The following is a 72,089-nucleotide window of genomic DNA, read 5'->3' as shown; positions in this document are numbered from 1 at the left end:
CTTGGTCATTAATAATCCATCCATTTCAAAATATTTGATATCAAATATTCTCACAAATTCAAATATTTTTATTCACACACGATAAAAGTGTTATAGTAAGTGCCCAACAAGGCAACTTGTGACTTGAACTTTATTGAGACTTATACAAAAACAATATTAATTTTAATAATATTTTATGGTTTTATCCAATTATGACATTTACTTTATCTGTATACACATGCAAGCTGCATAGATAAAGTATTTGAATATATAATGAGTACCATGAAGTATGTCTATCAACGTAAGATCATGAAACTCATTAGGAAGCGTACTGTATATTTTAAATTGGTTCATAAGTCGATACATCCGCCTAAAATAAGGATAAAGGTCGCTTGAACTTGAAACTAGCATATATGATATAAACGTCATGTTTCATCGGCAAGGACATAAAGATGTCTATTCATACATATGGATGGTCATTTGACGATACACTGAACAATTCTTCATCGGACTTTTCAAGTGTTTACGATTTATCGAGTGAAATAGTCTGTGATTATAGTTGTACACCATTAGTACTTTGATCCGGGAAAACGTGGAAGCTCTACATACTAGCATGAGCTTTGATCCTTTTACCAACTCAATTGAGGGTCATCAGGTGGCTATGTTGAGTAAAGTTTAGAAATACGTAGGAGAATGCCTTGTAGTCGGGGATTCACCGCTCACCTATTGGTGAAGATATTATATGTGATCTGATGAGTTATTAGTGTCAGGAATATCTGGTCAGAGTAAGACATGACCATTTTGGAAATACGTTTCCTTAGTTTCACATATCATGTCACTATTATTACTCAAAGATACATCATATCGTTATCGAATTCATTTGCAACTCTCAATATACCAATGGTTGTAGATTCGATCGAGATATATTAGTTGAAGGGATCGTGCTGTACGCTAACCATAACTTAAGGTTATTCCAAGCATTATCAGTAATACATAGGGATAATGGGGCTATCCAACGCCTTTATCATGATCCGATGGATGCAATCAGACTTCAATTCTGACGTCATTGATCAAATATTTGATGAAAAGAATATGGCTAATTAGAGTAAGTCCGAATATGAACAAATATTGTTCTGCATCACATGAAGTTGTGAACCTACAACTAGCTCTATTCATGAACTATAATGGTCACATAGTGTTGGATTCTATGTTCTCATTGAGATAGTCAAATTCAAGTAGTTGAATTTGGTGACCGTAGTTGATGGACATCAAATAGATTGTTTATAAAAGATTTTATAAGTTGATTCCATGTAATGAAAGTTGTGGAATTTAGTTTAACTGTTAATTAAGTGAGTAAAGGGAAATTGCATGTTTTACTGAAAGGAGTTTACAACACTGGCAGCTGCAAAAAATGGATTAGTGGAAAATTTTTGTCTTTTGAAATTTTCATTTTTCTTTATATGAAATTTGTACCCTCGATATATCGACGTTGTCTTATTATCAATCGGGGTTATAATGAGTCAAAAATTATTTATTTAATAATTTAAAATATACTAATTAGATAACAAATTAGTGGTCGTGACTATTAAGCGCAAAACAATACCATGATAAAAGAAAGTCCTGATGAAACGTCCACTACTAATTTTTTTTTTAAATCATAAACTCGAAATTACTAATTAAAATAACTTAACATTTCCATAAATCAAAATAATTTAACAATTTAAATCTCGAGTGCATAAATCCCTAAAATCGTTAATTACCAAAATTCACTTCTATCTTTAACATGATCAAAATTGACTTCAAAATAAAGCATAAAATTTCTAATAAACTTCTTAACAAAAATCTTTAAATCTTTTAACTATCAAGCTAATACGGAAATAATGCTCCTCGAGAGTGTACTGTCGCACCCGATCCACTCAAGCATCAGTGCCTCCCTCATATCATCAAACCCTGCAACATTCAAATATAGTGAGTCTAATGACTCAGCACGTTCTAAACATGAGTAGCAAATAATACATATACAATCACATGCATTAAAAATAATACTTTTATTTAAAATAACTTTTTAGAATAAATATCGTAAAATCATATAATCGTAAAGCTTTCAATCCTTTATCATTTTAGGTGTAGTTTGATCCTCGAAAATGACTAGCATTTTATCCTCTGGTCGACTGATCAGTCTTCAGCTCCACATGGCCCATGGGGACGGGATTCCCGTAAACGGGTTCCCTCTAGGGCTTTCTCTCTCACGACATTCCCATAAAATTGTAAGTTCACCGTTCCTTCTTAAAACGGATCCCCCACATATCATCTATCCTTTGTAACAGTCAATTCACATTTCTCAAAATATTTTTTTTTCTTTTTAAATCATAAAATATCATGACTTTCAAAAATAGCATTTTAACAGTAAAAATTGCACAGCTTTACCATAAATCATAAAATATAATATTTTCATCAAAATCATCATAAAAAATCATTTAACATGTGTTATGACCCTTCGGGACGCTGCCAACCTTTTACGTATTACCCATGTGTAAAATGACTGTTTTGTCCCTAGACATAATATTTCTCGGTTTTTATTTTTTCTTACTTTTATTTACATGGATTTATCCCAAAAAATTAATTAAGCTTAAATATAATTTTAGATATTTTTATTTAGCTTAAATTCAAGGCTTTCGATTTAATTTTCTATTTACTAATTTGTTATGCGTTTAATTATCGAATTAATTCAAACTTTAATATTTTCTTTCCAAATTTTAAACATAAACTTTTATTACTTAAACTACCCTTGTGAACCATGAATCGACCCCCGTGGACTATGGCTCAATCCCTTTTCCTTTTTCTTTTCCTAGCCAATTCAAACCAAGCAACACTTGTACAGAGCCAACTCTCATTTTTCTTGGACCATGGTGACCAGACCTCCTAGGGACCCAACAAACCTGCCCTAACCCCTTGAACTAGCCCTTAATCCAAGCTAGAGCCCCTGCGCAAACCATGAACAGAACCGTGACTATCCTTTACGCCTAGGAATCCTAATCGGTTTAGGACTCATGTAATTAATTACTTAACCCTCGACTCCACGACCCCATGACCTTCCCTGGACCACGCTCAGACCCAACCGGCCCAAGCCCCTGAACCAACGCAGAAGCCGCGCGAACCAACCCCCACGCACATGTGCATGCGCAACAGGCTGCAGGGTTCGCGGCCCCTCTTCCTTCGAGCCAACCTGCCCCTAACCTTCTTAGGACTCACCTAGGAATCTACTGGACCAACTTGGCCAGCCTCAACCCAGCTGCGAGCCGCCCTAGCCACAGCCCTCCATCTGCGTGCTTGGGGAAGAGTCCTACCCCTTGTGGACTCATCTCCAGCTACTATCCACGAGTCCTAGCCTTGTTAGGTCTCTTCCTAACCCTGACCCATGTCCAGCACAGGCCCCTACCCAAGCCTTGGCGGAGCTGTGAGCCACCATGCACAAGCCGAACCCTTACAAGCCACAAATCCATGAACACCCTAGTGTCCCCTCCTCGCCATGCAAGGCCCCTCCCCCTTTTTTTGTCTTGCCTTTGATCTCACCTTAAATCACCCATGTTCTTCTTATTAAACATCCTTCATTGTCAGCCAATCCCTTGGGAATCATAACGTTTATCAAACATGCGTAAAAGCATCATATATTTGAAAATAATTGTTCTATCGTAAAAATAATCGAATACAATTATTTTTCATGCATAAACAATTAAAACAAGTATATTTTTTATTTGAATGATGTGTCAAAGGGTTTAAAAACGTGCCTTTGAGTTTTAACACGCTCGAATACGTGATCATCGGCGAGGGGCGCGAGGAAGGACGAACGGGCGACGAAGACTCCTTGTTTCTTCTTCTCCTTAATTTTCGAAAATTGGTGTGTGTGGTGTGTGTAAAAATCGGCTGATGTGTGTGTTCCAAAGCCTATATATCTTATTTATAGATTTTAATTTGCATGATAATTGACTTAGGTTTTGGGTTTCTTAGCATAGGGGCAATTGGGCCTACTCAATTTAGTTAAATTGAGCCCAATAACTCTTATTTAATTGAAACATAAAAGATTATAAAAATTAATTTTCAAAAATAATATTTTTGAACTTTTAAAAACTCTTTGTTTGCCCAAAACCTGCTTCTCGGGTAACATTGAGCTCGTCTCGTAAAATAATTTGAACTGTACCATTTTTAGAAAAATTTAATCATTTTTAATTATATTAAGAAGCTTTGAAAATATTTTGTGAAAAATAATTATTCTTGTCTTGGTCGTCCCCGGTCTCCTTTCCCCTGCCTATTATCGAATATTTTTAAAAAAATAATAATTTTGATCTTTTAAAAACTCCTCGTTTGCCCAAAACCGGCTTCTCGGGTAAAATCGAGCTTGTCTCGTAAAATAATTCGAACTCTACCATTTTTAGAAAAATTTAATCATTTTTAATCATATTAAGAAGCTTTGAAAATATTTTGTGAAAGATAATTATTCTTGTTTTGGTCGTCTCCGGTCTCCTTTCTCCTACCTATTATTTATATTTAGATAAAATCCTTCAATTTCTTGAAATCATGTCATATAATCATTTAATCGTGCAATCATACCTTTAATAATTTAATATGTATCATGCAAGCATTTAAAATCAATAAAATAAAAAAAAAGTAAGCAATTCAAATAATTTGCATGTATATGGTTTACGTAGGTTGGTTTTTCGGACGTTATTCCTGATTAGAGCAGGAAGAGACTTTTAGTATATGTGTAATCAATAAACACACATAGCTTTTACAAACAAGTTTTTCTCCACCAAAATTTTTTGTCTCTCTCGCACGTAAGAAAATCGGCCACCTCTCTCTTGGAAGCTCATGACCGCTCCTCCACTGCACCGCGTCCAAATTTTTGAAATTCCGATGAACAACTTTCGGCGAAAATTTCATTTAGATCTTCAGTGCTATCTATAAGAGTAATTCAGTTTCTGATCGTTGACCCGATTAGACGATTGAAGGAGGAAGAAAATCCGTTCGTAGAGATTTACAAAAAAAGCTATATCAGTTAAAAATCTAAAATAGTTAGAACCAGCATTATATATGCAAAGGTAAACTATTTTAAAATAACTTATGAATGATTTAAATCATTCGACGCTCAAAGAACGTTTTAAATATCAAAACAAAAATTTTAAACTTCCGCTGCTACTCAGTTGCAAGAAAAGCGTGAACCAACAAAAAAAAATCGAGAAATATTTACTAGGGAAAAAGGGATCGTGATTTAATAAAGAATAAATATCGTACAAATGGCATGCTGAATGAATTTTTCTAACTTGATAACAAATGAAAGCTCACTCTATAAAAACAACAAACGTAAGCTCATATATTCCTCAGTGCGGCAATCAAGTCTTTTTTCAGAGCAATTCGTACCTGATTATTGTTTTTATATTGGCTAAATCTAATTTTAATTATCATTATTATACATGAAAAATTGTGATTCAAGAAAAATCAATAATCGAGTTGGGTTTATAATAAGATTGAAAATATTTGTAGTTTAAATTATGATCACAGTTAAAGAATCGAATTTTTTCCCCATTTGGGAAACAGAAAAAAACAGCTGATAAAATCGTAAACAACCAACGTCCGAAGCATCATCTTCTTCATCAAAAGCGATAAGCTCGCTGAGAAAAGAAAGATAAGGATTCTGAATCTTTTCTTTTTAGATGGAAATGGTGGGTCTTTCTTAACTTTCTTGATCTCACTTTTACACAAAATCAAATCCAGCAATTGGAAAATCATAATCAAAGACTCGATGAATCTACGAATGCTTGTTATATATGTAAACGGTTGTCAGTAAGCACGGTTGATGGAGGATTTTCTTGACCTTGCAAGTGAAAACATCAGCAAGAATCTTGAAACATGTGGAGTTCTTGGCGCCTATAACAACTGCTATGGTCGATTCAGGAATCCGGAACTTTTTATGTAACAAATCTAATAATTTCGAAACAAGAGTCTTCCTCCAATTCTGTAAGAATTCGATAATTTTTATGGGTTCCGCATTTATTTTCCAAGTGGTTCCTATTCAAGAGTGAAACTATTTCTTGGTTGCTTTGTTAAACACAGCGTGTTGCCTTCTCAAATTTTTACGACTGTAAACGAGGTGGAGATTTATTCTATACAAAATGAAGAGTCTCTTCTCCCTATCAATGTAAGTTTTTTGCTACTTCTCTTTCTTGAACTTGCCATCGTTTGTCGGAAAAGGTTCTGGTGATACCCATGTAAAGACCTGGGTCATCATTGACCCGAGATATTAATTGGAAAGCCCAGATCAGAAGTCAGCTTCCCGGACACTTCACTTCTTCCCGGACAGTTATCATATCCCGGGCTCTCATACAAGCTCCCGGGTAACCGACTACCCGGGCCACCTCGAGAATTGAACCACACTCGAGTATGATTGGTATAGGTAGTCTAATCTGTCAGAGTAACTTGTATTTGGAGTGTCCTATAAGTCATCAGAAAATAGAGTATGGGCAGTCGACTTGCCATACTTAGTAGGTGGCGCTGGAATCGAGGTAACTACCCATTTTCTACTATAAATAACAGGTATACTTCTCATTTAAAGATTCTAAAACCTTTGAATACTCAAGCACTTACATATTGATTGTGTTCATCTAAAAGCCTGCTGACTTAAACATCGGAGTGGCAACACCGGACACCCCTCCGACGCCCATTTACGAGGTCATTTCCTTGTTTGCAAGTGCTATTGAAGCCATTATCTTCACTCAAATTCCCAAACATTATAAATTACTGATTTGACCCGTTGGAGTTCCCTACCCGGCTCATCCATTTCAGCGAGTTCACATCATTGGCGCCGTCTGTGGGAAACTTGAGTTCATGACGTTGATATGGCCCATACACGAAGAACTAACCAAGACACTTCTCGGGCTCATGGGGATAATGCTCGTACTTCAGGTCAAGGTGGTGATGTTCCTCCCGGAGGAGCCAATCATATTACCATAACCCCGGAGGATCTGGCTAGAATGATCTTCGAAGCAGTAGAGAAGGCTATGGCCAGGAGGGAAACTACTCATCAAGTTACACCACCCGGAGGGGGGCAGGAGCAAGAGCAAGAGCAAGAATTGAGGGATGAGGGAGTGAGAGGAGAGGATGAGGAGTCTAGTGCTGGATCCAAATCACCTACCGTGGCTGAGGAGTTGTTGGAACTAAGGCAGAAAATGAAGGTTCTAGAAGAGCAGTTGGAGAGTCGTAGTATTTCTCGGGCGATTGCTAAGGGATGCCCATTTGCTGATATCATTGTCCGGGAACCTCTTTCTGCGAACTTCAAATCCGCTAAAGTAAAAGATTACGATGGCAATGCGGATCCTGAGGAGCACCTAGCCAGGTTTAAAAACATGATCATGTTACACTGCTATACAGATCGAATCAAGTGTAAGGTGTTCCTCACCACTTTGGTGGACTTAGCTCAAAGGTGGTTTGAGGGACTTGCCCCTCAGAGTATTAATTCATTTAAAGACTTTCAGAAGGTGTTCTTACACCATTTCAATAGCAGCAAGAAGTATAAAAAAACTGCTTTTAGTCTTTTCGAAGTCAAGTAGAGCCCGGATGAAAGTTTGAGGGCTTATATTAGAAGATTCAATAGAGTGGCTTTGGATGTCCCCACCTGCGCCACCGAAACAAAAACTAATGCATTCACTCAGGGTTTGAGGGAGGATGAATTTTTCAAGTCCTTGACCAAGAAGGTGCCCGAGGACTTCGAAGATTTATTATCCCGGGCAGAAAAGTACATCAATATGGAGGAAGCCCAGAAGCAGAAGAGGGAAGCCGTGCGGAAGGAGAGAGGAGATCGGGTGTCTAAGCCCGAGGAAAAAGGACAGAGAAGGGGTAATTCCAGGCACTTTTCTCACCATGTTTCTCTAAAAATTGCCCGAGACAGAGAAGTCCAAGAGTGCAGTAGGGAACTTGCTCCGGATCATCAATTACCTCGGCCCGAGAAGAGAGGGTTTTGCACTCTCCACAAAGTGTGTTATCACAACACCGAGGATTGCAAAACGTTAAAAAGAAACTATGCCTTACCCGCTGCCCCAGAATCAAGTCAAGCCAATAAGAGCCCAAGATTGCCATGGACATCTCAACAGCCAGGGTCCAGTGCTCGGGGAGGAAATGTGAGGAGTAATTCAAGAAGTGATCTGGGTAGGAAAAGGGAACAGGAGCCCGAGAGAAAGAAGACTTCACCCCTGCCATGGGATTGATCAAGATGATATCAGGAAGCTCCACTGATGGGGACTCCAATAGGGCTCGGAAATTGAGAAGTAGGAGGGAATGTATGGAAGTAGAGGGGACCAGGAGGAGCGAGGCAGTCATTAGTTTTGGCCCGGAGGATCTAAAGAGGGTGAATCTACCCCACAATGATGCCTTGGTTATCCAAGCCCGGGTGAGACAAATTATGACATTCTTAGAGTCTTTGTTGACTCGGACAGCTCTGTAAATGTAATTTTTAAAGATGCCTTTGTGCAGATGGATTTGCAGGGCTATCACTTGGAAGCTGTAAAAACTGCTCTCTTTGGCTTTGCAGGCCATGTGGTCTACCCGGAAGGGGAGATTATCTTACCACTTACCTTGGGCTCCCAGGATTGCAAGAAGACGGTGATGACCTCTTTCACGGTGGTAGATTCCCCATCATCGTATAATATCATTCTGGGGAGACCGGATTTGAATGAACTGAAGGCTGTGGCGTCTACCTACCACCAAAAGATAAAGTTTCCTATGGGAGCCCGGGTAGGAGAGGTCAGGAGAGATCAGCCATCTTCTCGGAAATGCTATGTGGAGGCAGTCCGGGCTGATCAGAGCAAATCCAAGAGGGAAGGGAAGAAATCCAGAGTGGATGAAGTAGGAGGAAGAATGGGGGAGAAAGGAGAAGTGCATTTTGTAGCAGAAGAGGAGCAAGAGATGGTAGAAGTCGGACCAGGCCAGCAAATCCGGGTGGCTCGGGACCTCAGCGTATCCACCCGGGTTAGTTTAATTAACTGTTTGAAATCTAATATTCATGTGTTAGCCTGGTCTCAACAAGAGTTGACAGGAATTTCTCCCATGGTATCGGAACACCAACTGAATATTCTCCCGGGATCTCACCCAGTGAAGCAAAAGAAGAGACACTTTGGCCCTGAAAAGGACAAAGTTATTGATGAGCAAGTGAAAGAACTTCTGAGGGCCGGCCACATTCGAGAAATTCAATTCCCTACATGGCTCTCGAATGTTGTACTGGTGCCCAAATCTACCGAGAAGTGGCGCATGTGTGTGGACTTCCGCGATCTTAACAAAGCTTGTCCCAATGATCATTATCATCTCCCCTGAATTGATCAATTGGTGGATTCCACCTCGAGCTACGAATTGCTGAGTTTCATGGACGCTTACCAGGGGTATCATCAAATCCCCCTGGCCAAGAGTGATCAAGATAAAGCCAGCTTCATCACCTTGGGAGGTACATTTTGTTACATTGTAATGCCTTTCGGGTTGAAGAATGCAGGGACTACCTACCAGCGTCTGATGAACAAAGTTTTTGAGAAGCAGTTGAGACGAAATGAGGAAGTCTATGTGGACGATATTCTGGGTAAATCCCGGGAGGTTGCAAGCTGTATTATTGATCTAGAAGAAACTTTTGCCACTCTCATGCATTACGGAATCAAGCTTAACCCGGCCAAGTGTATTTTTGGCGTAAAGAGTGGCAAATTCTTGGGATTCATAGTGACAGATCGGGGGATCGAGGTAAATCATGAGAAAGTCAAGTCTGTGCTGTGCATGCCATCCGCCCGATCTGTCAAAGAAGTACAGAAGCTGACTGGGAGAATCGCTTCTCTTTCTCGATTTATATCCCGGTCAGCACACCGGAGTTATCCTTTCTTTTAGGTCCTGAGGAAGGCCCAACAATTTGGGTGGGATGAAAAATGTGAGCAGGCCTTCCAGGATTTGAAGATTCATCTTGCTGAACTCCCGGTGTTGGTAAAGCCTGAGCCCGGGGAAAAATTGTTTGTTTATCTCTGTACTACAGAGTATGCTGTCAGTTCAGTATTGATAAAAGAAGAAGGCTCTGACCAAAAGCCTGTGTATTATGTCAGTCAAGCTCTGAGAGGTCCCGAGCTCCGGTACAGAGAAGTAGAAAAGATTGTCCTGGCCTTGGTTGTGACCGCCAGGAAGCTGCGGCCATTCTTCTTGTCTCATAAAATCATAGTACTCAATAATAGCCCTTTGGGGAGAATTATGACTCACTCAGAGGTAGCCGGACGGATGATTAAGTGGGCGGTGGAGTTAAGGGAGTATGATATTGAGTACAAACCCCGGGTGGCCATCAAAGCAAAAGCTTTGTCAGATTTTTTATCCGAGATTGCCCAGCCCGATGAAGAAGAAGTATGGAGAGTGTTCGTGGATAGGGCATCTAGCCTTGCGGGGTGTGGAGTAGGGGTTGTGATAGTATTCCCCACAGGAGAGAGGATTAAATTAGCAGTAAGGATTGATTCCCGGGTAACTAATAACGAGGCCGAGTATGAAGCTGTCATCGCCGGTATCCGAGCAGCACAGGAGATCGGAGTTTCCCGGGTTATTCTCTATTCCGATTCGCAACTAATCACTCAACAGATAAAGGGTGTTTATGAGGCCAAGAATGACAGGATGCTAAAATACTTACAGCTCATAAATATCCAGGCAAAGACCTTTGTGGATTGGGGTATTGAACAAATACCCCGGGAGGAGAATGGAGAGGCGGATGCTCTAACAAAAATGATTGCTTCTTTATCAGAGGTCAGCACCCGGGAAGTGTTACATGTTTCTCGTTTAATTCTCTCTACAGATGAAGAAGCATTACCAGCACCGGAGGACTCTTGGATGACGTCCTTGATCAAATTCATTGCAGCAGGTGAACTACCTGAAGACAAAATCCAGGCTCAGAAAATCAAGAGACAAGCTCCCAGATTTGTTCTCTTGAATAATGTCTTGTACAGGAGATCATTCCAGGGGCCTTTATTAAAATGCTTGTCTGAGGGAGAAGTGGATTATGTCCTCCGGGAGATTCATGAAGGGTGTTGTGCTGAACATCTCGGAGGAACAGCTTTGACCCGGAAAACGATGCTCGCCGGGTTCTGGTGGCCAGCTCTTAGCCAAGATTATACTCGAATAGTCCGGGCTTGTGAAAACTGTCAATATCACTCAAACTTTCAACACAGCCCGGCAACTCCTATGAAGCCTTTTCGGGCATCTTGCCCATTTGATCAATGGGGTATGGACATTGTGGGTCCTTTTCCAATTACCCGGGCACAGAAGAAGTTCTTATTGGTGGCTGTAAATTATTTTTCTAAATGAGTAGAAGCTGAGCCAGTGGCCAAAATCACTGAACAAGAGGTTTTAAAGTTTTTATGGAGAAACATAGTATGCCGGTTCGGAGTGCCCAGAAGACTAACTCAGATAATGGAAGACAAATCCAGGGAAGGGAGATTACATCTTGGTGCCAGGAAATGAAAATCATTCAGTCTTTCACTTCCGTTGCCTACCCTCAAGCTAATGGTCAAACAGAAGTTGTCAATAGAATTATTGTACAAGCATTAAAAATAAGGTTACAAGGCAAAAGAAAGGACTGGGTGGAAGAACTACCCAGTGTTCTCTGGGCATATAGAACCACTCCCCGGGCCCCTACTCAAGAAACTCCTTTCAACTTGGTATATGGTGCCAAAGCAATGTTACCAGTTGAGATCGGACAAACTTCTTCCCGGGTAGAATCTTACCCTGATAATAATGATCAAAGCCGGGCCATAGAGTTGGATTTGGTTGAAGAAAAAAGAGATCGGGCATCTATTCGGATGGAAGCATATTGGGGCAGGATTGTGAAATCATATAATAAGAAGGTCCGAATCAGGAACTTCCAAATAGGGGATCTGGTCATGAAAAAAGTCAATCCTGCCGGGGATGTTGGGAAACTAGAAGCTCGGTGGGATGGACCTTATAAAATAACCCGGAAGGTCAGCTCAGGATCTTTTTATCTAGAAGATGCCCAAGAACACTCTCTCAAAAGGCCTTGGAATATTTTTCATTTAAAGAAGTATTATACTTAACAAATGTAACTCTTTATTGGAAGATATAATGAAAGATCTATTTTCCCAGAGAAATATTGTGCATCTAGTTATTATATATCGGGGAGCCATCCCTCGACCAATAAAAAGCCCAGGGCATTATATCCTAGCTCGGGAAACCACATCTCGACCATTCCCAAGTCTCGGGACATGATCCCCGGCCCAAGGCTCCGTTCCCCGGGTCTTAAAAAGCCCAGGGCGCTACACCCTGGCTCGGAGAACCACATCTCGACCATTTCCAAGTCCCGGGACATGATCCCCGGCCCAAGGCGCCGTACCTTGGTTCTTAAAAAGCCCAGGGCACTACACCCTGGCTCGGGGAACCACACCTCGACCATTCCCAAGTCCTGAGACATGATCCCCGGCCCAAGGCTCCGTACCTTGGTTCTTAAAAAGCCCAGGGCACTACACCCTGGCTCGGAGAACCACACCTCAACCATTCCCAAGTCCCGGGACATGATCCCCGGCCCAAGGCTCCGTACCTTGGTTCTTAAAAAGCCCAGGGCACTACACCCTGGCTCGGAGAACCACATCTCGACCATTTCCAAGTCCCGGGACACGTTCCCTGGCCCAAGGTTCATATTTCCTTGTTATTCAAAGCCTGTGTCTTAACTTAAAAAGATCTATGATTCTTGCATATATTAAGAGCACATGGATTGTTGCCCGGGTAAATGGTTTCTTATCCGGGTTACTTATTAAAATGCCTGGTTAGTTTTCAACACTTAGAAATTTTTGTGGCCCATTAAGTCAGAAATATCTCGGTTATGTTAGAGAACGGGTGTTAAATATTTGTCAAGATATTATTGATGAAACAATTGATAAAGAAAATTTCATTAATAAAAGCCCGGAGGCTAAAAATTACAAAGAAGAAAAAAAAAATACAACCCTAGTCCATATCAATATGATCGGACCCCGGCTGGTCCCCTTGGTTTTCCTCATTCTCCTCCTCACCATCCTTGGGAAGGGATGCAATAGTCAGGCCAAAATCAAGAAAATTTTCCTTATCCTGGGGTAAGAGTCCAGCTCCCTCAAATTGTTCCCGCACTTGTCGAAACCGGTCTTGAAAAGAGGGTAGGCCTTATCTACCACGGCCTTCTTGAACTCAGGAGATTGAAGGAGGGAAGCTTGCCATTTATTCTTATTATACTCTGCCAGGGACAAAGCACTCTTGGCCTTCTCTGCTCGGGACTGCTGCTCTTCTATCTGCTTGGATAGAAAATGGTTTCTAGATTCCGAGACAGACAAGGCACCTCGCAGATTCTCCTCCCGAATAGCAGCTTCGTTGAGGTCTTCCCGAAATTTGTCCAGTGCCGTGTGCGCCGACTCTAAGGAAGCTTTTAGTACGGCGACTTCCTCTTCATGAAGGCTTTTAGCCTGGGCAAGCTCTCCGTGCAATTGATCTTGGATCTCTTGGGCAGCCCGGGCTTGTTGGCCTTTCTTGGTAGCCACCGACGCCACTTCCTCGAAGGCCGAGATCATCATTTGGGCAGCCTGTACAAAACAAGTTAATAAAAAAAAGAGGGAAAAATAAAGGATAAAAGAAGACAAGACATACAGATAAGAATCGGTTGGATCCCTCGAGAAACCGGGCGCCAGGCCCCAGATTCTTCAGAAAGGCCTCCTCTTCAGGAGTAAGCATATGCTTTAAGCGTCGGATGCCTGTTGAAGTGGCCCCCTCGAGGAAAATGTTGGTCCAGGTGGGTTGATCGGTCAGAGGAGGCTCTTGGAGAGGCTCCTCTGTCGATTGTCGCCGGGGAGGGGTGGTTGACCGAGTCGCTTGGGACGAACTCTGGCCCCCTTCTTGGTTAAATTCACCCAAATTTCGCTCCGGGCTTGTGACAGCCTTTCGCTTCCTCTGGATGAGGGGAATGTGGTCTTCAGGGTCTTCCTGGGATAAATCCCAGGTCACCTCTTCTTGCTGGGCCTCCACCGGACCCAGCTCAGCTTGCCTGGCTGCTTTCTCCTCAGCCTGTTTCTTCTCAAGGGCAGCTTTCCGGGCTACCAACTTTTTCTCTTTTGCTGCCTTGTCGGCCTCCCACTTCTTGAGAAAAGCCTCTTGCATCTTGGAGTTATCAGCATAATAAGAAAAATAAAGGATTAGTAGAGATTACAAAGCACAAGTAAAGGATAAAGACTGAAGAAATGAATAAATAAAGTTACCGGGTTGAGAGTCCGAGCCAGCAACCTCATCAATCACCCGGTCTATTGGGTCTTCAGCCCGGACGCTCAACCCATATGCAACCAAGTTCTTCTGGGAAATAAGGGAGAATGAAGAGTATTTCTGACCCTCCACCAAGTCTTGGCTTCGGGTGTAGAATTCCTCGAATTTATAAGCTCGGGGAAGGGCAGGTTGAGAAGGAAGAAAAGGGAGAAACCTGTTAGATAGGCGAGAGGGGCCGGGAGTTGGATAAAGAAGTATCTTCCTTTCCATTCCTTTTGAGAAGAGGGGATATCATCAAGGAACCGGGCTTTAAGCCTGGCAGAAAGAGAAAAGGCATTGTCACCTAACCTACAAACAAAGTAATATTGAATATTAAGGGGGTTGATGACAAGGTTATGCATGCGGAAGAGGACATAGGCCGAGGTCATGATCCAGAAAGAATTGGGGTGAAATTGATTAATAGGTACACCAAATAATTTGGCAACCTTGATGTAGAAAGAGAGAATGGGAAAACAGAGACCATTTTTGACTTGGTCTCGGAAGAAAGTAGTATACCCGGTAGGAAGGCTGTCTGCCCGATCAGAGGGGCCGGGTATATTAATAGAATATGAAGAAAGAATAGCTCCCAGAGTTCGGAGTTCCTCATCCGCCCCCGAGCGCAGAGTGCTGCTCATTGAGGAGAACCAAGGAACTCACGGGGCCTCAAAAGAAGGGCGGTCAGAAGCCCGAGCTTTTCCCTTACCCTTGTCCTTTCCAGGAGCTCGAGAAGTGCCCGAGGAGGAGGGTTTTGGAGAGGAAGGTTTGGTTGGAAGGGTTTTTGTTTTTTAGAAGGTTGGGTAATAGAACGGCGAGGGGGAGATGGAGGGGAGTCAGAGTGTAATGCGGTGGACTCATCGCTAGAAGAGCCCCGCGCATTAGCTCCAGAGGTAGAAGAAGTAGAATTAGACATAGTTGGAAGAGAGAACTTACGATAAAGGAAAAGTTGGTGATTGCAACGGCCGAGGATCATCGGCGGTGGAGAAGCTTGCGCGGAGGAGCTTCGAGAGAGAAATTTGCAAGGGCTTCGCCGAGTTTTTAATTTTGCAAGTGTTTTCTCAAAAACAGGAGGCCTAATATATATAAACGGTGGGAATAGATCTCAGGCGTTGATTTAAACACACGTGGACGATCAAGATGCGCTTCGGAAATTGTAACGGGTATGTGAAGGGACGTGTACTCATATCGATGTGTCAGACTTATCTGATTCTCGGAATACGAAACGATTTTTTTGGCAGGAAGTTAATGCTAAACGCATGCGTCATAAATGATACCCTATGGACTTCTCGAGAATACTAAGCGACACAGTACCTAAAGCCCGGGATATGTGAGGCCCCGGCATCTCATCCTTAAACTCGGGTTGAATCAGGCCCTGGTATCCCATTTCATCTGTGGGATATTTGAAGCCCCCGATCCTTTTACACTCAAAATTATGTCCCAACAAAAGTACAGATATGACTGATCGGGATAGCGAGTCAAGCTCTAGCCCGACTATTTTAGGGATGGGTGGTGATACCCATGTAAAGGCCTGGGTCATCATTGACCCGAGATATTAATTGGAAAGCCCAGATCAGAAGCCAGCTTCCCGGGCACTTCACTTCTTCCCAGGCAGTTATCATATCTCGGGCTCTCATACAAGCACCCGGGTAACCGACTACCCGGGCCACCTCGAGAATTGAACCACACTCGAGTATGATTGGTACATGCAGTCTAATCTGTCAGAGAAACTTGTATTTGAAGTGTCCTATAAGTCACCAGAAGCTAGAGTATGGGCAGTCGACTTGCCATACTTAGTAGGTGACGCTGGAATCGAGGTAACTATCCATTTTCTACTATAAATAGCAGGTATACTTCTCATTTAAAGATTCTGAAACCTTTGAATACTCAAACACTTACATATTGATTGTGTTCATCTAAAAGCCTGCTGACTTAAGCATCGGAGTGGCCACGCCGGACACCCCTCCGGAGCCCATTTACGAGTTCATTTTCTTGTTTGTAGGTGCTATTAAAGCCATTATCTTAATTCAAATTCCAAACATTATAAATTACTGATTTGACCCGTTGGAGTTCCCTACCCGGCTCATCCATTTCAGCGAGTTCACATCAGGTTCAATTCAAAGTTGAATTGCTACTAGAGAGGGCAAAAAATTGATGCACATATGACAATTTACATTTCTTCAGATAGACTTTGTAGACGTATCCTTCCCAGAGCTGCTTCATGTCTTTAGTTGATCTGCACACCCAATCACCTACCAGGTGATCACTCTCGTCTCCGTTTCTCGGAATCTTTGACCAACATTATTACACATTGCATCTAGTTTTATTATGTTATCATTTCATAGTATTAGTAACTTACTGATCAATATTATGATCAACACGAAGTAACTTGATCACTACAGCTACCTGTAAGTTTGACTATTTGCATGAGAAATATTAAGAAATATTAACATTTTCTGATCTTCATTCAATTTCCTGACCAGCAAGTTATTCAATCTCTCAATATATCTTGGCTTCAAAGGATGGTACTAAAAGCTGTAGGCATTGTCATGGCTCTAACTGAGACATCAAGGTCTCCAAATATGGCTTATCTTACATTTTACTGCTATTTCTATTACCACTGTCTCCCGGTGACGAGTTTTTCTCCCAGATTGTTTCAAAATCATTGAAATATTTTTCGAATATCTTTTTTAATCCAAATCTGAGGTTGGAAAATGTGACTTGAGATGACATTAAACTTGTCAGTTTTTTGTAAGCATGCTCGTGTTTTTAACTATACACTATTGATGCGGCCCAGGTAAATGGAGAGAGCTGGTGGGAAATTTACCGGGCTAGGTTGTTGGCACCGTATATGGAAAAGAAGATCTATAGACGTAGATATGGTTTCCACTCGAAAATCAACTCTGAGGGAAAATTCCAGAAGGAAGACCACAGATTCATAGGTTCCCCAAGGAGATCTACCCCCATAGCAAACTTTTACTATCTCTCCATAACATCCGATCCAGTGATCAATAGCAGTGGCTGTGCAAAATGCCACAACGGAGAAATTACCTTCTAGTAATAGTCATGTGCACCGAGAAGAAGAGTTCGAGGATGAATCTCATCCTCGAGACAAGACTAAGAAGTGAGAGAGTTCCCAAGAGGATTCTAAAGATCATGTTGTGGCCGAGGAGTTGGAGGACCTGAAGAGGAAGGTAAAGAGACTGGAAGGACAAACCAGGTCATCCCGAGCTCCCTAGGCTGAGCCGAGTGGATGTCCTTTATCCATCCAAATAGAAAATGAGCCATTACCTGGTCATTACAAGTCGTCCAAAATCAGAGAATATGATGGAAACACTGATCCAAAGGAACATCTGACCCGTTTCAAGAACATGGCCATGTTGCATTGTTACGAGGACATAATCAAGTGTAAATCTTTCCTGACCACTCTATGGACTCAGCCCAGCGTTGGTTCAAGAAGCTTGAGCCTTAGAGTATCCATTCTTTCAAAGATTTCAAGAGCGGTTTTTTAAATCATTTCAGTAGCAGCAAGAGATATAAGAAGACTGATTTTAGCATGTTCCACGTATAGAAAAGTGGGGATGAATCATTGCGGGCGTATATCCGCAAGTTCAACAAAGCAGTCCTGGAGGTGCAATCTTGTGCCCCCGAAACCAAAAACCACAACTTTCACTCAGGGGCTTCGTGAAGGAGATTTCTTCCGGTCCCTGGTAAAAAAGTTGCCCCAAGATTTTGAAGATCTACTATCCCGTGCAGAAAAGTACATAATATTCTGCTGCTCTTGGACTCGGAAAATTGAGATCGAGTCTCCCTTATGTGGGCTTAGCTCGGATTTCTTAACAAAGTGCTGGACATTAAAAATTTAAATGTTTTCTAAGGTTGCGTTTGAATTGAAAGAATTGAGTTCTTACATCCATTGTATCTTTTTTATTCAAAATTAGAATGAAAAAATTGAAATATCTTATGTTAGCTAGGTATATATTTTTTTTTTTTCAATTTTAAATTCACTCTTCAACATAGTCATTTCAATTCCATTTATTTTAAAATGCCCTCACAAATTCAAATCTATCAATCCAAAAGCAACCTGATGTATTTTTTGATTTTTATGTTATATTTCTTATAATATGAAAATTATAATTTTTTAAAAATCAGTAACACTTGTATTCGAAAAAATATATTAAGAATTTAATTTATCATGATACGTAATACATAAATAAATAAATAAATATGTAATGAACTTTTTAGATAAATTAGAATAAGTCAAAGCATATATTATTAATCAAATAATTTAGTTGTACAATTTTTTTAATAAATTCTCACTTAATTTGTTTAATATTTGTATATTTTTAGATTACTCAAATATTTCTATAAATATATATTTATAATGAGATCAACATGTACAAATACATACAAAATGTAGAACTAAATTGAGTAAATATATAAATTACATGCATATAAAGAATAAGCCAAATCTACTTATACAACATAGAACTAGATATGTAGAATTGGAATGAACATAAATACATAAATTAAGATCGTTACATATAGACATCTGCGCATATAAACCCGATAACTACGTAGACACAATAGCCTCGGACTAAGCTGGGACGGAGCTCACCCTAGTCTCCGGGTATCAAGAACTCGACCGAATTTTTTTGCATAGCGTTGATATGACTAATCTTGCATCCAAAATACTAAATAGGAGCTTTCATCATGTATTAAGTTCGAAATGGATTCCATGTAAATTACGAGTTTGTAATTAAATTAACCATAATTTTCCTTCATTATATTATATATATATTTTTTCTATTTAACAAGACTTTTAAATCTTTCATGTACGAAGTGTATGAATTATTATATATTATAATGGAATAATATAATATACTTCTAGATGTAAAAAAAGCATTCTCGTGTGAAGTGATGAAATTAACTCGTTACTGCTCTCTTTGACCAGCACATTTGACAAATTAGTATAACGAGAATTCCAACACAATCCAAAATACAAATTTACCAATAAATTATTACCACCTTTGATGAATGGTCCCTAAACCTCAAATATTATATATAATATTATTAAAATATAATTTCATCCTTGAAATATTTTAAATGATCTCTTCTCAGCAACTCATTTAAATTTCTAACTTTTTTACGCTTGAAAATTCGAAATCGTTATCTTTCGATATATTTTTTTACTGATTTGGTATAATGTTCAGTATATCAAATTATATGGAGCATTTTAATTTGTTTCCAAATAGTTTTATACGAGCTTATTGTACTTAATGTAAAATTATAGTAAAATCTTGTATTTCACACTTATATGTATAAAACCAAGGGAAAAAAAAATCAACAAAAAATTTAAATAAAAAAAATTAATCTTCTCGTCAGCAATTTATGAGACATCCTTGGAACTTGTTAATAAGGATGGACATTTCTCGTTAATCCAACGTTACTATTCGTGAAAAAGCCCATCAGCTCCGGCCGGTACGGCAGATACGACCGCCGTCTGTCGTCTTGCTTGGCCTTGTTCTTCAGGTACACCGCGTGGGCGGACAACGGCGCCGTCTTACCCCTCCCGCTCCTCCTCACATTTCCTATCTCCGTCTTAGGAGACGCCGGCCCGACCTCCCTAGTCCTCCTCTTCATGACCGCGCGCGGCGGCGCAGGGCTCTTGTTCAAGAAGACGAATGTGTCTTTCCCATCGCTACAGCTCCTCCCGACCAAATCCTTGAACCGCCAGAACTTCGAAAACCCGGTTGAGTTACTCTTCTTGCATGCCACCGACGACGCCACCACGGCCTTCGACCCCGACCACTCGCAGAAGGGTCCGGCTACTTCGTCACTTCCGGTTGTAGCTGACGTCACAAGATGTTCTTCATCTGATCTTTTCTCTGTTTCCACAAAGACTTTCTTCACTGGGAGATTCGTCGGCAAGTTCTCTTGCGAAGGCTTTAATCCTTCGCCGGAAAAGAATACATCCCGGTTGAATAAAGGGAAGACCTGCTTCAAATCCTCCGCTTCCATTGATGGTGTATTTGCTCCTTCGAACATGAAAGTAAACTCTTCTTCTTCCTCATCGTCATCATCATCATCATCATCGTCTTCTTCCCCTTCTTCATCATCATCTTCATGATTATCTACAGAATCATGATCTTCTTCTTCTTGTTCTTGATGTGAATCATCACTAATCTTCATCTGTGTTATGAAATCTTGGATTATCTTTGTTTCTGAACATAAATTATTGTCTGAGTCAATCGATCTCAGATCGCCTGTTGCCTCCATATTTGGAATTCAAATCTGTTTTGGATTGTTGGATTTGAATTTTATAATTTGGAAATGACGACGGAGAAATTTAAAGATGAAAAGATTAGATTATGTATGTGTCAAAAATATATAGTGGTCGTTTGTTTCTTCTGCACGTATATGCGGACAACGACTTGACCTAGTATTAATGTTAGAACCTTCTAATTATTAATGAACTTACTCTGAAAATTATTAATACACGAGCCGTTAAAATTAACCCAACCAATGAATAAATATTCAACTAATATTAAAATTAAATTACTACAATAATTATTGTGTTGGTACAATAATTACGTGTTAGGAACATAAACGAACCGAATAAAATTGAATATAAAGAAAATTTGAAGGCACACATTATTTATATATGAGCTCGAATTCGATTCAAAGTTCGAAAATTTTAATATTTTATGTTCGAATTCGATTCAAATCAAGAATCGTGTTCGAGTCGAAATATTTGAATATTTTTGTAAGTTACTCGAAAATAAAGGCCTGAAATATATTTGTTTGATATATTATTATATTACATTAGTAAATTATTAAAGTTTGCGGACGGCTAATGAACTATTGAACAAAATAATACAGGCCCGAATTCGGCTCGGAAAAAGTTTGCCCATGTTTGATTTCAATATTTCTAATACAAATCAAATATTTTTCTAGCCGGCTCGATAAGTTGGCTTGATTCGTTTACACCATAGCTAGAAAAACAATGATTGATACTTGATGTTTGAGCTGTTGTATGAGTAATATTCTGTAGTTGAATTTTTTTATCTTTAGTTATTCCATTAAGAAAATTAATTTTAGTTTTTATGTTTTTAAATCTATGTTTGCACAACATTTAATTAAAATCATGTCTAATATGTTTTATTAAAAAAAATTCTACAAATTATCAAGAAATTAATTAATATTTTCTTCTAAACACCATTCAGAAATATATCTTTTAAAATAAATATTTTATTAAATCAATAATAGATATAGATTAAAGAAATTTTAACCTATAATTCAACTCTTCCATTAGATTTGTTTAAATTACGAATTTATATGAAATATTCTAGAAGTTGACATCTGACTTTGGCTGTAAATAAATTTGATTATTTTAAATTTAATAAATCCTATCAAAATTTAATTTTAGGGAGGCTTGATTAGGGATGTAAATTAACTAAACCATTAATTGTGATCTATTTGAAACTCGATTCGATAAAAACTCGTTTAATGAGCCTCGTTAAAATAAACGAACAAAGATCAAACTTTACAATATTCGTCTCGTTAGCTCGTGAACATGTTCGTTGGTAAGTTTATGAGTAAAAAATAATAGTGTTTTTATATTTGATTTATTGATTTTGCATATCGCTTATGAAATATATAAGAAAAACTATTAAACATATTTATTAGAATAAATTTACAAATTTTAATAAGAATGTTATATTTTTCTATAAATAAATAATTTACTTTTTAATAAATTTAATGAAGATTTAAATTTATAATTTATAATTATTTAGCCTGTTTAGGCTCGATAAAAGTTAGAATAAGTTCATGAACCATGAATATATTCGTTGAATAAAAACGAGTGAAACTCAAACATTCAAAAGTTATGCTCGACTCGACTCGACTCGATTACATCTTAGGCTTGACTGCTGTCGGAATGTGAAATCTCACAACTGTGACGAAGAAGTAAAAATAAGGGGAAACGCGTTAGATTAATTAAGTCGCTTTCTCAGAAAATTTTGACACTTCAAGTTTTGAATTAAATTCTGATTTTTCGAAATTCACTCTTTAATTGTGGCACACGAGAAGATTATCTCTGAATCTAATTCACAGGATGATTTTAAATTTATTTATTTTTTCTGGGATTTTTAGGTTATAGATCGAGGTCGAACTCGTTATTGTTATCTTTCGATACATAATGGATAAAACTTATGGGTTAACACAGTAGCATGCAAACCATGTTAGTCAGGTAAATCGCACTGAAAAATTTTGTGTGACGGGTTCACCCAAAAAAATATATAACACTAGAAACTGAACTCCTAACCATTGGCCAAACACTCACTTCATCAACTCCAATACTCGTGAGAAGTTTTTAATTATTATTACACAATATAATTCTTCGATCCCAATTATATAAGCTATTATTATTTTTATTTGTTCCAAGTTTATATATGTATTTATATTTAGTAATATTTTTCTATTATTATTTTTAATATACTTCTATTTAATTTGAGGTATTGTAATTAAGTAAATATTAAGAAAAATAAAAACAAAACATTTATATATAAGCACGTGAAATTAGAAAGTTGTTTATATAATTGATATTTTCAATTAATTTCTTAATGTTGAAAAGAAATATACATATAATTGAGACAAATGTAGTAATAATAAAGAAGAAAATTTGACCATATAATTTATTTTCTAATATTTTCCAAAATCGGATATTTTTCCCGTGTCTTAAATGTTTTTATTACTATTATTATTTTTAAAAATTGAAAAAAACGTCGTCCATCTTCCAGATCTTTGGTACTTGTTTTCCAAATGATATTACTAAAATAATAATATTGACCTTGACTATCCAAATTAAGACAAAATCGGATTTGTTTTTCCCAACTTTGGTTTTACACTTTACTTATCATAACGGTGTTAATTCGGCTGGGATGAGTGGGTTGGGTCGGATTGAACAATAATACTATTCAAAAATTACTTAATCCGAACCAAACCCGAACCCGAGCCAACACGAAAATTCTAAACCCGAATCCGAATCAACCCGATCAACCCGATTTTGAGTTTTTTTTAAAGAAAATTAGAAAAATAATAATAATATTTTAATTTAAACACATAATAACAAAATCTCTCATATATATGATTTAAATTTGAAAGTCTAATTGTAGAAAAATAAAATATATTTACTAAATCAAATAAACAATTGTTTAAAAATAAAAATTTCAAAATAAATATTAAATTATGAAAATGTATAATATAAATATACAATAAATATTTTTTCAGACATACAATATACAAAAATGTAGGCAATATTTATTAATTATATTTTTTTTAAAAAAAATTAAAATTTCCGAGTCAACCTGCGAACCCAACAGAACCCGATCATTTTTTCCGGGTCAGCTATCAGGTCCAACCCGATCTGACTTGAACACGAATAATAAGATATAAGAAGAATGGGTCGAGCTCTTCACTCTTATAATTTATTATTATTATTATTATTATTATTATTATTATTATTATTATTATTATTATTATTATTATTATTTCTTTCACTCTTTATATTGTGGGTAAATGATTTCATAAATGATATATATATTTTGTATAGCTCGACCCACTCTTCTTAATGTGTATAGATTTCATAAATGATACATATAATATGAACTTTTAACAAATTGATAGAAGAACATAAAAGTACTCGATCTATTTTATCAATTATTTATTTAATAAAGTTAATTTTGAAAGTATATTTATAATATATTAAAAATAGTTTTAAAATGTAAATTTAGAATATAAGTGAAACTTGTTGTAGATTGCAATAATTACATATTAATTTAAATTAAATGCAAATTTTGAAAAATGATATTGGTCAAACTATTTACTATATTGTTTTAAACAAATAATCTATTTAAATGATATTTATTTTGATTTACGTATTTTTAAATATTTTCTCAAAATTTTCAATTTATATTAATTTTTAAAAAATATCGATGTCGTGACCGTTCCGCGAAATGACATGAGAACTGGAACGGTGACCTCCGCGACTGCGATTGCGAACCATGATCAGGACGAGCCATGCGGAGATGTTGTAAACCTCCCAGCACCTGGTGGAACTTAGTTGCATCAGCATGCACGGAACCGTCGTGCAAGGTCAGAGGAGCCAACAATGAGAGGTGTCGATGGACATTGGCTTTGAATCAAGCATGTTATGCTTGGATAGGAGAACAATAATATACTTCCGTTGAGAAAGAAGAAGACTAGTAGAGGTCGCATGAACCTCAACGCCAGAGAAAAATGAAAGTTCCCCAAGATCCTTAGTTGCGAATTTTGCATCAAGTTTGCGCATTATGGTGTCAACAAGAGAGACATCACTACCTGTAATGGTTAGATAATCAACATAAACAGAAAATAAATAAGAAACTATTCCGACAATATAAAAATAGAGGTGTCAACCCGAGAGGTTACAAAACCAAGAAGGCAAGAAGCTCTAGATATCAAGGCAGCGGGGCCTGATTCAATCCATAGATTGCCTTGTTCAAGTAACAGACATGATCTAGAAATTCATCACTACGCATAGCCGAAGGTTGTGACATAAAAACCTCTTCAGTAAGACGACCATTAAGAATGACATTATTTAAATCGAGCTGACGAAGACCCCACTTCCCGTGCCGGACAAAGAACAAGAAGAACAGCAACCGGATTAGTCAAATGACTAAGAATCTCATGGAAGTCTACAGCAGGTTGTTGATGAAAACCCTTGGCAACGAAAGGAGCCTAATAACCGTCAATAGATCCATTAGGTTTGAGGGTGAAGTGAAACACCCACTTGTTTCCCACAAGATTTTTCCCTGGGATAGGAGAAAATAGGTTCCAAGCATGATTACAAATTAAGAAGAGAATCATAATACTGTATATTCTAAATTCGTTTCTAGTCGATTCAGCCGCCTAAAACAATGATAAAAGTCGCTTGAGATTGAGACTAGCATCTGTGATGTTTTGTACCGTATTTCATGGTAAGAGCATAGAGATGTCCAATCATGCAGATGGGTAATCATACGATGATTGTACCGAACAACCCTCTCTCGGACTTTCCAAATAGTTATCATTCATCGAGAGAAAAAGTCCATGGTTGTGATTGTACATGATTAGGCCTTACGACCCGGGACAACACTGATACTCTACATACTAGGATTGTGCTTTGACTCGTTTATCGACTCCATGAGGGTGACAAGGTGGCGAGGTTGGGCGCAATTGCGACATATGTAGGAGCCAGTGCATTGTAGTCGGGAATTCACCGCTCATCTACGGGTGTTGATATCTTATGTGATCTAACGAAATAATATTGCATGAAATCTCTGGCCAGAGTGTGGAATGTATATTAGGGAAAGAGTTCTCTAGTTGTGCATGTAATGACACTATGAATATTTCATGATCGTATCGCATAACTATCGAATTAATAAGCAACCCTCGATGAACCAATAGTTACATATTCGATCGGGATATATGAGATGAAGGGACTGTACTGTACGTTAATCATAACTGATTGGTTCGTGCAGGCACTATCAGTGATACCTAGGGATTCATGGTACCATGATTGGATGGGTTTAATCAGAAAATGGTTTCTGACATTATCATGATTAAATGTTGGTGCATGGAATGTGTGCAAATTAGGGTAAGCTCAAATAAAAGAAATTGTCCTGAATCACAAAGAGTTGTGAACCCAAGGCTAGCTGTATCCCTAAACCATTGAGGATCACACAAGCACTGGTTTACTTGTTCCCGTTGAGATAATGAATTCAATAAGTTGAATTTATAAGAAATAATTTTGATATGATCAATAGATAAGTTTATAAAAGCTTATAGAAATTTTGAGAGCTTGACTGCTAAAGACAGTCAAAAGAAGTGCACCAGCCTTATTTAGATATTGTGATCTCGAAACTAAAGTGTGCATCATAATAACGAACAAGTTAAAATTTTCACATCGATGATGTTTGATCAACGATCGGGATTATGATGAGATTAATATAATGGGAGCATTGATCATTGACTTGTAAGAGGATAAGACCATCATGCTAATTTATTAAAGTTCATATGGGCTTTAATAATCAAATTATATTTTAATTGAGTTAAAATATAGTCCATTAAGTTTTTTTTTATTTATAAAATATGGTATTGATTTATGTAATATGAAAATATTCATGATACCATAATTTTATAAAACTTGCACACAAAGCAAATAATATTAATCCATGATATTCTCAAATATATATGTATTAAAAATGGAGATTGGCTACGATATGGCATGACTTTAGAATATTTAATTAACTTAATTAATTTGATTAATTAAGTTAATTAAGGATTAGAAATAAAATAATGATTTTGATTCTTATTTTGAAAAATTGGAATCCGAAAGCTTTTTTTGGAAATATGTTTCGGCTCTTCCCAAGTTTTAAGGGTTGCTATCAAAATCCCAATTTTTGCAAGAAAAATTCGGCTTATAGTATTGAGTCGATTTCTTTTTCTTGTTCCATCTTTACACAAAATATCTTCTAATTTTCTAGTGAAAGTTAGAAGAGGAACAAATAATCCGATCGTAGACCTGATTCGGAGATCGAAGAAGGAGGTTCGAATAAATTTCGTAGAGATTTACAACAAGAGCTACATCCGCTAACACCGGAGTAGTTGGTGCCAAGTAGGGATGTCAATTCGGGTGGGTTGGGTCGGGTTGAGTAATAGTACTATTCAAAAATTGTCCAACCCGAAAACTCTCAACCCGAACCCGAACCTGAATCAACCCGATTAACCCGAATTTTAATTTTTTAAAATTTTTTTTTAAAGAAAATTAAATAAAATTCAAATAATAATAATAATAATAATATTTTAATTTAAACACATAATAAAAAAATCTCCTACATATATATAATTTAAATTTGAAAGTCTAATTGTAGAAAAATAAAATATATTTACTAAATCAAATAAAAAATTGTTTAAAAAATAAAAAATTTCAACATAAATATTAAATTATGAAAATTTATGATATAAATATACGATAAATATTTTTTTAGACATACAATATATAAAAATATATGCAATATTTATTAATTATATATTTTGTAAAAAATAAAATTTTTGGGTCAACCCGAACCCAACCCAACCTGATCATTTTTTTCGAGTCAGCTATCGGGTCCAACCCGATCTGACCCGAACCCAAAAACCCCAAACCCAAACCCGGGCAGTGCACTGTGCATTCCTGCGTGCATAGTGCCGTGCACGCTGCGCGCACAGCGTGCAGCATGCGGAGCGTCTGCACGTTGCTCGCACATGTGCGCCCAGGGCGTGCACAGGTTGCTCGCACATGCTCGATACGGTCGGGCAGCGGGCGGGTGCCCGAGACCGTGTTGGGTCGTGAGATTGCATTGTTCGGGCATAGGGTGTGATTTTCTGATTTACAAAATTTTGGATAAAATTGATATTTTGTGAAAATTGTTCTATTTTTTCTTAAAATTAAATTTTTCTAAATTTATAATTTTCTTGCAAGGTAAATAATTAGAAAGTGATTTTAATTATTTATGGTAAAAATATGTTTTACAATAAATCAATTATTATTGAATTAAATTTATTTAATTTATTAAATTTTTTAATAATTGTGGTGGTTAATAATAAAATTATTAGATGCATGATTTATTCAGATAATTAAATTGTTTAATTAATTGATGTTAATATGTGATATTAAATGAATGAAGGATGATCGGGAGCCTTGACCAATGTGTTAAGTGTATATTAGGATATTTTACTGTTTTCTTCATTTTTTTAATATTTGATATTATTAAAGTGGGCCTGGTTTATGCCATGTTCCCATCCCATGAGATTTATCCCTTATGTGTCATGACTATTTAAATGTAATTATTAGAAATAGTGGGAGATCAAGACCGGAAGATGGAGGGCCCGATGCACAAGATGAAAACATGTAAAATATTGGAAGATCTTGTAATAAGTTGCATTTGCATCCCTGCATTCACCTAAGTTTTAAGCCTAGATCCATGTCTGGCTCACATGGATCTAATAGTGTTGGTGATCGATCATCTTTATTTATTGTTGAATGTCATATATATATATATATGTGATATATATAGTAATATGCATGTATGTATATTATTAAATAATATAGTTGCATGAATCCGGAAAACATACAAACATGGCACGCGATTTTAAATTAAAATGATGAGACAATTTTAAAATTAAAATCCCTCATTTTGAATAAGATTCAAAATTTATATCAAACCTCAAAAGTAAAAATTAAAGGATTTTAATTTATTCTTGTCTTCGATCAACCGTGGTTGCATGTTAAACGCTACTCGCGGCCAGTGTCTGGCTCATATTATTGGAGAGACCTCGACGTCGGAAAGTTGTAACTTCCATCAGGCATATGATATGAATTGAGTGGAACTCCCATGACTTCGGCTCATATTATTGAGCGAACTCGTGGCGACTGTCCACTACAATTCAAAATTGATCGGTCGGCTTGACATGTGAAAATAAACGGCGTCATATTATTGGGTCCTTATTAAACGTGAGGCGAAACAGGGAGAGGTTGCATAGGGATGCAATTGGATTATACCTTTTAGAAATTGTGATTGATTGATATTATTCGTGATCATAATTGTCTAATTGGGCTCTGTGTGCTCACTAAGGAAATGTGATTTCCTTTTTTCATCAGAGGGTGGTAGAAATGTCAAAATAGTGAGAGGAAAATTTATAAAATAAAAATCCATATTTATATCTTAAATTTATTTTAAAATAATCAACAACCATTATTCTGTTTTCATATCAGTATATTTGCGATTTCGTCACCTAATCCATTTATGTTACTAGCAAGCTAACCGAATCTAATTTTCAAGACTGGCTGAAAATTTGTTCCAAATTCGGAGAAATGACATACACACTAATATCAGTCTTGATGAACTGACAATGTATGCAAGATGGTGGGAACATAGTATGCAAGCTAAAGTGTAATACGATGCTTCTATGTCAAATGAACTGAAGAGACAGTTTGAGGAAATCTAGAATGCTGCTGACATTCGAATACACATGCAAGAGTTGCATGATGCATGAAACTCGTACAATGATGCACATCACTTTCAAGGAGCTCATGACTACATGCATGCAAAATTGGGCTTTGGCCTATAAACGTGGTGTACATATGATTGGGCTTATTGAGAAAGTGATGGGCCTGGAATATGTGACTCCTAACGAGCTACTTCATGACATCAATATGTTGTCATACTCTTCCTTATTTGACGGGTTTACGGTAAACTTCAATTTGAATAAGATACATTATAGCCTTGAAGAGGTAATCAATATGCTTATAACTTATGAAGCCACCATAAAATAGGAAAATGCTGTTTTCTAGTGGGCTTCTTGTTAGGGACGAAAAGTGGCCCACAAGATAAGGGAAATAAACGTTCTGCCCCTCACAAGAAAAACAAGCCCAATAAGTGGCAAACTCCGAAGGACACTTAAAGGGCCTACAAAGCCCGATAAGTCAGAATATATTTGTTTCACTACAAGAAGTCCGGACATAAAAAATTAATCGAACTTCGAACCTACGATTCAGTTCGACTTGGAAGGGGGGAGACTGGTGATACCCCAGGAATGGACCTATCAAGATCAGGCCCAAACTCCTGGCCCATTCCTAACATAGGTGGAGGGCCCATGACAGGCCTATGTATTCTCCTATAAATATCAAGTTTGAGTGTACGATTTATTCATTCACTATATATTATTTTTCAGTAGCACCGTTAGCTGCTCTCCACATATATCCTCAATCTCTGACTTGAGTGTTGGAGGGGCTACGCCGGGACACCCTCCCGACTCCCTTCTAACGGTATTCTTCGTGATTTCAGGCTTAGAGCAAATTTCGAAACCTGCGTCTGGACTAATGTCACCTGCTGGAATCAGACCCTAAATTTTCAGTAAGTATCATTAATCAATATGAATTTTTCCGAACTCTATAAACTCAACCGACTCAACTACCAAACTTGATATCAAAAAGGCGTATGGATATTTATTGATAGAGCCAAATTAACCATAAAGTTGTGTTTGGATTAATGGATTAAGATAATTTTAATTTCAAATTATTGGACATGTTTAAATCTAGATGTATAAAACTCAAATAAATGTCAAATATGCTATGTATCAAGTTAAATGATTTTAACCGTGACTATAGTTGACTTCAAGCACACCAAAACTAGGTGTTATTTGACATTAATCTTCATCAAAATAAAATCCACGCCTCTAAATTAAATTCATCGATCCGAGCACGACTTAAGGATTTTCTCATGAAGATTGCAAGGTTGTCATGCTTATACTTCAGAAGGAAGTGAAATATGGAATCTTGATGCAAAATACCCGAAGCAATGAAAGAGTTAGAATGCCATCAAGGTTGGCAAAGAAATTAAACAAGGCAGATTGAAGAAGTGCAAGGTCTTATGTTACACCTCTACGTACAATTTCCTCAAGACGCTAGCAAAAGAAAATTAAAAGATTTCCAGAATTTCTTGATCAGATGTTCAATAAACTACGCATCATCGTTTCTTCGGCCGATATCTTAGAACGAACGACATGTTGTGCAAGTTTAGGAAGGAGATCTTGTCCGAAGAAGACAATATATTTTGAAATGTTGTGTTGGTTGGATCAAAAGAAGCTCCCATCAGCACTACAAGAAAATATGCATTCAACAACATATTAAAGACAACGGTTTTTTTATTAAAAGCGTTGTGTTTTCTCTTTTAACAACGGTTTCAACAAAAACTGTTGTCGTAGCCTAAAAAAACCCGCTCATAGAAAAAAGTTTCTTAAAAACCGTTGTCTTTGATGTGTCTACGACAACTGTTTTTAAAAACCGTTGTCTATGAGCGTATTTTTTTGGGCTACAACAACGATTTTTAAAAATTGTTTATATGAGCGTTTTTTTTGGGCTACAACAACGGTTTTTAAAAACCTTTGTCTAAGAGCGTGTTTTTTTGGGCTACAAAAACGGTTTTAAAAATCGTTGTCTATGAGCGTGTTTTTTTAGGCTGCAACAACGGTTTTTAAATTAAAAACCGTTGTTTATGAGCGTGTTTTTTTGGGCTACAACGACGGTTTTTAAAAATCGTTGTCTATATGTGTTTTTGGCAAGGGTCAAAGACAACGGTTTGTGTAAACCGTTGTCTTTCAGCTGGTTTTTTTAGAATTACGACAACGGTTTTTCAAAACGTTGTCGTTTTATAGTGTTTTATCTAGTTAACGACAACGGGTTTTGAAAAAACGTTAACGTAGTTCTAATTTTTTTTAAAAAAATTTGTAGAATTGTAACATATTACACACACTTGTAATAAAAAAGAGAAGAAAACAAAACTCAACCCCTGTACGTCGCCCTCTTTCCTTCCTAAGTCTCAAGCCGACGCCGCCGCTTCTCACCGCCAAGGAAGACCGGCCGACCGCCGTGTATAAAACACTCGACCGAAGAGCTGTAGAGTCAACACGCTGAAAGATTCCATTTTCTGATCTTTGAATCACCGTGGTGAGTCGTCCATGCTAGGACGAGGTTAATCACGGAAATCTTTAGGAGCTTACTTCGGTCCCAATTACTGCTCCTGGCCAGGTTTCATTTCCAAGTTTTTATCTTTGATTTTCCATTTCTAATCTTGAAGTCTGAATCTTTTAACGGATTTGTCAAGGGAAGCCCGTTTCGGTCACATGATTACATTTTCAGTATTTTTAGAAAAAAATTCCGTTCATAAATCTGGAATATTGGCCCCATTTTCGTTTTCTACCAGAAAAAGAAATGGGTGGGTGTTTCAGCAAGAACAAATATACAAACCCCGATACCAATGGCTATAGATCAGGAAGAACAGCAAACACAGGATATAAATTTCAAATCACGCTTCGTTTCTTGTTTTTTTGTCACTTTTTTTATTCCTGGAATTGAGTCTCATTTCCAAGTTATAGTTTTTGTTTTTTTGCATTGAATGACATTTAGTCTAAGATTTCGATGTGAAGAATTGGTTTAGACTCGAAATTCTTCCTTGAGTCCCATTTTAATCGAGACTGTTGTTTGGTGTAGAAAACCACCCCTGTATTCTGTGTCAGTGTAAGTTCAGATCTTGTGCGAGTGTATATGTAGAGATTTGAATGGTTTTTTGGTAAAGTTGGAATCATTATTCGAGTGTGATTCCAAAGCTTCTTATTTGGTGGAGAAAACTATCCCGTAATTTTCGCAGTGGTAAACATTATTCGTTATCGGAAAACTAATTAATTTTTGAAGAACTAAATTTAGATTTCCCCAGTTTCTTACTCACGCATAAAATAGGTAAAAATTTAAAATGGGCACATCTTGCGTTATTTTATTTTTTGACACCGTGCTTGGCTTTTCGAGTGTGATTCCAAAGCTTTATCTAAACTAAATGTCCTGGAAGTGAATTTTTAGCATTTCAACGTACTGGATTTGTTCATGAGAATGTTTTGCAATTGCGAGAAAATGTACCTGTTGTAGGTCTTGTAGGAATGTGAACTATCTTCAGTACCTTTAGGTGTATGCTGATCTGGGAAGTTCGCAGGAGCCTTACTAGCCTACTTTGGGTAAGGAGTAGCTACATGAATTCAACCATTAACCAACTTATATAATATAAATATAAAGTTTAAAACAATTTTTGGTATTTGTAACAAAATTCTCTTTATGTATACATGTGTGTGTATATATATTAAAAAGATAGGCTATCAATAAAATATTTTTTATATTATTTAAAATTGTTTTGAAGGGGTTGGTCTCATTGTTAGTTGAGTATTTGTACCAAGAATGGACAAAGAATGAATGTCAAAAGATAGGCTATCACGTGAATTTGATGTTGGAGTAGAGTCTTTCTTGCAGTTTGCACTAAAAAAATGCTATCCATTCTGATGCAATACCATGTCCATGTGCAAGATGTGGTAATCTAAGGAAGAAAATTGTTGAAACTATCCGGGCACATTTGTATTGTAATGGTATGGATTTGACATATCATACATGGATATGGCATGGGGAAAAATCTACGAAAGGGAACTCAATGAATGATAATGATCGAGTAGGACAAGATGAACACAAATCATTTAGTGAGGAACCTATAGGTATGGTGCATTGTGTATATGAAAGTTATGCTGAGAATCCAAGCCAATTCAATAAGCTACTTGAAGATGCAGATAAACATTTATATCTTGGATGTGCTACATTCACAAAGTTATCTGCAGTTGTGAAATTATTTAACTTGAAGGCAAAATATAGTTGGAGTGATAAAAGTTTCACTGATCTACTTATTTTGTTTGGAGAAATGCTTCCAGGTCACAATGAATTGCCTTCATCTTTGTATGATGCAAAGAAAAGTTTACGCGCATTAGGGATGGACTATGTGAAAATTCATGCTTGTCCTAATGATTGTATCTTATACCGGAAGGAGTACGAAGATTTTGCAAATTGCCGTACTTGCAGGACGTCAAGGTGGAAGTTGGGCAACAAATCAAAGGTAAAGGAAGGAATTCCTGAAAAAGTCTTGTGGTATTTACCACCCATTCCAAGATTTCAAATAATGTTTTGGAATAAGGCGATATCCAAGGAGTTAACTTGGCATGCTGATAAAAGAATTCGTGATAGATACTTGCGTCATCCAGCTGATTCGCCCTCTGGGAAATTAGTTGATCGCATGTGGCCAGATTTTGCTTATGAGCCAAGAAATCTTAGATTGGCTATATCAGCAGACATGATCAATCCTCATAGTTTGATGAGTTCTGCATTTAGTTTTTGGCCTGTTTGAATGATCACATACAATCTTTCACCATGGTTGTGTATGAAGAGAAAATTTGTGATGCTCACTTTGTTGATATCTGGTCCTAGACAGCCGGGTAATGATATTGATGTTTACTTATCACCTCTTATTGACGACTTAAAATGTTTATGAGATAAAGGTGTTGAAGCATATGATGTATATCGAGACGAAAGTTTCTCTCTTAGAGCTGTTCTACTATGGACAATCAATGATTTTCCTGCATATGGGAACATGTCAAGATGTGTTGTGAAAGGATATCACGCATGTCCTATTTGTGCAGAAGAAATATATTCGACAAGGTTGAAGCATTGTAGAAAAATGTCATATACAGGCCATAGAAGGTTTCTACCTTTAAGTCATCCTTATCGAAGACAAAAGAAGGTATTTAATGGGAAGAAAGAATTTAAAATCGCACCAAAACCATTGAGTGGCAATGAAATTTTAGAAAGAGTTCAAAGAATTAATTATCATTGTGGAAAATTCAGCGGAAAACTTCAGTCAAAGAACGATGACAGGATAACATTCTGGAAAAAGAAATCAATATTCTTTGAACTTGAGTATTGGAAAGATCTACATGTTCGACATGTTCTTGATGTGATGCACGTTGAAAAAAATGTTTATGAAAGTCTCATCGGTACGTTACTTGACGTTCCAGGAAAAACAAAGGATGGAGTAGCAGCAAGATTAGATCTTTTGGAAATGAATTTAAGGACTGAATTGCCACCAAGGATTGGAGAGAAGAAAACGTTTTGCCAGCACATGTTACACAATAAGTAAGGATGAGAAAATAAGTATTTGCAATTCTTTGTCGGGAGTAAAGGTACCTGTAGGTTACTCATCCAATGTTAGAAACCTTGTGTCGATGAAGGATTTGAAACTTGTTGGCCTGAAGTCACACGACTATCACACTTTAATGCAACAATTGCTTCCAGTGGCCATTCGCGGTGTCTTGCCAAAACATGTCAGAGATACTATCACCCGGCTGTGTTTCTTCTTCAATGTGTTATATAGTAAAGTGATAGACGTCTTAAAGTTGGATGACTTGCAAAGAGAGATTGTGTTGATATTGTGATCACTTGAAAAGTATCTTCCCCCCTTATTTTTTGATATAATGATTCATTTAACTGTTCATCTTGTGTGGGAGGTCAAATTGTGTGGACCGGTTTGGTACAGGGACATGTACCCATTTGAAAGATTCATGAAGATTTTGAAAGGTTATGTGCGCAATCGCAATCGGCCAGAAGGGTGTATAGCCGAATGTTACATTGCTGAAGAGGCTGTCGAATTTTGCTCAGATTATCTATCTAATGTCCACACAATTGGGATACCATCAAGGCATCGAGAAGTAGAACTTACTAAGCCTTTATCGGGAGCAGTTGTGCACTCCACTAGTCATGATGAGCTGCAACAAGCACATCGTTATGTATTGACAAATGATGTTGAGATTGATCCTTATGTCGAGTAAGATATCCAACCTATCAATTCTTTCATGCACTTTGCATACATTCTATTGGTTTATCTATTATAAATTATTGGAACACATGGTGGATTTGAAATCAAGATTTCCTCATAAAGCCAAGTCCAAAAAGTTGATACAAGATGAGCATAACGGAACGTTTACTAACTGGTTACATGATACTGTAAGTTCCAAAATACTAGATATTAACATGCATACAACTCTTGGTATCTTACGTAAAATATAAATTTATGGCATTGTGAAATATAGGTTGCACATTTAGTTGACCATTCCACCCATCAAATATCAGAAAGATTGAAGTGAATGGCGCGTGGACCTAGCAACAAAGTGTTAAAGTATTCTAGTTATCTCATTGATGGGGTTATATATGCTACAAAAGAACGTGACGATATACGAGTTACTCAAAACTCTGGAGTAAGCTTAGTCTCAAAGACAATGCAAGTTGCCAGTGCAAAGGATAAAAACCCAATTGTTTCAGACATGGTTTTTTTATGGAGTTATTGAAGAAATATGGGAACTCGATTACCACAAATTTCAAATTTCAATGTTCAAATGTAATTGGGTGGAGAATAATAATGGTATTAAAGTAGATGATCTTGGTTTCACATTGGTAAATTTGAAAAGAATTGGATTCAAATCCGACTGTTTTATCTTTGGAAGTCAAGCAAAGAAAGTATTTTAGATTGAAGATCCTGAAGATCCTGAATGGAGTATTGTACTTGCAACTCCTATTGAAACGACCTCGATATTTTTTTCTAATCTTAAATCATAAATTCTAAATTTTTAAATACAATAATTTAACATAATCATGGATCATAATAATTTAACAATTTAAATCTCAAGTTCATAAAATAAAATACTAAATTATCGACTACCCAAAACTTCCTAAATTGACCTTTGAAAAGACCAACTAACAATAAAAATAAAGCATAAAAATATCTCTAAATAAAATCCTTAACATAAATCTTTAAATCATAAATCTATCTAGCTAGTGCGGAAACATAAAGGCCATCGGGTGTGTACTGCTGCACTCGATTGACTCAATCGTCACCGCCTCCATAATCATCAAATCCTGCATCATACAAACCTAGTGAGTTTAAATACTCAGCACGCTCTAAACATAAATAGCAAATAATACATATACACTCACATGCATTTAAAAATCATATTTTTATTTAAAATAGCTTTTGAAAATAAATAAACCATTTAAAATCATTTAAGCATAATTAAATCATTTTAAAAATATCTTTAATCATCATTATAAATCATATATCATAAAATCATTTTAATCATAAGCTTTCAATCATATATCATTTTGGGTGAAGTTTGATCCTTGAAAGTGACTAGCTTTTATCATTTGGTCGACTGTAGTCTTAGCTCCACATGGTCCATGGGGGTGGGCACTAGGCTCTATTGTGGAAATACGATCGTCGGGATCCCTCTGAGGTATTTCCCCATAGACGGGGTCCCTCTGGGGCCTTGGCCCGTAAAACGGGGTCCCTCTAGGGCCTTGGCCCGAATATGGGTTCCCTCTGGGGCCTTGGCCCTCACGTCATCTCCACAAAATCATATATCATATAACATATCATTTGTCACAGTCAATTCACATCCCTCAAAATATTTTTCCTTTTCTTTTAAAAATCATAAAATAACATATCTTTCCAAAAATAGCATTTTAAACAGTATAAATTGCATAGCTTTATCATAAATCGTAAAAATACATATTATCATCAAAATCATCATTTTAAATCATACAATATCATTAAACATGCGTTATGATCCTTCAAGACGCTGCCAAGCGTTTTCGTATTTTTCCTAAGTGTAAAAAGACCATTTTGTCCCTGGATGTAAAAATTCTCGAATTTATCTTTTTCTCACTTTTAATAACATGGGCTTATTCTAATTAATTATTTAAGCTTAAATATAATTTTTCATAATTTTATAAAGCTTAAAACTAAGCTTTTCAATTAATTCTCTAATTAACGTTTCGTGCGGCGATAAAATCCCGATCAATCTAAAACTCAATATTTTGATCCCAACTTTTAAACATAATATTTTTATTATTTATTCTACCCTTGTGAGCCATGAACCGCACCCGTGGACCCATGGTTCTAATTTTCCTCCTTTAATTTTCGAAATTGACACCTATATGAACCACCCGAGACATCTCCCGAAATACTCGAGCCACGCCCAATCAACCTCAAGCCAAACCCTAGCCAACCAACCTAGGCACCCTCCTGACTGACCCTGTCCCTAGAACCTAGCCCTAGCTCATGCCCAAGCCTTGCAACAGAGCCACAAAAATCTGTGCGTGCACCCTTCCTTGCCCAAGTCTCCTAGTGACCCTAGGACTCCTCTAGCCATCTAACCACTGACCACCCATGACCTTTACTGACCCTAAACCAGTCCCAGACCCGAGCCACCCCCATCTCGAGCCCCTGAGCCACGTAGAAAGACACTGCAACAAGCAGCGCCGCGCGAGTCCCTCCCCTTGCGTCGACCAATTCTCTTCGCGTGGGCTTTTGCTCGAGCCACCACGAGCCCTGACCTTCCTACCCCTCCCTGAACCATCCTAAGCCATCTCCCAAACCACCTAGCCCAACCCCAAACCGAGCCACAAGCCACCTGCACAAGAAGACAGCAGCAGCGCACCCCCATGGTGCTTCTCACGATTTCCACGTTTTTGCTCGAACCACAGCGCACCCACTTGCACCAAGCCCCGGCCTGACCCCTGCCCATCATCCTAGGACCCTGATGGACCACCTAGCTCGCCCCCAGACCGAGCCACCCCTTGAAAACTCTCGGCCATCACCAACACCCTACGGGAAGAGTCCTATGCAGCGAGGACTCTTCCCCAGCCCCAAGCTCGAACCCTAGCCGCCCTAGGACCCAACCCAGCCCTAGACCACGACCACCTCTAACCTTGAACCAGCCCTGGTCGAGCCCCCACGGCCCATGCACAGCAGCCGCTCCTAGAACCTTTGAACAATCAACCAAAGACCCACGTTGCCATTTGTCCTTAACCTAGGGTTTCCCAGCCTTGAATCTTCTTAAAATTTATCATGTTTTGCCTATATTCATTCATATTTGATCTTGTTTTGGCAGCGTATCCGTTGGTTTCAAAAAAGATTTCAAAACAAGCGTAAAATCGACGTATTTTTGAAAATAAACGTTTTACCGTAAACATTATTGAATGCATATTTTATTCAAGCATAAACAATTAAAACACACATAATATGATTTGTATGATGTTTGAAAGAGTTTAGAAAATGTGCCTTTGAATGCTCGAATTTTCAATCGTCGGCGAGGAAGGACGAACGAGCGACGAAGAACATAAGCTTTCTCCTTATTTTTTTTAAAATTATTGTGTGTGCTTGTGGGTGTTTCATGGCTGATTGAAGGTGTATTGTGAGATTTTGAAGACCTAATACACTTATTTATAATTTAATTAACATACTAATGTGCTTTGGTTTTCTGCTTGCACGCTTAAGGGTAATTGGACCAACTTAAATTAATTAAATTGGGCCCAATAACACTTAATTAATTAAATAATAAAAGCTTATAAAATTAGTTTTCATAAAATAATATTTTTGATCTTTTAAAACTCTTTGCTTGCCCAAAACCGACTTCCCGGGAAAAATCGAGCTCGACTCGTAAAATAATTCGAACTCCAACCTTTTTAGGAAAAATTAAATCATTTTTAATCATATTAGGAAGCCTTGCCATTATTTAAATAAAAATACATATTCTTGTCTTGGTCGTCCCCGGTCTCCTTTCCCCTGCCTATTATCGAATATTCGGGTAAAATCCTTAATTTCATGAAAACATGTCACATAATCATTTAATCATGCAATCATACATTTAATCATATAATAAATATCATGCAAGCATTTAAAACAATTAAATAAAATGATTAAGAAATTAAAATAATTTTGCATGCATGTGGTTTACGTAGGTTGGTTTTTTGGACGTTACATGATTCAAATCCAACTCTTTTATCTTGGGAAGTCAAGGAAAGCAAGTATTTTACATTGAAGATCCTGAAGATCTTGAATGGAGTATTGTACTTGCAACTCCTACTAGAGAGTCATTTGAACACGTTAATGGTGATGAATTTGAAGACACGTTAATTCACTATCAATCTTTTACCAGAGGGTTACCATCAATGGGTGTTGACGGAGCATATGACAATGAACCATCATGCCTTCGTGAAGATTGTGATGGGACTTGGGTCGACAATTTTTAACCAAAGATATTTTACTTTTGATGATGTATTTGTAGACAATATTGATATGTATTTTGCTTTTGAATAGGAGTTTGTAGACAATATTGAATTTATACTTTTATTTATCTTTGTATATGTTGAATTTCTATTGAAGATGAATTTCTTATCCTATTTTTTGTTGTATTTATTGTGTATTTATTTCTATATTGATATGTTTTTTTTACTTTTTTGTTGAACAGGTTAAATCTGGACTCTATGACATCCTTTAAAAAGCTTAAAAGTGGGTCTCATGATGATGAAACAATTCATGAATCGAGCAAGAGATTAGGACAACCTGCATTGATTAGGAAGGGCAAAGAAAAAATTGCATCTACTTCTACTGACAAGAGTTTTGATGGGAAGGAAATGTTGGAATTTACAGACACTGAAACAACAACATCTAGAGGTCGTACGTACACATCTAGATAAGCTTTCTAGGTAGAGGGTTCAGGGAATTCGAAAGGAGGTAAGATTCAATCTACTTTGACAACCAGTAAGAGAAGCTGCTGCTAAAATGCAGAGTTATATTGGTGTGCTTGCTCAAGAAAAAGTTAAGATAACTTACAAGACATGGAAGTAAGTTCCAAGTGAAGTTAAAGAATTGATATGACAATCTGTTAATGTAAGTTCTATTGTTTTTTCACAATTAATATTCATATTGTTTATATATATTTTAAGTTATGTCATTCTTTTTAATGTGTTTCCAATTTTGATGTTTTACAATAGACGTTTGATGTTCCCCCAAGCTGGAAAAAGGGATGTCTAAGTTCGCCAAATAATAAGTGGCGTCAATTTAAATCACATCTCACTCAAACGTTCATTTCGAACAAGGTTGATAAACCAGAGGAGTTGGATCAACCACCTACAGGCTATGGTCTTTCACGAGATGACTGGATTTCTTTTGTCATGACTCGCATGTCTGATAAATTCATTGTAAGTATCTTTTTTTTGTTTTTAAAAAATAAGTCGACCATGAAGTATTTGACGAATTAAAAAAAAATTTGATATGTATAATTCTTACTTGACTAGGAACTAAGTGATCAATAGAAGGAAAGAAGGAAGAAGAACATATACCCTCATCGCCTTGCTCGTAAGGAATATGCACGATTTGCTGAAGAAATAGTAAGTATATTTCAACATTTGTGCCGTCCAAGAAGTGACTGTTTCTTTCCTTCGCATGAATACTTGTAACATGAGTGGCTGTTTTTTTGCTGTTTTTTTTTCAACCTTTATCCTATTTGACAAGTATCATTTGATTGTTCTTGTATGTAGGCAAGTGAATTGTGTGACGATGATGATATCAATAAAGCTATTATTTGGAAAAAAAGGGCGAGTGAATAAAGAAGGGTATTTTGATGGCCAGGAGTTGCAAATCATAGTAGAAAAGATTGTGAGAAAACTATACATAAAAATCAATTATTTTATTTTAATGAAACCTTTTAAAGTAATTAATATTCTACAAGTGGATGATAGGATGGTTACATACAACAAAAGCGTGAGGGGAAACATGAAATTAAAGGGATAAAAAAGGATATTCTCACGAAAGCACTCAATTCAGATGAACATGGTGGACGTGTGAGAGCTGTTGGAGGTGACATCACTCCAAAATTATATTTCAATGTTGGTAGAAGTTGGAAGACTGAGGATGTTGACAGAGAGCTAATGATTGAGCAAAAGAAAGAGTTGATAGAGGCTAGAAAATTAATTCAAGAGCAAGATACACACATTCAAAAACTTGAAACAATTGTCTACAAAAAAGGTGCATGGGACTGTGAGATTGATGACAAAGAAAGTTGCTCAGTAAAATTGCATCAAGTGAATGAAAGTGAAATGAAAATCGACAAGTTTTTTCCTTAGTTATGAAGATTTGAATGATGTCGAAATGAAAGTTGTGAAAAAATTTGTTGCTTTACAGGTATATAATTTGTTGTGGCTATATAGTACTTAATATTTTTTAACTAAAGAGTTAGTACAATTCACTGACATAACTATTTGTCTTTTAGGGAAAACCAGTTATTTTGACATTGGAATCTAGCACAGACATTGTTGCATATGGAACAGTTGTTGAGCTCAATGGAGCTAATAACTTGCCTCATGGTGTTCCATTACCTCAAAATTGCATGCGTGTATCCATTGATGAAGCAATGCAAAAATCAGCACTTTTTCCAGTTCCGATTCCCAATGAATATGAAAATGTTGGTGATGCCGTATGAACACATGTGGCTTGGCCAAATCATTTGATAATGCTACGACGAGAGGTACACATATGCTTATATTTCAAAGTAAATGTCTGTCAAATTCTCCAGTAGTGCACCTATCTAACATGTTTACAATACAATTATCAGAAGCGTCAAAGGAACAAAACTATCAGTGTCGAAAGAAACCAGACTTTGTCATCAAATGTGCCAAGATCGGTGCGCAAGGTGTATTGTTATTGTAAGAGAGCCATTGAAAATGGAAGGAAATTATCATTTCTTTTAGATCATGAAGTATTTGCAGATGATTATGAACTTAACTTGCAATTTGAGGACATCAGTCCTTTGTATCACTTGGAGTCAATTTCAGGAAATTGTGTAGTTGTCTACATTTGGTAAGTCTTCGATTAACTTAAAGTTTGTTTGTTATTTTCTTATATTATTATATAAGATGAATATAATTTGTTAGTTTAGTATGTAGTATTGTTTTGATTTTCTTTTACTTGAAATGATATGCATCTTTATAAAAAATGGTGAAAGAAAACAAGATTGACAAATTCGGATTCGTAAATCCACAGCATCCCAAATTTGCAAAAAAATACACACGACAAAACAGGTAAAACTGAAAGGTTGAACAAGAGGGCGAGTTCTTTAACGGATAGGCTAAGTGGTGCATCAATGGATCAATTGGTTTTGGTTCCAAGTTGTTGTGGGTAAGTAAGATCCTAATATAATTTTCAATTGTTTTTTTTAGTGAATTGCATACACTTATTATGTTTGTGTGTAGATTTCATTGAACTCTCACTGTCATCGAGCCTTTTAAAGAGATTGTTTATTTGGTGGATTCCTTAAGTCATCGCGTTCGCATGAGGATTGGAAATATGTTGTGGAAATGTGAGTTCATATTCCATTTTAATGATGCATTTCATTTAATTAAAAAAACACTCATATATCAACTATGTTCAATGTTAATGAAGGGCGTTGAGATTGTTTAGCTCAACTAAGGGAAGGAAAGGAAGAAAGCGTGTACAATGGGAAGTCATAAATGTATGTGTATTTCTCATTCGAGCTAATTTTTTAATGTGTATATTTGTCACTAACAATTTTACATTTTTTAACATAGGATCCTCGGCAATGTGGTTATTACGTGATTAGATTCATGAGGCAGATTACTGAAGAAGTTGCAACTCTTGAGGGGGATTCACTACGATCGATAATATTATTATCTTGCTTATCTAAAATAATTACAAGTTATCTAGCTACTTATCATTTTGAAAATTCATTAAGTTTTGTTTTTTTTACTAATATACTTTTTGTGTGTGTTCACAGTTCACAAAAACGGAGTATTCTATGGAAGAAATTGATGAGGTGCGCACCGAGCTGGCCGAATGCATACATGATCTTATTTATGAATTGGTAGGACATGAGTTCATCTTATTTGAAAAAATACAGCTCATATTAAACGGATTTGGACATTATTGTTATACTTTTTAACATGTTTATGGGCTGTTTTTGAAATAGTCATTTTGCACATTATTTAGCTTCTAAGTTGGGTGAAATTCTTGTTTCTACTTTAAGATTTTTATAACATCTTTTCTATGTATTTCAAAAGTGATATTATTTTGGTTTCTTGCATTTTTCCTTTCAGTTTGTGGATCAAGAATACAAATGATACTGGATTGAGATGTGATATTTTTTGTTGCACGTTTGTTGGTTCATGACATGTGGATCTCTTCATTGCTTCTGGGATATGTTGAAAGAATGTGGTAATTATTTTGACTGTTACAAAGGCAACAAATAACAACTGCCATTTTTATTATTTTTTCTTTTCTTTTACTGGTTTTTGGGCTTCGAATGTATTGGAAAAAAAGATAAGTTGGAACTTGAGGTGGGATTGAAGATGTGGAGAAGAGGAATTGCATTTGAAAGTGATAATATTTATGTTGAAATGTGATCGAGCAAAACTTGCACTGTAAAATCTGTAATAAAAAATTATAATATCCAAGCTCGAAATAATTGCAAGTGCATGATTTCAAGCAATAGTATGATGTACGAGAGTACGAGTATCGTTCCACTGGAGACTGTATTTTACAATTATTATTTCCAGTTATCAAATCTTTAGCAACGAAATTTGAATGATTGTTTATGACTACTAAAATTAAATAAAAACTCAATGAACAAGTTCACGAATTAAATGCTGAAATATATAAGCTAGACCGATTAATTAAATTTCAATGAGAGTGATTTACGTTTTTGAAAGGATTTCCTACACAATTGACATGCCCTTTTGAGCTATGCCAAACTAATTCTACTAAGTGAAGTAATTAAATTTTTTTAATTATTTATCAAATGTGAATTGCATGCCGATCTATGAAATCCCCTAGTTTTCGACCCTTAGGACTATAACTATCAACATGTATCAAATTTCATATGTCTATGTAAATTGTAGATCCACGGACTATGCTACTCGTTCCTATCACAAGCTATTCTCTCGAACTCACTCGCGATATGATATGATTATTAAAGTTAGCTACGCTTTAATAACGTAATGAAAACAGTAGCACACTCAAGAATAAATCAACAATCAACACGTGAACTAATTAAATCAAGGTTCGGGGTATGATCCCCTTAAATCCCAACAAATATTGAAAGTTAGCTACTCGAATTCATAGTAAAAATAAACACAACAATGTTTAAATGATAAAAACTAGATTAGAAATACTATTCGTGACGAAAATGCGAGGGACGGTGCTCGAAAATCTTCAAATCTCCTATCCAAGCCTTTGCTCCAAGCTTTTTCTCTTTTTCTCCTTCCCTGGCTGCTCTCAATGATGTCTGAATCTCCCAAATCTCGTCCAAATCCTGTCCATATCATCCCCCATTCATAAATAAGGGAAGAAATCAGCCAAGAATAATTCCAAAAAAAATCAACTACGTCCGGGCGGATGGCTTTCGCAAATCTCCTTTGATTTTCTCATTGACGCGCCCGAGAGGACACAAATGTGCGCCCGGTCGGATAGCTTGCGCAAGTCTTCTTTTATCCACACCTTGCAGGCGCCCGGGCGGACATAAATGTTGGCCCGGGCGGAGGTCTCTTGCAAATCAACCACTTTTCTTCAGTTTATTCACAAATTGCTTGCATTTTCACCCACGAGACATATGAGCAACAAGAAAACATTATATATGCCAAAATGTCGCAAAATGCATGCAATCTAAACGATGTGTGAAACACAATGAGCCATCACATAACATGAAAAACAAGTAAAATCCACCTATATCAAAATGCTGCTAAAAATATGATTTTTTTTGGTTGATTCATGGAATGGTTTTAGATTCATTGTATCAATGTTATCTATGAACATATATTGTGTATTGTGTTGTTTGGGAGTGAACTTGGAGATGATTTTGGAGCGGTTTTGAGAATATTTTGGAGGCTTTTCTGTGGTGATTTTGGAGCGGTTGGGCTGTTTTGGAGGCTATTTTCGAGTGGTTTTGGGGACGGTTTTGGGGTCTGAATTCTGGGCTGTAATGGGAGCTGTTTTCGGGCTTCTTTAAATGGTGTTAAGAGGTTTATGGGCTGTTTTGTGGTGCTGTTTTCATGTTACTTTCAAGTGCTGTTTTGGGGCTGTTTCGGGGTTGTTTCGGTGTTGTTTTGAGGTGTTTATGAGATGTTTTGGGGATGGTCTTGGTTGTCAGTATTGGAGTCCCCTGTTAATCTATTTATATGTGAAATAGAGTCTTGTCAGTCTTTTGTCAGAGTTTATTCTCCGAGGAGATGCCCCGAGTATTTGTTTGTGTTGTACTTGATGGTTGTATAGGTGTTAGGTGTGGTTTATGGTCTGGCTGTGTAGGTGATAGGTGTGGTGTATGGTCGTATTTAAATTTATTTCGAATATATATTTTTGTTGTGTGTTTTTAAATTTTCTGGTATGTCGTACTTGCGAGGAGGTTATGCCAAAATTTTTCTAGGCCCTGAGGTCCGTTTTAAAGTATTTTAAACCAATTTTTGTTGCAGATTTTAATCCAACCATTATTTTTGATAATTAATTTTCATTAGGGACTGTTTTGGATCTTCATAACTGTTAAGTAGTTGTAGTGATTATTTTACAAACTTATCTATTGCATATTGTTTTCAATTCAGGCTTATTGTCTTCTAACAAAACTTTTTGCTTTTTTATACATGACTTGTTCTATTTGTTAATGGTTTTAATGCTAAGTTGTGCATGTGTTGAAAATTAACAATGATTAAAATTATGTGCAGTGGTTTTTATTTTCACAGGCACTGTAATGATATTTTGAAAGATGCACCAGCAGAGAAATTCATTCCAACAAGCTACAGAAGATATTTTGGAGTTGATATGTTCAAGTCTTGATTGTAGGGTATTTTTATTTTTGTGAACTTGACTAAAAGTTTTTGGAATATGGTTACATACTTTTTTTAATTGTTCGTTTGATAAATTACAAGTCTATGAATGACATATTTCTGTTGTAATTCATGCATGTAGTTCTTGATCAAGTATGTTGATGTTTGAATTGATTTTATATAAGGGTTAATTGATATATATTTCACACCCAATTTTTTTAATTAATTAAACAATTTATGGTTTAAATATAATATACAAAGGTTTGGTAAAATGATTATATATATAAGACAAACATTTTTAAAATGATGTAAATCAAATCCAAAGATAACAGATTTAAAATGTTGTAAAACTGTTGTATATTGCAGCGGAAGACATCAGTTTAAAAACATTGACAAACTGTTGTCGAATACGATAAAAGACAACGATTAAAAAACCGTTGTCGTTGCTATAAGACAACGGTTTTTAAGAGCTACGACAACGGTTTATCACCGTTGTCTTTATACATCTACGACAACGGTTTTTCACTGTTGTCTTTGAGCGAACCATTTAACCATAGGACCTTTAACAACGATTTTTCAGTGCTACGACAACGGTTTTTTCCCGTCGTCTGTAGACGTCTACGATAACGGTTTTTCACCGTTGTCTTCGAGTGCACTCTTTAACCACACGGCCTTTAACAACGGTTTTACAAGACCTACGACAACGGTTTTTCACCGTCGTCTTTAGACGTCTACGACAACGGGTTTTCACCGTTGTCTTTGAGCGCACCCTTTAACCACTAGACCTTTAACAAAGGTTTCACAAGACCTACGACAACGGTTTTTCACCGTTGTCTTTAGCATTTTTTTTTGTAGTGTAGGATCATCATTTTGTGATCTTGGAGCTAGTTAGAATTAAAATTTGTCATTGAAACTTGCTAATTTTGAATCTTGTTGAAAAAAAGAAAATATTTATAAATTTGAATAATGTATCTTTTTATTATAATATAAGTAGTTTTGCTAAAAAGAAAAAAGAGGAAAAAAGGTACACACTTAGTACCTAAAGAAGGGGGCAGGCATCATGTGAATGTGGCACTAATAAAGGAGAGAATATAAGTTCGAATTTTTATTTTTATTTTTTTGTTGCTTCTTTTTTTGAATTTGAAATAAATAAAAGAACAAAGATTTTCGAATTAATATTCGATTTGTTCGAACTTAAACAGGTCAACAAAATAATCCTAAAAATCGATATTTCCAACAATTAATTTGTTAAAATATCTGACATCCATTCTATAGTTAAACCGAAATTTTGCTAACCCCTATTTCCTCCGATGCGCGTACAGATTGCGAAGTGTCGTGTAAAGTTGGTTCGAGTGTACAATTAAGCTCAATCATCATTATTCATCAACTAAAGGTTAATGCATATCATTATGTCTTCTAAAATAAAATTGCAAACTTTATTAGTGGAAATTTTAGATAATTCGCAGACAACAAGTGTTTTTTCGTATTGCTTCAAATGAAAAAATGACGTGACTCTGAAAAAATGAAATATAACTCCGGCATATTATTCCAATATAATAATATTAATACACTCAATATATATGCATGTGGGTAATTATTAATTTTTTTTACAAAAAGGTCATAATTAGTTATCATCACCTAATTAATATCATAATAAAGTAAACTTACATTTCATAATTCTTAAAAATTGTCTAATTCAAACAAAAAGAAAAGCTAATAAAAAACTATATATAATACGATTGCTAATTCTTCTTTTCTTTTTTTGGTTAAAAGAAACATTCGGATCCACTCTTCGAGGCGAGCTTTGGGTCGAAAAAGAAAGATGCTCCGCTTCCGGTTCACGAAATAAGTAAAATACTGGATAAAAAAGAAACCTAATTCTAGTGAAAAGTATACCAATTAATTGAGAGGGTTCCTCCAACAATAAAATCTCACCATTTCATGAATAATCTTCCAACACATGCAACCCATGCAAAACTTACATTTTGTAATTAAATTCTATTTAAAATTCTTCTTATGATTTCATTTGCACTGTCGCAATTCGCAAATATTCTGATCTTCCCGGTAGCCTTCAGACATTATCGGAGAATCTGAATTCCGGTATGTGTCCGCCGCCGTTGTAAGGTGGTTTTCCCTTTGCTCCTCCTCCTACTCCTCCCTTGGCAGCCATTTTGCCACTTGGGATCTTCTTGTCGAACCCAAATTCTATGTCTCCATCTCGCACGCTGAAGCCGCCCGGTTTCTGCTTAGGTTCCCACTCCTTAGGGCCAAGAAAATGGCTCGGTTTCTGGGCTTTGGTGTTGTGGCAAGCCTGCTTCGGAACGTGGCGCCGCCGGCCTAACAGCCGTCCCAGAACACAAGCCACCGCAGACACCACAATGATCACGGCCAAGACTATAAAAACAGGTCCGAATGAGCCGTTCGAGTGGGAAGAATTCGGCCGAGAAGTGAAGGGAGTGGGATAGAACTCAACTGGTTCTGATGACATTTTACGTTTTCTTGGTTTTGATTAATTTGGAGAGAATTTGGATACGAAGAGATGGGATTATGTGGGTGGGGAATATTTTGTTGTTCTTTGAGAACAAATTGGGCCAATCTAGTGAGTTAATAAAGGAAGCAATCAATCTTAAAAACACACACATATATATATTTATGTATATATATAATTGATTTCATGACCACCCACTATGATGCATCTATATGAGCAGTGGTGGGCCAGGTTTTGATTTCTACGTCTGTGCTAGAATTTTTTAAATCACGGTTGAGCTAATATTGACAAATGAAGCTCCAGACTATCAAATAATAACACAAATTTTGTGTATAAAAAATATCGAAAAAAAAACAAAGTCACACGAGCTATCGCCCGGGCGGAGCAACACATGGCTCCGCCCGTGTATATAAACACCGTTAAGATGATTAAACTGTACATCCAATAGATGAACGTCAGCTCAACGGTGTGAACATTGAATGTCCAAGATATCAAACATCTTTATTTATNTGACTGTCATTTTAGTTCTTTCACTTTCATTTTGTTCTTTTTATTTAATATTTTGCTTTTTTATAGAGTATTTATTTTACTTTTGGGGCGTAAAAGTTTGAATGTCACATTAATCAATAAAGCGTGGCAGATAAAAAAAGAAAAAATAGTCACTAAGCTTTTGCTTTAGTGTTGGATGGGACAATATTTATATAGTCACGTCACATTTTTGGCTCGACAATTATGTTTCAACATTTGTTGTGAGAATACTACAGCAGCTTTTGCAATTTTTTGGTTTTATAATAATTGTACAAAAAAAATTTTTGTTTAGTGAATGTTTGAAGTTTTAGTAAATCAAATTGCTTATGAATTCAAAATGGAAGATAACAAATTTCAAATTTATGGAGAGACCATCTCTAGTCATCACAAAAAAAACGTTTGTGATGGTCACTTAGGACGGTTTTGAATTCCGTCTCTCTATCTATAGTCGTTAACAACAAGCGATAGATTTTAAAAATCCGTCGAAAATTTAACGAAGATTTTTAAAGTAAAACGTCGCAAATTTAACGACGGTTAAATTTGCAACGGTTTTTCACTGAACTGTCCAAATTATTTTTTTAATAAAATAATTATATTTAAAATTTTTATAGTTAATAAAATTTACTTCTTTATAGTTAGAATTTTAATTATTAATATGTTTTTATTTTAAAAAAATCATTGATACATTTGAATATTTATCAAAAACAATAAACTAAGTTAAAATTTCTCCAAAAAATAACATTAAATTATTATATATCAAATTGAATCTGACTGATATTGTATATATAAAAATATTTCAAATCCGATTGATATATAAATTAAAATGTGCAATAAATATCATAAACAAAATGTAATAAAATTCAACGGTACTATCTCGGTATCGTCATCTTCGTAATCATCGTGGTCATCACCATCACCATCCTTGTATTCATTAAAATCTTCGTTGCTCAAATCATGTGATGACCCAATATACTGCTCTGAGTAACCACGTCCATGTAAAGATTTACGCTCGTGCGATGGTCCGGAGGCGAAGCGGGCGCTGTGTGATCCTCTTGCTGTGAAGCGGCCACTGTAGGAGGAGATGTGTGGGTGGAATGCATTATCGTATGGATACAAGGGTGGTTGCATGGGTGCTACTTGAGATATGTCAGCTACAAAAAGACGTATTTTCTCTTCAAAAGAGGACATTTGGGTCCTCAACAACTCATTCTCCTTCTTAGACTCATGAAACTACATCTCGAGTACATCAGAATGTGCATTTGCTGCGACTAAATCCTCCTTCAATTTTGAGTTCTCCTCAGTCGTAGCTGCCTTTGAACTCTCAGTGCTGCTAGAACCTCCATGTAGACGTGGAGACATCTCGTCAGGATAAATTGTAAATGCAAATATCCACAACCATACATCCACTTCTTTTGGGACCACATGTCTCCAACTTGAACATGATGTTAACCTCATTTATACTAGAAGATTCCGGAATTGTCCCATCCTCGTAGGGCATCAACGACTCAGCAATATATATCTCTATAGCTTCTTGTGAGTAAGAATATAATTTTTATTACTTATTTAAATTATTATTATTTTAAAAATTATTTCATAAAATTACTTCAATAAATTTAGAACATAAAACTTGCATACACATGTTGTTACCGCTCATGATATGAATCTTGATACGCAAGAAAGGCAACACAATTAATTGTAATCGCGTCCTCAATTCAGTAACGATTAAGGATCTGTGTTGTGATGTCCCGATATTTTGAATCAAGTAATGCGTGATTTTCATCCCTAAACTACATGGTTTAGTACTAAACAATCACAAATAAACCATCGGCATTCAAAGAACTCGTCTTTGACAATCCGTGCAAGAACGATCGACAAATGCCACATAGTATAAACTTTCATAAGTTTAATTTTGAAACAAAGCAAAAACTTTTTGTTGTTTGAGAGAAAAACTCAAGAACAATTGTATTCTATCTTCAATAATCTTAAAAGTGACTCCAAATTCTTCCATATATTGTTTTCATATCAAAAGATACTAAAAAATAAGTTCTCAAATAACCTAGGACTCTAAATTAGGTAAAAATCTAATTTCCCGTAGGCGGCGCGCTGGGATGTGAAAACTGGGTCGGGCTAGCGCGGAGGGTTCTAGATTTTCACGTCTGGGACAGTAACTGCGCCGCTAGGACGCGTAAATTGGACCGCCTTAGTACGGCTGCTCTGGGTCCTGGGTGCTGTTTTGATGTTATACGTGCTGGGACGCGAGAAAAGACCGCCCTAGCGCAAAGGCTTCTATCCTCCTCAACAGTTAGCACTTGAACAACGATCCCATGGCTCCCAAACTCATTTCCATGCCTCACGAACCCTTCGAGACTTGGAACCTTGCTTGCAAGCTCGTCTTGATTGCTCATGAGTCCATGCAGTGCTTCCTTGAATCTCTTCATTCGCCCTCTCGTGATTGGTCCCTCCGACAACTCTAAAGGATCCCACGCTTTTCTTGGAGCTTGACCATCCATGATCGTATCAGCTCATCAACGAATGCTCCATCTCCGTGCCTTTGTGTGTGTACGTATAGCTCCCATGCTATAGGGTCTTGCCCTTGCCGTTGACGCTATATTCAAAATTGAATAAAAGTATCAATAGTAGTATTACTTATTGTAACACCCCAGATTCGACGACTGTTCCCATATACTAAGACGAGTCTTTCAGAGTGCTTATGTACTCACTCATACGTACCCTAGGAAACTTCTCAGGAGATCACCCATCCCAGAATTGTCCCATATTAAGCATGCTTAACCTTGGAGTTTTTATGTAATGAGCAACCAAAAAGAAGATGCGTCGACTTCATATGAGTAGCACCTATCAAATCTTTTAAGCACTCCTCGACTGCACAGTCCCATACCTGAACAGTTTTGGAATCCCTCTCCTGTCGATGTAAGATCGGTTCATTCATGTTCTCTTAGCCTAGAAGCCTGTCCGGAGCCGCTCATTGTCCGTGCAACCTCATGGCACCGACGATCACCCCCCGCCTTCTTCGGCCCCGAGCCTCACATTTATTGTAATAAGTACGATAGCTCCATATTTAGCTTATGACTTCGATCCTACAATATGTTTGGTCGTGCCAGTCTCTGGGCCAGCAGGCTCGCTGTTTCTGTTATCCTTGTTTTTTGAAGCCCTTGCCTTCCAACCTTGACTTTTCCAAACAGCGTTCCAACTTGCCCATTGTTCCTCGCTTACTGTCTGATTATACTGCCCAGAAGTTCTCCACGAGTGTATGGTGTAGCGGTAAAGGTTACAACATCCCCTAGAATAACCATTAAGGCAGGTCTGCAACGTGAATCTTTACCACAAAAAAAAAAGTTACGACGGTCAAAACCGTCCCTAATTTCGTTTACGACGGTTTTAGCGACGATTTTTGAAGCCGTTACTAAGTCAGCCATCGTTGACGTGTAGCGACGCCAATGTAGCGACGGTTTTTGGAATAACCGTCGGTTTTAATTTTTTTTAAAAAAAAATTAATCATATATTTATTATATATTTAAAACTTTATAAATCAAATTTTATTTTTTGAAATTTTATTTATAATGTATTTTAATAAATTTCGCTAACCATTCGTTTCAAAAAATAACATTAAACTAATATATATTCAACTGAATCTAATTGATATTGTATACAAAACATATAAAGTTTGTCTGATATATCAACTAAGATGTGCAATAAAAATCATACACAAAATATAAGAAAATACTATGGTGCCTCAGTCTCATCATCGTTGTGGCCATCGCCATCACCATCATCATGTTCCTCATCATCGTCATAGTCGTGGCCCAATTCATGTGATGACACGATATGATTCTGTGAGTAACCATGTCCATGCAACGATCTACGGTCGTGTGAAGGTCTGGTAACAAAGCGGCCAATGTGTGATGTATTTGCTGGGAAGCGGCCGAGCTGTGATCTTCATATTGTGAAGCAGCTGCTATGAGAGGAGCTGCATGAATGGGAGGCTCTGTCGTATGGCTGAAGGGGTGGCTACATAAGTGCTCCTTGAGACATGCCAACGACCAGTAGATGTACTTTCTTCAAAGAGGACATTCAAGTCCTCAACAACTCGTTCTCCTTCTTCGACTCCTCGAACTCCTTCTTCTACTGCTCAAACTCCCTAGCTAGTACGCCAGATCGTGCTTTTTCTGCTGTCAAATTCTCCCTCAATTTCTGGGTCTCCTGACTCATAGCTGCCATCGAACCCCCAGCCCTACTAGAACCTCCACGTTGACGTGGATCCATCTTCTCACGATAAATCGTGGAAGCCATCGATCCACAACCATACATTCACCCTTTTTTCGGCCCATCTGTCACCAACTTGAACATTGTGCTGGCCTCATGTGTACTAGGAGCTTCCGGAATTGTCCCATCCTCGTACGGGGTCAACGACTCCGCGATATATGTCTCCACAGCTTCATGCGGGGTATAATGTAATTTCTATTATTTATTTGAATTAAAAATAATTTAAAAACTATTACATTTGATTACTTAAATTAAATATATTTTGAAAATGAAACTTACATTCACACGTCGTGGTCGCTCATCAACGAACGTCCCATATGCATGTCTATGTGTATGGACGTACAACTCCCATGACGTAGGGTCTCGTCCATGCTGTCGACGCTACATTCAAAATTGAATAACAATAACATTAAAATAATTACTTACTGTAATAATTATAATTATTTGATGTCGAAATATCTAACGTTGAAAATAAACTAGTTATATACCAGAGTATTTCCATGCTCAGCATATGATCTTGAGCCTGCAATATGCTTTGTCGTGCCAGTCCTCGGGCTTGCGGGCTCGCTGTTTCTATTTTTCCTTGTTCTTGGAAGCCCTCACCTTCCAATCTTTACTTTCCCAAACAGCATTCCAAGTCGCCCATTTTTCCTCGCTCACTGTCTGAGGATGTCGCCCAGAAGTTCTCCACGAATGTATGGTGTGGCGGTAAATGTTACCACAAAATCTGAACCATAAATCTCTGATCTCCTCGTCATCTGCATCGGTCCACCTATCTTTTTTCTGCAAAATTTGAATTAACATTTATAAACATTGGCCACTTAAACCTAACAAAAATTAATAAGTAAACAATTAAAAAGTAAAGTTTCAATATTATCGTACTTACGACAAACTCCTCCCAATACCACTGCCTCTGCTCAGGTGTGACATACTTCCACGAATGGCCACTAAGGCAGTTCTGTAATTAGAATCTAGAATTCATGTATCTCGACACCATTCCATTATCCGACGTAAATATGTTACACTTAATTGAAATAATTCTTATAAAAAAGTATCAAAAACCAACATATGTACTAATATAAGAAATTATTTTAATAATTTATTTAACATAATAAAACAACTTACACGTCATTCCGTACTGAGATAGTTATGCGGTTATCCGCATTCGAGCTTCCAGTCTCTTGTGAAGTCATATCTGTTATATACCTAAAAATGGAAAGTAAAAAAACTACATGCCAAAATATATGCTTATTATAAACATTAACCTTATATGGCAGTTCAGAAAATGAAATATTTACATCTCAAATATTATATTAAATAAATTAAACATAAGAAACCACACGAGTAAAGCATTATATTACAATAAGAAATAGATGATACATTGACCGTAAACAAAGACGTAAAGAAAATGGGCTTCATAACTCTAGTCATTGTCACTGTCGTTGTTCAACACATCGTCGCCTGAAACTCGAACGTCATTTCTTTCACTATCACTACTGTCCAAATCCAGATCAATATCATAATAAACCGTGACATCGACCAGATCTTGCGATGTCAACAAGAATTGAGTCTCGATGGCCTGATTTTGGCTTTCGTTGTTTTGATAAGCATCTACTATTGCATCAGCTTCATTGATAATTTATTCCATATCTGTAATATATGCTCTTCTTCTTAAACTTCTCACAGACAGACAATCTGAATTTGCTCTTTTCATTGTTGGGTAAGTTAAGTACACAACTTGTAAAGCTTGTGTAGCAAACACAAATGGTTTGTAAAAACCTAAGCTTCTTTTCTGATTAACATCAACAATGTCATATTTCTTGTGCATGCATGTCGCTAATCTAAGATGCGTATCAAACCAAAAACATTTAAATAGTATGGTTTGTTTTAGTGGCAAACTTGAGTACTCAACCTCAATCATCTCGTCAAGGTGACCATAAAATTCGGTACATTCACCCTGATTTGAATGACCGCGAACTTGAACCCCAGAATTAGTCGTGGCCTTGTACAATGTATCAGTCACAGTGTGGAAATTAAACCATTTACAGAATAACCTCGATAAGTTTTGACTTTCTGCAACAGCCCGATTGCAACTTGGTTAATAATGGGAGAATTTAATTCAGTGTTTTGCAATGACGCCTACGAACAAAATGAAGTTAGTTGATGTATACATGGTTCAATGATTAAAGAATTTAATTACATAATCTTACATAGTTTTTGAACCTGCCAAAAAAATTCTTCTGCAACAAATCCTCAACACCAGAATCACTTATATTTGGCATTTGTGCACGCATGAAATTATTGTACATATTGTAATACATTAAATTTCATTAACAAATTGTATACAAAGGTAGGAACTTATAGTTGTTAATTATAGCATGAGAATGTACTTGATGGATTAACTTTTCGTACCTCACGAAGGGCTTGATTTCAACACAATTTAGTAGAACATAAGTAGCAACAACATGATATTCCTCATTGTTAATATGCTTAAAACATCTGATTTTTTATCGTTCACTTCATGAAACTCTTGCTGCCTAATTTTTCTTTCCCTAAGCACTAATGAGTCACTGAAGTAATGCTGACAAAATATAGATGCCTCTTTAACAATGTACACATTGCATATCGATCCCTCAACTCGTGTTTTGTTACGTACTGTGTTCTTCAACTTGCATATAAACCTTTCAAAAGGGCACATCCATCTAAATTCCACTGGTCCTGCAATGTGAGCTTCGTAAGGAAGATGTATACATAGATGTTCCATGGAGTCAAAGAAACTGGGTCGAAATACTGTTAGGATCAATTGGGTGAATAAAAGTGTTTAGAAGAGGGCGTTGAATAAATACTTCAAGATTTTATAATATTTTCGATGGGATGAATCAGTTTGATGATAAACTGAATTCGTGAATCTTGAAGTCAATGTTAATCAGTTAACTGAAATAGTGCGGAAAAAAACTAAATGACAGAATGCATAAGTGAAAACAAAGAACACAAAGATTTGTGGATGTTCGGAGACTTCAAATGCTCCTACATCACCCTTTCTATCTCAAGGATAAGATCTTCACTAAAAGACTTTGATTAAATTATAGCAACTGTAATAACCCACTTTAGTTTGGACTTAACACTACCAAACTGAAACTCTTAGTATCAATACAATGTTATCAGTACGCAACTGATGTGTTTTTCTAAGCACAACTGATCTAAGATAGATCGAATATGACAACAAAAAGTGTTTGTGCTAGTGCTCAAAATATAGCATGTATGCTATGCATATATCTAATAAACGCGAGCTCTTTGAATTTGATCTTTGAAAGCTTTTAACTGAAGAGTTTACTTTAGAATGAATGTGCACGCAAAATTTCTTTTCTCAGCTGAACTTCTAGACTATTTATAGGCTTTGCTTCGCAACAGTAACATTGAATGTGTTCAAATAATTATATCCATTGATTTGTCTTGTCTAGACACATCATCATTCTTCTGACACCATTACACTGTAGCATTCTGATATGTAGCGTTCCCACTACAAGTTTCAGGCTACTTTTGTACAAACTGTCGGTTGTTGGCTACGTTCATAACTGATGACGTGTCAAGCTGATTTATCAGTTGACTCTATAGTCGATTAGATGATCTGACTGTGTAACTTATCAGTCTAAACCAATCGTCCAGTTAACTGCACAGTTTAAGTTAGCTTTTATCAGTTCAGTTGCCTTTGATTTTTAGCACATTAATAATCAGTTCGGGCAACTTCAGTTTCGTAATTTTAGTTACGTTGCGTTCAGTTGATTCCATCAGTTCGGGCAACTTGTAACACTTAATTTGTCAAACTCTGAAATTCTGATTCTAACAATTACCTTCTCCAACTTACACAAAATTATACGGATATGTTCATTTGGGCACATCATATCACTTTTTTTAATATTCCTAGCCGTTAGGTTTGCAAAGAAAAGACCTAACTCGGTCAAAACCTCCCACACATCGTTCGGTAACAACTCTCTGAATGCAACAGGTATTAAACGTTGCATAAATACATGACAATCATGACTCTTCATATCAAACATGCGTAACTTGTTCATTTCCACACAGCGAGACATTTTCGAAACATAACCATATGAGAATCGAACATCCTTCAACCATCTAAATAATACTTTTCTTTCTTGCTTGTCTAGTGTGTATCTGCTTTAGGATATCTGCCCGTAACATCGTCACGATGTAACTCTGGTCTTATTCCCATTTCAACAAGATCCCCTCTTGATTTAGCGTTATCCTTAGTGTGTCCTGTAATATTCGTCACTGTGTTAAAAACATTGTCGAAAACATTTTTCTCAACATGCATGACATCCAAGTTGTGCGTTATCAAGTTGGTAGCCCAGTATGGAAACTCCCAGAAATACTCCGTCTTCTCCATCCACATTTGATCAAGTTATATAACTCTTTGTTTGTCGAATCAGAGTCAACCACATATGAAGGTTTAAAACCAAAATCGTTCAACTCAGTAAGTAATTCATCACCTCTTTTAACAATAGGGGCAGAATGCAACACTCTTCTACCGTTGACAAACACGTGCCTAATGCGACGTAGTGGGTGATCTTCATATAGGAACTTTTTGTGATTGTCGAACCACGAGGTCTTATACCTACAAGGTAGAGTGAACACCTCTGAATCTGACATGCAGTGAGGACATGCTCGTTTTCTAGCTGTGCTCCAACCTGATAACATTGCGTACGCTGGGAAATCGATTATTGTCCACATCAACACAACTTTAGGATTGAAATTTTTCTTCGCGTAAATGTCGTATGTATCAAAACCAGTAGACCAGAGTGATTGAAGTTCTGCAATAAGAGGCTGGAGGAAAACATCAATTTTATCTTTTGGGTTATTCGGGCCAAGTGCAATCACAGTAAGAAACATGTACTCTTCTTTCATACACATTCATGGTGGAAGGTTATATGGCGTTAGAATCACGGGCCACGATGAATATTGTTGACCACTTTTTCCTAAAGGTTGAAATCCATCAGTCGATAGTCCTAATCTGACATTTCGAATTTCTGATGCAAAAGATGGGTGTATGGCGTCAAAACGACGCCACGCTGGTGAATCGGATGTGTAGGTCATTTTTTCGCCATCAAAATAGTGATCGTGGTGCCACTGCATATGAGTGGCTGTAGTAGATGAAGCATATAACCTTTGTAGCCGAGGAGTGATTGGTAAGTAATACATCTTCTTGTATGGAATTTGCTTCTTTGCATTTTGAGATCTAGGCCTACTAGGTTTCTATGGCGGATGTTCACATATCTTACACTCATTCAAAGCATTGTCTGCACCCCAATAAATCATATAATTATTGTTACAAGTATCAATCTTCTCGACTGGGAGTCCAAGTTCTTTAATAAGTTTCTTTGTAGCATAAAAACTATCAGGAACGTTGTTATCTGCAGGACATAACTAAGACATTAATGTCATTGTAATTCCTTTCGGATATATTATGCTCATGCTTCATCTTTAATAATCTCGCCAAAACAGACAACAAAGAGTGACCATGTGGATTTCCATCCCACATCTCCTTATCGGCTGATTTGATCACCTCATACAATGATTTTATGTAGTTATTTGGATTTTCTGAAGCCTCGTCCACTGGTTTGATTGTTGGTTTTCCTCATCGAAGTTCTCATTTTCACTTTCCAAATTTTCCTCGAACATAAATTTTCTTGGAAATTATTATCAACACCAGAAAAATCAGAAGGCGTAATCATTTGTGGTTCCCTAAGAACGTTCGAAACACAGTACGAAGAAGAAGAGGCTTCAAGATTATTATTTGGATATGACAGACGAACATATTTCTCCCCATGAATATACCAACAGTAATAATCAAGTACAAAGCCATATCGTCCTAAGTGTATTTTAACTATATCATCAAGTAACTCATAAGTCTCGTCCACTTCAAGCGAAGAGGATTCGGCAATTATAGTTTTGTCCAAGTGCTACCCAAATCATTACCAAGGTGCTACCAAAGTTCACCCGAAGTTCTTCTTGTGTTCGACCCAAGTTTTTCCCAAGTATCTGTTAAGTTCGAATCTTACATTTAAACCAAGAGTAAGTGGGCTTTTTCCATATATATTTATTCGTAAGTGAGGTTTTGTATATATAAAGTTTGACACACTTGTTCTTTGTAAGTGGGCCTATATACATGTATATTCGATAAAGTTTTGCACACTTATTTTGTTCGGTAAGTGGACTTTATGTTTTAAATATATCTATGTTTTAAAGCGATCAAGAATGTTATGATTCGTTTGATATTTGATCATTCTCATATCATGATCGTTTGTTATTTATTCATGCTATTCCCCGTTGTTATGAAATTATCTCATTCCATCATGTCTTATTAAGTTTTGTTCAGAGTTTTGTTATCCATTTCGTTTCATATTATTTTGTTAAGTTCTTTTCACATATCTGAATTTTGAAGCACTATTATGATTTGATTTTGAATTGGAAAGAAAACATGATAAGATATGGCCCCGTGTGGTGGGTATAAAACCAATTCAATGGCCTCGCCCCTTAGAGGAGTAACATATCAGATATTTATGGCCCAGTGCGGTAGGTATAAAAATGTACTTATGGCCTCTTTCGGTGGGTATAAAATTGATTTAATGGCCTCGTCCCTTGGAGGAGTTATATATAGTTGACAGATTCATGAATGATGAAATGAAATTTCAGTGCTTTATATGTTCTCACATTTTTTTATGGCATATTTTAATGCTTTGTTTCATATTTTGACCATGTCATGTCTTGACCCATATGACATGTCCTGCGACATGTCATTTCCAGAATTATGTTTATATGTATATTTTATCTTTTGTAAAACCTTAGTTTATTTATATATGTATTGTTGTATTCGATCGGCCCCTACTTGCTGAGTGTTTCTCCAAACATTTACCTCTTACTTTATCCTCTCTAGATAAAAACGAAGATCAAGTAGACGAGAATGAATAAAACAAGTTTTGGGGTTGGTGATGAAGTTTCAAGACATGAAGATTACTCGCTTATGTTCTTTCTAAGTTTTGATTCAAATTGTACAATGCTTCCACACATTTTATTTTGTTTTGGGAATTTATCACTCTAAGACAATATTATTTTGAGTTAATTATGAAATAAATTGGTTTTAGTTTATACTGGTTTTGGAATCCATCAGATGATAATCCTAATTTCACATTTTAAATCTCTTATGCAAAATATAGGTGTATGGCGTCAAAATGACACCATGCTGGTGAATTGGATGGGTGTATCATTGTTTCATCATCATAATGGTGGTCATGGTGCCACCACATATGTGTGGTTGTAGCAGTTCAAGCTTATAACATTTGTTGATGAGGGGTGATTGGAAAGTAATACATCTTCTTATATGGAATTTGCTTATTTGCATTCTGAGATATACGCCAACTAGGTTTATACCTCGGATGTTCACATATCTTACACTCATTCAAACATTGTCTACAACCCAATAGATCATGCAGTTATTGTTACAAGCATCAATCTTATCGACGGGAAGTCCGAAGTCTTTAATAAGTTTCTTCGTAGCATAAAAATTCTCAAGAACGTTGTTATGAGCATGACATAACTCTGACATTAATTAACGCATGTCATTAAAATTCCTTTTAACATATTATGCTCATGCTTCATCTTTAATAACTTCGCCAAAACGAACAACAAAGAGAGATTATGTAGATTCCCACCCCAGATCTCCTTCTCGGCTAATTTGATCATCTCATACGATGATTTTACGTAGCTGTTAGCACTTTTTGGAGCTTCATCAACATGGTTTGATGGTGAGAGTTCTTCATCGAAGTTGTAATTTTAATTTCCAAATTTTTCTTCAAAATTAAAATTTTCTTGAAAATTATTATCGAGCACAACAAAATCATTAGGTGCAATCATTTTTGGTACCATAACTACGTTCAAAACATGGTACGAAGAATATGGAACATCAAGATTAATATTTTGATATGATGGAAGAACGTACTCCTCCCCATGATAATTAATACCAACGATAATAACCAGGTATAAATTCATATCGTCCTAAGTGTATTTTAATTGTATAAGTTTTTTTCTGACCCTTTTTGCGGTTGCACGGTCAACATAGTTTTCCTTGTAATAAGCAATCTAGATGATTGAAGGCAAACACAACAAATGACTCTACTTTAGTACAATACTCATTGGTTAATAACTCATTTTCCAACCTATGATACATCCAACTTTTATCGTTGTTATTCATTTTAACCTACAATAAATTAAAAATTGAGTTGGTGATTTTGACTTAAAATTTGATGTTTATCTTTAAAAAAATTATAACATTTATTAATTACCTGCAAAATAAACTGTCTTTAATATACACATAAGATCGATATTAATTTAAAATAATATTGAAGTAAATAAAATACTTAAAGATATAACTAAAACTTTTTTTAAATTAAAAATTAACATGATAAATATTTATGAATAAATATAAACAGCATTCAAATTTAGTATATGTATTACTTAATTTTGATCGAACTATAAATATAAATTATTTTTAAAATGTTAATATAATTTATTTTTAAAAAATTATAAAAAATAATATACATTAATTACATGAATAATTATTGATAATAGTATTGTAAAAATAGTATATGAAATGATATACATAATTATATATATCTTGCTACATATATAGTAAATGTAAATTTATATAATTATTATCAAATTAACATACAAAAAGAAATACAATGTAACACATGCATATATCTATATATACTAATTAGATCTAACATTCAATTAAATAATACATAAATTAAATAATATTAGCATAAAGTATTTTTACATGCATCAAAACAATAAAATATATATATGGCATGGAAGTTTTATACTACATATATACATCTAACACAAATATTAAAGTTTTATACTACTGATATACATCTAATACATAAATCTATCTGTATATTTCCATGACACATACTGACATATATATATATATATATTATATGAAAAACATGTTTGAAGCGTGGACTTATAAAATTGAAGCCGAGAACCAGATCTGCAAAGTTAAACAAAAACACAAATTATAGTAATTAAAAAGCATGAAATTTGGGAGAAAAAGACAAGTACTCATCTATACCAGAAAAAAATGCAAAAATCTTTAAAAAACGAAGGAAAATGAGAGTGTATTTAGCTGATTAGTGACAATTTTTGAAAAATCCGTCGTTAATTTATCCAAATTAATTTTATTGGGATATAAAAAAAATTATATTACATATATAATTGAAAGGAATCTTGTATTTCAAATTAATTAATATTTTATTTTGCATTTCAATACCAATCTAATATTTTGTTTCCCTAAATCTAGATAATCTTATTTTTTAGAATTATTCAATATAGTATGAGAATATATCCATAAGATTTATATATCAACCGTGAATAGAGTTTGATTTTATTAAACTCTTGTTTCCTTGTTTATAGATATGAAGTATATAGGGAGATCTAGGTCAAGAAGGATTATATATATGGAGATCGAATATTGAAAGAGGTTGACTATGAAAGAAGAATTTCTTACGGCTTTTGGAGATTTGCTGAACCTGATCAAATTTAGTACTAAAGATCCGCTTGAAGAGTCTGTGTGATTGACTCACGGCGTGACCGTGTTGCTGCCTAGTGCCGACAACACTCGAAGAACAACACTGACGCAGAGTGTTGATCAAAGAGTGTTTGTGTTTGGTTGAGAGCAATACGTTTAGATTTTATGCGTCTAGTTTAATTTGGTTTATTTTAATGCAATTTAATTCCTTTTAGTGTTAAGAAATTTTGGTTTGTTATTCTCACTAGTATTGGCATGTTAAAACGATTTACATAATTTTCTAGTGAATTTTCTTGTCATGAGGCATCGCACAAGTATTTGTACTTGTGCATGATTTAAATAACTGATGTTCATTTATTAAAGTTTACGTGTGTGTTAAATTTTAATTTTCGCTGCAGTGTTGTGTTGTGGTGTTGACAACACCGACCATAACATCAAATTTTGATATACTAGTTCACAACAGGCATGCTTATCGGTTCCACCGGTCCGGTTTCGGACCGGTTCCTATCGGTTATGGGTCCGGTGAGTTCGGAACCGGTCCGAACCGGTTAGGAACCGGTTCCAAACCGGTTCCTGTTCCAAGTTGAAATACTTGGAACCAATCCAAACCAAGACCGGTTCGGCTTCTAATAAACCGGGTCCGGTTCCGGTTCGGGGACGTAGCCAAAATGTTCACCAAAGTCAGCAGTGTATTCGCCACCATCACCACGACGGATTGAAGATGATGCCATTGAAATTCAAAATATTTATATGAGTAAATTGCGAAATATTGAATGTATAGAAATGAGAAATTGAGAGAAAATTGATATGTGGAATATAAAAAATGACTTGTATTTATAGATGATTTTGAGGGTTAAAAAAAACATAATATTTACAATTTTGGGGGCCAAATTTTTTTTTAAAAAAAAGCACATTTCAGTAGCCGTTGAACGGCTACTGAAATGTGAAAGAAATGTGCAGCAGCCGTTGAGGACTTTGGGCCAACGGCTGCAAAGGCCATTTTTTTATTATTTTTTTTAAAAAAATCGAATTATGGGTTTCGGGTCCGGTTCCGGATACGGACCGGAACCGATTTGGAACCGGACCCAGAACCGGTTCAGAAAAGACTGAACCAGTTCAACCCACAAACCAACGGATTGTACACGGTTTTGGGTCCGGTTCTACCATATCGGTTCCGGTTCTGGGCTTAACGGGCCGGTTCCGGGTCGGTTTCGGGTCGAACCGGCCCGTTAAGCATGCCTAGTTCACAATTATTTCCTATACGTTTATGAACAATAACCCTTTCAATAATCAATGATACATTTACATATTACATTTCAAATAACAAAATTTTTTCAATCAAAATATATTTAAGATAATTTTATAATTTCAAAAATAATATATAACTGTATATATCACGTACACTATAAACATAAAATTTCTCATTAAAAATGATATAATTGTTGAAAATGTGAAAAATATTTGTGTTGAAAATTATAATGTTGAATGTTGAAAATTAGGTGTTGAATATTGAAAATTAGTGTGTGATGATGTATGTAATGATGAAATTTATTTTTGGATTATTTGTAAAGAAATCCTATAAATAGGTCTTCATTTGTAAAGATTTGAGACAATTGAGTTGAGAGAAAAATATTATAAAGTGTGTAGTGTGATGATTTTGAGAGTTTGAGATTTNCATGTTAAGACGACATCCCACACTCCCGGTAAGGAATACGACAAGCATAAAAGCCTATAAGGTTTTTAAACAATAATTATTTAAAACATTACTAATATTATATACACCATATTATTACCATAAAATTATACAAGTACATACATTTATTTTCTTGTACACCAACGGTCATAAACGGTAACAAAACGGCTAGTTTTTGCTCTATAAATATGATCTCACAAACATATTCAATCACTCCAACTTTCTCTTCTTCTCTAAAATTCTTTTTCATCAAAATTTTGAAGAAAAAAGAAGATGGCTTTCACAAAGTTATTTTTAATTATTTTGGTTATAATACTCACGAATCTTGTACTTATCGGAGAATATCCTCCTCATGTGTTTTTTTTATTTTTACGAATGCTTGTATTTGTTGTTTATCCATTACTTTGTATTGTAATATTCATTAACTAATAAAATGGATCGTAATTTTTTTAGTACCACCATGTCAAACTTGACAAATCTCGAATTTTTTGCACTCGACATTACTGGAAAAAATTATATGCCATGGACTCTCGATGTAGAAATGCATCTTGAGTCATTAGGTCTAAGCGAGACTATTAAAAAAAATGGTATATCTCATCACAAGAAAAAGCAAAAGCTATAATATTTTTGCGCCGACATCTTGATGAAGGTTTGAAATGCGAATACCTCATCGAAAAAGATCTCATGGCTCTGTGGAAAGGATTAAAAGAAAGATTTGAACATATAAGGGAAGTTATACTTCCGACCGCCCGTGATGAATGGAATATGTTGAGATTCCAAGATTTTAAGAAAGTAAGTGATTACAATTCGGCGATGTATCGAATAATCTCGCAATTAAAATTTTGTGGACATGAAGTCACAGAATCGGAAATGCTTGAAAAAACATTTTTCACGTTTCACGCATCAAATATAACTTTACAGCAACAATATAGAGTGCGTGGATTTGCGAGATATTCTGAGCTCATCGCCTGTCTTCTTGTGGCGGAAAATAACAACGAGCTATTAATGAGAAATCATCAGTCCCGACCACCTGGATCAACAGCATTTCCAGAAGTAAATGCTGTAAGCAAAAATGAATTTAAACCTGGAAATCAAAATCAAAGTTATAGACAAGATTTTGGTCGAGGACAAAATCAAGGTCGTGGTCGTGGACGTGGTCGTGGAAGTGGTCGTGGTCGTGGACGCGACCGTGGTTTTGAAAATAATCGAGATAGTTATTTCTATAACTCATCTCAAAAGAGCGTCTCAAACCACCCTCTGAAAAAGCATCAAGAGAATATGAGTGTTAATGAGAATCACTCAAAAAGATTTGAAAGTTCTTGTTTCAGATGTGGTACACCAGGACATTGGTCCCGTATTTGTCGAGCCCCTGCGCACCTTTGTAAACTTTATAAAGAATCAATAAAGGGGAAAGAAAAGGAGACCAACTTTACTGAACACAGTGAACCTTTAAGTGGTTCAACTCATTTTGATGCTGGAGATTTTCTGATTGATTTCTCAGATAATGATCAATTTGCTGGTGGAATAAATATGTAAAAATTTTATTTTTTCATGTACTCGTATGATGGAAAATGCTACGAACCAAGCTGAAGTTTGCATACCTGATAGTGATACAACGCACACTATCCTCCGAGATAAAAGATATTTCTTGGAACTAAAACCAACAAAAACAATGGTGAATACAATATCAGGTCCTGTAGACTTGATTAAAGGATGTGGTAAAGCACAATTTTTGTTACCTAATGGTACAAAATTTTTTATCAATGATGCTTTATATTCACCACAATCGAAAAGAAATTTGTTGAGTTTTAATGATATATATTCCCATGGGTATGATACTCAAACAATGAATGAAGGGAATGAGAAATATATGTGTCTTACCACATATAAATCAGGAAAGAAATATGTGATTGAAAAACTACCAATGCTCCCTACTGGATTGCATTATACACATATACGTCCCATTGAATCAAACATGGTAATTGATAATTCTTCAATATTAACCAATTGGCATGATCGATTAGGACATCCTGGTTCAACAATGATGCGAAGAATTATAGAAAATACACATGGTCATCCATTGAAAGACCAGAAGATCTTTCAGAATAATAAGTTTCAATGTAAAGCATGTTCTCTTGGAAAACTTATTATAAGACCATCACCAGCCAAAATCCAAACTGAATCACCAATGTTTCTTGAACGTATTCAGGGTGATATTTGTGGACCAATCCATCCACCATGTGGACCATTCAGATACTTTATGGTATTGATTGATGCCTCCAGCAGATGGTCACATGTATGTTTATTGTCAACTCGAAATGTTGCATTTGCAAGATTACTTGCTCAAATAATAAAATTGAGGAATCAATTTCCCGATTATACAATCAAGAAAATTAGACTTGATAATGCTGGTGAATTTACTTCCCAGACTTTCAATGATTATTGTATGTCTATGGGAATCATTGTTGAGCATCCTGTTGCTCATGTACATACTCAAAATGGATTGGCTGAATCATTGATTAAACGTCTGCAAATGATTGCTAGACCAATGATTATGAAAACAAAGCTCCCTATTTCTATATGGGGACATGCAATTTTACATGCTGCTTCATTAATTCGCATCAGACCAAGTGCATATCATAAATACTCCCCATTGCAGCTTGCATTTGGTAAAGAACCAGACATTTCTCATCTGAGAATTTTTGGATGTATGGTGTATGTGACTATTGCACCACCTCAACAAAAGAAAATGGGACCTCAAAGAAATATTGGTATTTATATCGGTTATGATAGTCCATCAATCATTCGATATCTTGAACCTCAGACAGGCGACGTGTTCACAGCACGTTTTGCTGATTGTCATTTTAATGAAGAAATCTTCCCAATATTAGGGGGAGACAAGAAACATACCGAAAAAAAAATTACATGGTATGTATCATCATTGTTATATCTGGATCCAAGAACACAACAATGTGAAAAAGATGTACAGCAACTTGTGCACTTGCAAAGAATAGCAAATCAAATACCAGATGCATTTACAGATACAAAAGGGGTAACTAAATCATATATATACATGCTGTAAATGCTCCTGCTCGAATTGAAATTCCAAAGAAACAAATTGAAAAAAGTCATGATGTCGTAAAACGCCTGAAACGTGGAAGGCCAATCGGTTCCAAGGATAAAAATCCTTGAAAAAGAAAATTAATAGAGAAACAGAATAATCACAAAATAGAGAATGCTGTACCTGAAGAAACACATGATGATGAAAATGTTCTGTCAGAACCACAAACTGACGAGAATCATGAAATCTCTATTAATTATATTAATACTGGAAAAATATGGAACCGAAAAGATATAGAAGAAATTGATGATATATTTTCTTATAATGTGGCAATCGACATCATAAATGATAATGAAGATCGTGAACCAAAATCTTTTGGTGAATGTAAAAATCTGCAGGATTGGATAAAATGGAAAGATGCCATCCAGGTTGAATTGGATTCGCTAAATAAACGTAATGTTATTGGACCTATAGTCCTTACACCTGAAGGTGTAAAACCTGTTGGATACAAATGGGTTTTTATTCGAAAGAGAAATGAGAAAAATGAAATAGTAAGATATAAAGCTCGACTTGTTGCACAAGGTTTTTCTCAAAGGCATGGAATTGATTATGAAGAAACATATTCTCCCGTGATGGATGCAATTACGTTTCGGTATTTGATTAGCTTGGCAATATCTGAAAATTTAGAAATGCGTCTTATGGATGTTGTTACAGCTTACTTATATTGATCACTTGATAGTAATATATATATATGAAAATCCCTGAAGGATTTAAGATGCCTGAAGCACAAAGTTCAAAACCCAGAGAATGTTATTCTGTGAAATTACAAAGATCATTATATGAGTTAAAGCAATCCGGTCGAATGTGGTATAATCGGCTAAGTGATCATTTGATGAAAAAGAGATATGTAAATAATTCAATATGCCCTTGTGTTTTCATTAAGAAAACAACATCCGGATGCGTAATTATTGCTGTATATGTTGATGTTTTAAACATCATTGGAACGAATAATGAAATTCATTAAGTTGTGTCATACGTGAAGGAAGAATTTGAAGTGAAGGATCTTGAAAACCAAGTATTGTCTGGGTTTACAAATTGAACAAAAAGAATGTGGAATATTTGTTCACCAGAAAAATTATACAGAAAAGATCCTTAAGCGTTTTAATATGGATAAATCAAATCCTTTAAGTACTCCAATGGTTGTTAGATCATTAAACATAGAAAATGATCCATTTCGTCCATGTGAATATGATGAAGATATTCTTGGTCCAGAAGTACCGTATTTAAGTGCTATCGGTGCCCTTATGTATCTTACAAATTGTACAAGGCCTGATATATCTTTTGCCGTAAATTTATTGGCAAGATTTAGCACATATCCAACAAAGAGACACTGGAACGGAATTAAACATATATTACGTTATCTACGAGGAACGATAGACTCGGGACTTTTGTATTCAAAAGATGCTAATCCAAGTATAATTGGTTATGCTGATGCTGGATACTTATCTGATCCACACAAGGCACGTTCCCAAACTGGATATGTATTTACTCGTGGAGGCACTGCAATTTCTTGGCGTTCACAGAAACAAACGCTCGTAACAACTTCATCAAATCATGCCGAGATTATTGCACTACATGAAGCAAGCCGTGAATGTGTGTGGTTAAAATCAATGACCCAACATATCCAAATCTCATGCGGATTATCATTCGACGAGAAGCCTGTGATACTATATGAAGATAATGCTGCATGTGTTGCTCAAATGAAAGAAGGATACATAAAAAGCGACAGAACTAAACATATTCCTCCTAAGTTCTTCGCATTCACCAAGGAGCTTGAGAAGAATAAATGTATTGATGTTCGTCACATTCAATCAAGTGAAAACTCATCAGATCTCTTCACAAAGGCACTTCCTACGACAATATTCAGAAAGCATATATATAATATTGGGATGCGCAATCTACGAAATCTGTGAAGAATTGTTCGTGTCAACATGAGGGGGAGTTTACGTGACTGCACTCTTTTTCCCTTACTATGGTTTTTATCCCAATGGGTTTTTCCTAGTAAGGTTTTTAACGAGGCAGTATAAAAACACGTAATGAAGACAATCATTATGATCATCATCACAAGGGGGAGTGTTGAAAATGTGAAAAATATTTGTGTTGAAAATTATAATGTTGAATGTTGAAAATTAGGTAAAATTAGGTGTTGAATATTGAAAATTAGTGTGTGATGATGTATGTAATGATGAAATTTATTTTTGGATTATTTGTAAAGAAATCCTATAAATAGGTCTTCATTTGTAAAGATTTGAGACAGTTGAGTTGTGAGAAAAATATTATAAAGTGTGTAGTGTGATAATTTTGATTGTTTGAGATTTTTACTTTTTACCGTAAATTTTTACTTTTTCACAACAATAATAATATAAATTTTTTTTAAAAAAGAGATCATTATAGCATTCCGTCTTACTATGTTAAAATAGTATAGATATTATTTCACTCAAAATCAAAAAGTGAATGAATTAAAGCTTATTAAATTGACAAAAAGGAAAAAGGTAATGATTGGTTGCGTGATATCTGCGGCCCTCGATGTGCTTTTGCTTTTCCTTTTGTTTCGGTATATTATTATTAAATTAATATTATTAGTCTATTTTTTTATTATAAAATAATAACGATAATGGGGCAATAGGGGTCGGATATATGTAGGTGTGGGTAAGGTATATCGTATCGAACTACGATACCGTATATCGTACCGTAAATATCAGTATGAAATTTTTTCATATCGATACCGGAAATTCGAATTTTCGATATGAAAAAAGTTCATACCGGATACCGTATCGACACCGAAAATTTTGTCGGTATATTGAAAAAATATTATTTTTTATGCTAAAAATATTAATTTTTATTATGAATATGGGTAGGTTTGACCCGTCTCACAGATTAAGATCCGTGAGACGGTCTCACATGAGATCCACTCTGCAAATTGTTGTATATATAATATTTTCTTTCGTTCATACAGAAAGTTTGAAAAGTATTTAGGAATTCATTCCTTTCAATTCTATCTTGTTTAAACTGTTTTCATGTAACTTTTTGTATAAACTTACAACTTGATTTTGTCATCACTAAAAAGGAAGAAATTGTTAGAGTACTTTTAGGGAGCGTTTGATACGTAGATAGGATAATTAAAACATGTCTAATATAAGTGATAAATAGATGATAAATAAATATTGTGATAATTTATAATATGTTTGGTTTGCATGACTGTGAAATAATAATATAATATGTAATATGCTTGGTGTAGTTGATAAAGAAATATTGTATTTGTAAATTTGTTCAAATACCCAAAATAACCTGGAATAAAAAATTACAAAATTAATATCATACAAATGGGTTTTATTTCAAGTGACCCACAAATTTATAATCATGCAAATGAGCTTTCTCATATCTCAGCTGATTGAATACATATTTTAATGTATAATAATAATAATATTGTGAAATATAATTAATAATGTCCTTATAGCATTCTACCTAATTTTCATTAATATATTATGTTAACAAGAAGCATATAGTTAAAGTAAAAGATTATGAAATTAACATGTTTATTCAAGTTAATTCAATAAACACACAAAAGTATAGAATAAATCATAGAAAATTTAAATCGAATCAAATGAAGCAAAAATCTAGTAATTTTATTTAAATTTTTTTTGTGTCTACCTATAGAATTACCAAAGTTGAACTACAATTTTTATATTAGAACAAAATATGTAACCTGATTCTTGAGTTTTTAATGTCAATCAGACTAAAATATGTAACCTGATTCTTGTAAATGAAACTTGATAACTTACATATTGTCAATCACACTATAATATATTCCAAAATATTTCTTAGGAATAACATGGCAAAATATTTCTTAAGAATAGCATGGCATGGTAGAAGACTAGTTACCAAAAGGCTATCACGAGCAATTAACAAATCAAACAGTGTTGAGAAGCCAACACATCA

The 72,089-nt window shown here is 35.9% G+C and overlaps 1 protein-coding gene, 3 long non-coding RNA genes and 1 pseudogene across 5 annotated transcripts; 4 read left to right on the top strand and 1 right to left on the bottom strand.

Annotated features, from left to right (window-relative positions):
- The first annotated feature begins 5,590 nt into the window (after positions 1 to 5,590).
- On the top strand, positions 5,591 to 17,281 carry LOC140974746 (uncharacterized). Its single transcript, XR_012174866.1, has 3 exons — positions 5,591 to 5,991; positions 6,088 to 6,225; positions 16,403 to 17,281. It is a non-coding gene; the product is annotated as an uncharacterized lncRNA (long non-coding RNA).
- Positions 6,870 to 11,334, top strand: LOC140975842 (uncharacterized; annotated as a pseudogene).
- A 2,423-nt stretch (positions 17,282 to 19,704) lies between the features above and the next one.
- Positions 19,705 to 20,571, bottom strand: LOC140974970 (uncharacterized). Its single transcript, XM_073438462.1, has one exon. The coding sequence runs from the start codon at positions 20,569 to 20,571 to the stop codon at positions 19,705 to 19,707; it is 867 nt and encodes a 288-aa protein (XP_073294563.1).
- Positions 20,572 to 31,712: 11,141 nt separating this feature from the next.
- LOC140975389 (uncharacterized) lies at positions 31,713 to 47,259 on the top strand. 2 transcript variants are annotated; one of them, XR_012174959.1, is made up of 5 exons: positions 31,713 to 31,942; positions 32,834 to 32,919; positions 42,689 to 42,966; positions 43,050 to 43,119; positions 46,352 to 47,259. It is a non-coding gene; the product is annotated as an uncharacterized lncRNA (long non-coding RNA). The 2 variants fall into 2 exon arrangements; XR_012174958.1 differs by lacking the exons at positions 31,713 to 31,942; positions 32,834 to 32,919 and having other exon boundaries at positions 42,143 to 42,966.
- Positions 40,609 to 41,723, top strand: LOC140975390 (uncharacterized). Its single transcript, XR_012174960.1, has 4 exons — positions 40,609 to 40,810; positions 40,907 to 40,999; positions 41,150 to 41,267; positions 41,351 to 41,723. It is a non-coding gene; the product is annotated as an uncharacterized lncRNA (long non-coding RNA).
- Positions 47,260 to 72,089: the final 24,830 nt, after the last annotated feature.

Source organism: Primulina huaijiensis, chromosome 4, assembly GCF_012295235.1.
Source record: "Primulina huaijiensis isolate GDHJ02 chromosome 4, ASM1229523v2, whole genome shotgun sequence".
Lineage (NCBI taxonomy): Eukaryota > Viridiplantae > Streptophyta > Magnoliopsida > Lamiales > Gesneriaceae > Primulina > Primulina huaijiensis.
Note: the sequence above shows the minus strand (reverse complement) of the source record. Positions and strands in the feature narration are given on the sequence as shown.

Excerpts from the sequence above, each read along its gene's own strand:
- LOC140974970 (XM_073438462.1), bottom strand. The coding sequence starts at position 20,571 with ATGGAGGCAACAGGCGATCTGAGATCGATTGACTCAGACAATAATTTA.